Source organism: Homo sapiens, chromosome X (assembly GCF_000001405.40).
Source record: "Homo sapiens chromosome X, GRCh38.p14 Primary Assembly".
NCBI lineage: Eukaryota > Metazoa > Chordata > Mammalia > Primates > Hominidae > Homo > Homo sapiens.
In genome coordinates this window covers 42,966,078-43,038,166 of record NC_000023.11, presented here as the reverse complement: position 1 = coordinate 43,038,166, position 72,089 = coordinate 42,966,078, and the positions used below count along the sequence as shown (strand labels likewise).

The 72,089-nt window shown below is 37.2% G+C and overlaps 1 pseudogene, besides 4 other annotated features; it reads right to left on the bottom strand.

Annotated features, from left to right (window-relative positions):
• Window positions 30,353–31,202: an enhancer, noted in NCBI's record as "OCT4-NANOG hESC enhancer chrX:42866214-42867063 (GRCh37/hg19 assembly coordinates)". NCBI's record gives its function as "activates a minimal SCP1, AML or CMV promoter by ChIP-STARR-seq in naive and primed H9 embryonic stem cells {active_cell/tissue: H9 hESC(naive and primed)}" and the evidence as "EXISTENCE:reporter gene assay evidence [ECO:0000049][PMID:30033119]".
• Window positions 37,780–38,075, bottom strand: SMIM15P1 (SMIM15 pseudogene 1; annotated as a pseudogene).
• Window positions 60,863–62,062: an enhancer, noted in NCBI's record as "MED14-independent group 3 enhancer chrX:42835354-42836553 (GRCh37/hg19 assembly coordinates)". NCBI's record gives its function as "activates an origin of replication core promoter dependent on BRD2, BRD4, P300/CBP and CDK7 cofactors, and independent of MED14, by STARR-seq in HCT116 cells {active_cell/tissue: HCT116}" and the evidence as "EXISTENCE:reporter gene assay evidence [ECO:0000049][PMID:35650434]".
• Window positions 61,161–61,410: an enhancer, noted in NCBI's record as "active region_29563". NCBI's record gives its function as "activates an Ori minimal core promoter by ATAC-STARR-seq in GM12878 lymphoblastoid cells {active_cell/tissue: GM12878}" and the evidence as "EXISTENCE:reporter gene assay evidence [ECO:0000049][PMID:35858748]".
• Window positions 61,179–61,679: an enhancer, noted in NCBI's record as "H3K27ac hESC enhancer chrX:42835737-42836237 (GRCh37/hg19 assembly coordinates)". NCBI's record gives its function as "activates a minimal SCP1, AML or CMV promoter by ChIP-STARR-seq in naive H9 embryonic stem cells {active_cell/tissue: H9 hESC(naive)}" and the evidence as "EXISTENCE:reporter gene assay evidence [ECO:0000049][PMID:30033119]".

Sequence of the window (72,089 nt, the reverse complement as noted above, 5' to 3'; positions counted from 1 at the left end):
ACTGGCAAAAACAGTCAGAACCAACTTTTTCAGGACATTGGAAACTAAGCAAAAGCTGTAGTAACTCAGGTACTATTTATTCAAGTAAAACAGCTAAATCTCAGGAAGAACAGTGAGCTTTGTGGTATTTTAACTTACTCTATCCCATTCCCTCTTCCCCAGTGGTAGACTTGAAAATAATAGACTGCATTCCTAATATCTGTATAGGAGGAAGGACAATGGATCTCATTTACAAATTATCCTTAGTTGATCTGTCAAGTGGTTTACTGGGAGATCCACTCAAACATTTGTCTTTATTTTGCCTGAGTGGAACTCACACGTGCTAAAACCTGAACTCAGGAGACATTTGTTGAAAACATTTACAGATAAATGTTTTGGTCTTTGCTGCTGAGGCAATGGATAACAGTGGGGCAAACAATACACTAAGCAAAAAGCTTGTGAGGAAAGGCTGGAAAGTGAGATGTTTTGGGGGAATAAGGGCTTTGAAAAGTTCCAATATATTCCTGGGATTATGGAAAGCCCTCTGCATGCCAGGATTCTGCCCATGCTCAGGAAAGATCTGAGAAGGTCCTAAGCTCTTATCTCTGGTTGACTTTGAGTCCCTGTGCAAACAGGTAATGAAGGTTAAGGCAGAGTTGTAAACTTCCTGGCTAAGTGTTGAAGGCATGCTTTTTCCCCAGAACCAATATGCAAAGACTGGGATATTTTTTGGTTCCAGACTTTAGGGAAATCTCTGTCTGATCATTAGCTGACCACTAAGCTAATGGAACACAAACTTCAGTGAGCACACGTGATAAAAAATACACACTTTACAAAATTAATTCACATGAGAAAGAATACAAACTTTACAAAATTGGCTCACATGATAAACAATACAAACTTTACAATATTAGCTTAGAAAAGTCAGTTAACAAACAAACAGCTACAACAAGCACAATGATAATAAATCCCAGAAAGCGAGGAAATCTGATTTTCAGAGTTTCCACATTATAACATTCAAAATGTCCAATCTTCAGGAAAAAAAATGAAGCACACATAAAACTAAGAAAGTATGATGAGTTACCCAAATCAAGAAGAAAGAAAGTAAAGATTACAGTGACGGCAAATGTAGTACCGAATAGATAAATAATAGAGAAAATTAATTAAATGAAAAGTTGGTTCTTTGAAGAAATGAAAAATTGATCATCCTTGAGCTAGATGGACCAAAGGGGGAAAAAAGACTCAAATTACTAAAATTGAGAATGAAAGTGGGGATGTTATTATTCACTTTACAGAAATGAAAAGGATCATAAAAATACTTTGAATAATTATATGCCAGTGAATTAGATAACCTAGATGTATTGGACAAATTCCTAAAATGACACAAACTATTATAGGTGAAAAAAGATTTATTTTCTAATCCATTGCTAGGTTCATAACTGAGTGCCATACAAGAAAGGACAGATTAATAAGAGAAAAGCATAGCAAATTTATTTAATAAAAGTTTTAGGTGACATAGGAGGCTTCAGAAATGAAGATCCAAAGAAACAGGAAAACCTATGTCTTTTAATACTTAGGATTGATAAAGAGTGGATAGTCATGCAGAAGTACGGTTGGAGGGCAAACTAGTATGATCCCATGGTAATAAACTGAGGGAAACTTAGCAACACCTGTTAGCACAGATTCTTCTCTACATCCTGTGTCTTCAGAGATAAGTATATTCCTTTCCTTAAGGTATAGGATGGGTACCTCTGGAATGGCTTTATGACCTATTTCAAGAGACAGTCAGCTCGGTTTTATGGCCTGTTTCAGGAGAGAAGGGGCAAGGAGAAGGTGATAGCAACTCTGTTGCTTCAACTGTTTTGTCAAATGCCAAGGTGTCCTGTTTTGGGGTAGCATGTACTGAACTGTATCACTACCAAAACAGACTCAAGAATAAATAGAAAATCTGCTATAACAACTAAAAAGATTGAGTAAGTAATCAAATAATTTCCAATAAAGTAAAGCCCAAGGCCAGGTGACTTCATAGATAAATTCTATTAAATATTAAAAGAAGAATTAATATCAATCCTAAAATTATTCCAAAACATAAAAGAGGTGTGGGAACACTTTCTAACCCATTCTACATGGCCAGTATTACCCTGATACTAAAGTCAGAAAAATACACCAAAAGAATAGGAAGCTACAGACCAATATCCCTTACGAATATCAATGCAATCATCATCAACAACACTATCTAACCCAAGTCAGCAGCATACTAAAAGGAGTATACACCATGAGTGAGAATTATCTCAGAAATGTAAAATTGGTTTAAAAGTACATGATCATCTCAATAGATGCAGAGAAAGCATTTGACAAAATACAACACCTTTTCATGACAAAAACACTCAACAAACTAGGAATAGAAGGAAACTTCCTTAACCCGATGAAAAGCATTTATGCAAAACTCACAACATCAAACTTAATGGTGAAAAACTAAAAGTTTTCCCTGTAACAACAGAAACAAGACGAGGATGTCTACTCTCACCATTTCAATTCAATATGGTACTGGAAATATTATCTAGATACATTAGGCAAGAAAAGGAAATATAAGGCATCTGGACTGGAAAAGAAGAAGTAAAACTATATTAGTAGATGACATAATCTTATATATAGGAAACTTTAAATAATCCACCAAACCAACCAACCAACCAGTCATAACTCTGACAGAGCTAATAGTTTATTTCAGTCATGTTTCAGGATACAAGGTCAATATTTTGTATTAAATACAAAAATTAATTGTATTTCTATACACTAGCAATAAACAAATTGAAAGTGAAATTAAGAAAACAATTCAATTTACAATAGCATCAAAAATAATATACTACTTAAGAACAAATTAAGCCAAGAAAGGCAAGACTTGTATACTGAAAACTACAAATCATTGCAAAAGAAATGAAGAAGTCCTAAATAATGGAAAGATATCCCGTGGTTATTGACTGAAGGACTTAATATTGTTAAGATGGCAATAGTACACCAAATTACCAACAGATTCAATGCAATCCCTTTCAAAATTCTAACTGCCTTTTTTTTTTGCAGAAATGGACAAGCTAATTCTAAAATTCATATAAAAATGTAAGAGACCTGGATACCCAAAACAATATTGAGAAACAAGAACAAAATTGAAGGGATCACACTTAACCAATTTTAAACCTTTCTAGTAAGTTTTAAAATTGGGAAGCCATTACAGTAATTAAAGCAGTACGATACTGGCATAAGGATAGACATATGGCATAAAGGCAGACAATGGAATAGAATTGAGCTTCTAGAAATACACCTATACATCTTGGTCAATTAATTTTTGACAAAAATACTAAGATTATTAAGTGGGGGAAAGGATAGTTTTTTTCCACCAATGGTGCCAGGACAATTGGATATCCACATACAAAAGAGTGAATTTAGATTCCTATGTCACACAATATACAAAAATTAACTCAAAATGGATCAAATGCCCAAATATAATAGCGAAAACTACAAAACTTTTAAAAGGAAACATAACTGTAAATCTTCTGACCTTAGTTTAGGCAATGTATTAGGCTGCTCTTTCATAGCTATAAAGAAATACCTGCCATAACAAAGTATCCATAGACTGAGTGGCTAAAACAATGGAAATTTATTTTCTCACTGTTCTGGAGGATGGAAGTCTGATATCCAGGTGCCAGCAGGTTTGGTTTCTCCTGAGGCTTCTCTCCTTGGTTTGTAGGTGGCCACCTTCTTTCTGTATCCTCACATGACCTTTTCTCTGTGCACCAAACTCTAATGTCTCACTCGTCATATAAAAGCAGCAGTCAGATTGGAATAGGGCTCACCTGTATTACCACAATTGTCTTTTTAAACGTCTTATTTCCAAATATGGTCCCATTCTGAGGTACAGTGGGAGTTGGGACTTCAACATATAAATTTTGTGGGGACACAGTTTGGTCCATAACAGGTATATATATCCAAGAGAATTTAAAATATGTGTGCAGCCTGATCTTACCTCCACAATTAAAGTTGAAGGAATTCTGAAATTAAAAAATAAAACACATACTCATACAAAATCTTGTACAAGGAAGTTCATAGCAGCACTATATACAGAAGCCAGAAAGGAGAAACAACTCAAATATGTGTCAACTGATGAATAAGTAAACAAAATGTGGTATATGTCCACACAATGGAATATTATTTGGTCATAAAAAATGAAATACTGAAACATTCTCCAGCATAAATGAACCTTAGAAACATCATGCTAAGTTATAGAAACCAGACACAAAGGGCCACATATAGTATATCATTTATATTAAATATCCAGAAGAGACAAAATTGAGATAGAAGGCAAATCAGTAGTCATCAGGGGATAGGGGGAGTGAGGATTGGGAGGTACAGGGTTTCTCTTAGTGATGATGTAAATGTTTTGTAATTAGATACTGGTTATGTTTGTACAGCATTATGAATATGCCAAAAATCAGTGAATTGTACAATTTAAAATTGCTGAAATGGTGAATTTTATATTATGTGAATTTTAGCTCAAAAAACTAAAATAAACATAACTTACCACAATTGATGAAATACTACAACTATTCCAGTAAAAATGTAATAATCTCTTTATTCTATTTTCATGCTCCCCCATTAGCCTGGCAACCAATGTACACAGCCTGATGTGAGTCCATTCACACTTTTTTACTCTGCCCACTCAAATATAAGAATGTATGAGCATACATGTGCACACATGTATATTTTTATTATTTTATTTGCTTTAACACTAGTGGAATCATACCATATGCTTTATGTTACAGCTTATGGACATCCTTCAGGTCAATAAACATGACTCCATTTCATTCTTTTTTGAAAGCTGTATAAGATTCCAAATTGTGTACTAGTGAGGGTTCTCCAGAGATATAGAACCAATAGGATGCATATATAGAGAGATTAAGAGATTTATTTTAAGGAATTGTCTCATGTTATTGTGGAATCTGACAAGTCTCAAGATTTCCAGTCATCAAGCTGGAGACCCAGGAGAGCTAATAGTGTAGTTCCAGTTTGAGTGTGAAGGCCTGAGAATCAGGAGGGCTGATGGTGTAGTTCTAGTCTGAATGATGAGGGAAGGCTCAAGACCCAGGAAGAGTCAATGTTTAAGTCTAAAGGCATTTGCATTTAAAGCTTTAAGTCATGGTTGTTTTGGCATAGTGAAATTATGCTTAATTTTTATTTTAATTTGCATCTTCTAGGTTGCATTTACAGTGTCTTTTATCATGCTTTTTGCTTTTTGTTTTTGTGTCATAATGCTTTCAAATATTCCTGATTTTTTTCATTATGACTTCAAAATTCCTTTCTTCTTTAGGATGATAATTTTCACCCTCACTATAGAGATTATGCAAATATTCTTCCAGTTTTCATATTTGTATTTTTAAAATTTAAATTCTGAATTCATCTGGCATTAATTTTTATATATGGTATAAGATAAGGATCTAGCCTTTTTCCTCCAGATGGAAAGTCAGCTATGCAAACACTTCTACTAAAATAAGCCCTCCATTTTCCACTAAGTTAGAATAAAACCATTGATGAATATAAAGTCTTCACATTCACTTGGGTCCATTTCTGTACTTTTTATTCTATTTCACTAATCTGTTTATTTTTGGGTCAATACTATTTTGAGTATATAACTTTACAGATATTTGGCAAGGCAAGTTCCTCCTGCCACTATTTTTATTTTTGATGATGTGCTTGACCAATCTTTGGCTATTACTCATGCATATAACTAGTAAAACAATTTCTTTTTTTAAGATGGAGTTTTGCTCCTGTTGCCCAGACTGGAGTGCGGTGGCGTGATTTCAGCTCACTGCAACCTTCGCCTCCCGGGTTCAAGTGATTCTCCTGCCTCAGCCTCTCGAGTAGCTGAGACTGCAGGCGCCCACCATCACACTTGGCTAATTTTCTGTATTTTTAGTAGAGACGGGGTTTCACCATGTTGGCCAGGCTGGTCTTGAACTGCTGACCTCAGGTGATCCACCTGCCTCGGCTTCCCAAAGTACTGAGATTACAAGTGTGCGCCACCACGCCCGGCCTGTAAAACAATTTTTTTAAGCAACACACATAACAGAAATGTTAATTAGAACTTCAATAATGTTCTTCATTAATTAGAGGATTATTTACATTTCATATAAAATGAAAGCCAGGTGTGGTGGTATGTGCCTGTAGTCCCAGCTACTTGGAAGGCTGAGGTGAAAGGATCACTTGAGGCTGGGAGTCCGAGTTCAGCCTGGGAAATATAAAGAGACCCCATCTCTAAAAAATATACTTAAAAGAAAGATTACAAAAAAAGATACTCATATCACCCTTGTCACTCAGGAATTACAAAAGGTTCAGGGGCTCTGTGTCAGGAACTGGGGACAAAGGCCAAAAAATATATATTTTTTATTACATATCCTGGAAAATCAAGAGGTAAATTCAGATATATAATTGCAATGGTCAAGTAAGTATAATTCCTTTCACCTTGTTTTCATTCATTCATTCAACAAAAATCTATTAATTAGGACTGTCTGTAAGATTACATATAATAGAAAGCTTTCAGACACATAATAATTATTATTATTTTATTATACTTCAAGTTCTAGGGTACATGTGCACAACGTGCAGGTTAGTTACATATGTATACATGCGCCATGTTGGTGTGCTGCACCCATTAACTCGTCATTTACATTAGGTATATCTCCTAATGCTATCCCTCCCCCCACCCCAACCCCATGACAGGCCCCAGTGCGTGATGTTCCCCATCCTGTGTCCAAGTGTTCTCATTGTTCAATTCCCACCTATGAGTGAGAATATGCAGTGTTTGGTTTTCTGTCCTTGCGATAGTTTGCTCAGAATGATGGTTTCCAGCTTCTTCCATGTCCCTGCAAAGGACATGAACTCATCCCTTTTTATGCTGCATAGTATTCCATGGTGTATATGTGCCACATTTTCTTAATCCAGTCTATCATAGATGGACATTTGGGTTGGTTCCAAGTCTTTGCTATTGTGAATAGTGCCACAATAAACATACGTGTGCATGTGTCTTGATAGCAGCATGATTTATAATCCTTTTGGTGTATACCCAGTAATGAGATGGCTGGGTCAAATGGTATTTCTAGTTCTAGATCCTTGAGGAGTCGCCACACTGTCTTCCACAATGTTTGAACTAGTTTACAGTCCCACCAACAGTGTAAAAGTGTTCCTATTTCTCCACATCCTCTCCAGCACCTGTTGTTTCCTGACTTTTTAATGATGGCCATTCTAACTGGTGTGAGATGGTATCTCATTGTGGTTTTGATTTGCATTTCTCTGATGGCCAGTGGTGATGAGCATTTTTTCATGTGTCTGTTGGCTCCATAAATGTCTTCTTTTGAGAAGTGTCTGTTCATATCCTTCGCCCACTTTTTGATGGGGTTGTTTGATTTTTTTCTTGTAAATTTGTTTAAGTTCTTTGTAGATTCTGGATATTAGCCCTTTGTCAGATGGGTAGATTGTAAACATTTTCTCCCATTCTGTAGGTTGCCTGCTCACTCTGATGGTAGTTTCTTTTGCTGTGCAGAAGCTCTTAATCATTCAATACCATTTTCTCTGTGCCTCACAGAAAATTGAAGTTAGGAAAAAAATTAAAATATTAAATATATTGTGTAAACACAGTAATTTCTAAAACAAATCAGATTTACTGGTGTTCAAAACCTCCTCAGTTTCGTAAGTCTTCTCGTGAACTATTTTCTAAAATGTTTATAAGGAATTCTTAGGAGCCCTAAGTCTCCTTTATATTATTTACAAAGTATAAATGTTCAAATTTGTGTACAAAGATGTTCTCTTTAACATGGTTTGACTAGTGAGGAAGTTAAAACAATCTAAATGTCATTAAAAGTATGTTATTACATATACAGACTTTGTAATTTTTTCATAGACATTAAAAGAATAGCTATATATTATGATATGGAACAGTTCCAGTGTATACTAGTTAAGTAAAGAAAGCACATGGCAGAGAAAATATGCACAGTATATTCCTATGATGTAAAATTTTTGCAGACACATACGTATATAATACATACAATTTATATATGCATATGAAAAGGCCTGGAAATACATATAACAAATGTTAACAGTAGTTACCATTGGAAGTGGGAAATGGGGGAAATGGGATGTAAGGGAATTTCACTTTTATTTTTACATGTTTGCATTGCTTTAATTTTTTTCAATGCACTTGTTAAAGTAAAAAGCAACTTTAAAGTAAATAAAAAAGTGAATACAGTGTGTCTTCCCTTTAAAGGTTGTTTTACATTCTGTAAAATAATTTTTAAAGGTGTCTTCATACAGCTTCTATACCTTTCTTGTTAGATGTATTATTAGGCAATTTCCATATTAAATGGTTATTGCCAATGCAGATAAGAGGAATTGATTATTATATATTTATTTTATAAGTATATACAGAGTTTTACCAATTATTTAAAATTAATTTTAGCAGCCTTAAAGTCTCCTGGGATGTCTAGATATAGAGACTAGCCAACTCTATGTAGTTGTTGTTTTGGTAGTTTCTCTATTTTAATCAATGATTTTGTAACTTTTAAGTGTTTTACCATAGGTATTTTGGTAAAATATTTTTACCATACTACCATACAACTTTTAAAATCAGAAACAAAAACTATTTCATAGAAAAGCTAGTCTTAAAGTTGATTTTAACTAAAAATAATAATCATTTATTTTTTCAGAAAAAATTAATTGAACAAGAGTTGAACTTCAAAATCAACAGGAACCATTATGATTAATATGACTTACTGATTATGCTTATATCATTTAGAGGGAGTTTTTCAGATTTTCAGTAATTGTGTCTTTGGTCAAATAAAAAGAAAATAAAAGGGGAAAAAAGAGAAACAATGATCACACAAACTATTTGATGCAATCCAGATCGTATGAAGTAGATAGAACTGCCTCACCTATAGAAGAACATTCTAAGTTTCAGACTCTTCAGTCTGCTGCCTCATTATTAGCAGTGTCCATTTATTCATATGACAGTAGATATGGAGTTAGAAGTCCAAATTATTATTATCAAATAGAACAAATAGAAGTTCATTTGAGGAGTGCAAAAGAAATTTAGATGTATTCTATCTCTTAGTCTGGACAGTTGATATAAACAAGTCAATTTCCATACTCCCATCATTTAAAATCATAGGTTATGATTATCATCATCATCATCATCTATGTTTCTAGCAGTTAAGAGGAATTGCCACAACATAATTGTAGGGAGACCCCCTGAAACTACTGCTACGGAATAAAAGATGAAATGCTCCCGATTACTGTAAATACAAAATTGCATGCAGGATTGTGTAAAGACAATGCCAGGTTGGACTGCCAGAATGAGCCAACAGTGCGTGATGTGCTTTCCCCTGCGGAGAGCCTATGGATGGACGTGCAGTCAGGGACGTTTCACATCACCAAGATTTCTATCCCAGAAAAGCAGATGTTCATAGCTCTGGGAATGGAATGCGACCCTTGTGGAGAGCCTATAAACGGACGCATGGGAGGGTGCCTCTCCATATGGATAAGATAGGGCTATAAACGCCCTCATCTTGCCACGGCTTTTCTAGGCCTCTTTAGGGTTAAGGCATACTCCCTTCTGAGAATTTCTGGTCTAACCGGTTGTCTAGCTTCACGTCCTGTATCTATGGATTGTTTGTAACCAGCTTTTGCTGCAACTGTTACTGCTGATTAATATCTTGCTAATCATAGGTTATTGAAAGACTGGGTTTCTGTTTTAAGGCTCTGTTAGAAATTACTGATGCACACACTATATTGTAAATTCTTATCACTGTATACTGTACTTTTGCATACAGATGTTATGTTAAAGAATTACTTCATCCCCATGTGACCATCTCACCTCATAATCAAATGACTCTAAATCCCTCACTAACCTACCCCCACTCTCACTAAACTTAATAATAAATGCTGGTATATCCAGTGCATTGTTGGCACCATGGAACCAGAAGGTGGTGGCCCCCCTGGACCCAGCTTTCACTATCTTGTATGTGTCTATTATTTCTAAACCTGCCGATCTGCCTGGGAACAAATAGAGAGCCCCGTTGCATTGCGGGCTGCTGGCCAGATCCCGCAATACATAATTAAAGAAGGAAAGAAATATTCAGTTTTCTTAGATTGTTTGTTTTTTGAGACAGGGTCCCCCTCTGTCATCCAGGCTGAAGTGCAGTGGCTCAATCGTAGCTCACTGCAGCCTCCAACTCCCGGGCTTAAGTGACCTTCCCTCCACAGCTTCCAGAGTAGCTGGGACTAAAGGTTGGCACCACCATGCCTGGCTATTTTCTTTTAATTTATTTTATTTTATTTTTTCATAGAGATGAGGTCTTGCTATGTTGCTCAGGTTGGTCTTGAACTCCTACACTCAAGCTATCCTTCCACCTCAGCTCCCAAAGTTCTGGGATTACAGGTGTGAGCTATCACACCCAGCCAGTATTCAGTTTCCATTCAAGAATATTATGGAGAAAAACCCCTTTGTAGCTTTGTATTTAATGGATTTTCTTTTAATATGTAGAACTAAATAATTCTGGGTAAACCAATCATATAAGTCTGAAAAAGGCTATCCATTAAAGGAATAAGAACATCTCACTTACAAGCAAATGCTGACCACATTTTCATGAGTTGAAAAACATCCATAACAACAATTCTTAATATATATAATAACTCCTTCATGCTTTTCCTACCCTATATCAAGAAGATAGTCACAAACAATACTTTTTAAAATGCCTTCTACAACAATGAATTTGTACTTCAAAAGTTACATAACTCATTCTGGCCAACATGGTGAAACCCCGTCTCTACTAAAAATACAAAAATTAGCTGGGCATGGTGGCACGCACCTGTAGTACCAGCTACTCGGGAGGCTGAGGCAGGAGAATTGCTTGAACTTGGGAGGTGGAGGTTGTAGTGAGCCGAGATCATGCCACTGCACTCCATCCTGGCGACAGAGCAAGACTCCGTCTCAAAAACACAAAAAACAAAAACGAAAGTTACATAACTCAAAGAGTAGGTCTATTGCAGCCTTATTTTATTCTGTGTTATGCTTGATTGTGACAAGCCCCTCAAGAATGCATCCACATGCTAATAGCCAAAAATATTCATTATTGTATCTACCTGCAAGGAAAATAATATCATAACCATTGGCAACAATAGATAACAGGTACCACAGGCTAGCCAGGACCCAGATCCTGCTTGGGTCTTGGTCCTGCTTGTCCATGGAAATTGCTAGATACATGAGTCCTTATGAAATATACCATGATAGTTTCTAAGGATCATCAGGACAATAGTCTATACCTTAGGCAGACAAAGTATTAATGATGGGACAATTATCTTTCTCAGCTGTTACATAGTTTTTGCCAGCTGCACATTCTGGTCTCTGCTGCCGTAAGATACATGGCTTCTCTGAATTGAAACTGAAATTGTCTTTACTCCCCAAGCACCCTGAACTAATCTCAGTATACCGTTCCTAGTAATTCCAAACATCCTTGAGACCCTTCAAAAGAGCCACAATTAATTTTAAGAACACTAGATCTTAAAATTTTAATCTCTTATAACAATTAAAGATATGGTAATTGCCTAGTAAGTTAAGTGTAACTTAGCAGAAAAATCTCTAAGCAAGCCCACTATAACTTTACATACAAATAACTGAAAAATGAGTTAGAGATGTCCAAGAAGAGATCAAGGCAGGATTTTACAGGGTGGAACAATATTGGTGGAATCCTATAGATTGGACACTGTTACTCATATTTGCAGATATGGCAAATTAATTTTTCAGTCTGCTTTGTGCTAATTAAGGTGTCAGAGACAAACTACATCAACCAAACTTACAAGAGACAGATGTATAAATTGCATTCAAATAAATGTATTGCTAAAGAGTTTCTTATAAAGTGACTACACTATTTATTGTCCAAACTGACATAGTTAAGATTGAAAATGGGGAGCTATTAATAATTAAGCTGGAACAAGAGGTACAAACTATGACTGTCCAGGACAAACCAGGACATATGGTCGCTCTGCCCATGACTCAAATACTCATCTCCATGGTCCAGTGCATCTCCTACCTACTCTGTATCAAGGTCTCTGAGAATTCAAAATAGTAATTTAAAATTTGCATAGTCAGCATAAACTTAGAGACAAAGGAGATAGACAGTTCTGGCAATAGATACATCTATCTAGTAGGGTAGGCAGGCACAGTCCATCAGAATCTATTTGTTGATGTGCATCAGAATCTATTTGTTGACTGTAATATAAGGATGCCCCTCAGGCCCAGTGTGTCATCTTTTTTACTCCTCCTTTCCAGGTCCAGCTTTCCTCTATCTATTCAGATTGGATACAATTCAATTGATCAGATTTCAAAAACTTAGGTTACAAAAAACATTTCAGTCTTGTCTCCCTGAAGAGGTATCCTCATCACTTGAACTCAAGAATTTTCCAAATCTTCTCACCTACATCCACATCAACCATATCTTAGTTTATAGCTACAGATGTTTATTTTTGTCTATTAAGTGTTAAAAATAAAATAACCTTTTGAAAATGAAACAAGGGAGAAGAAAATCTGTAAGTTTTTATACTTCATCTTTATGTACTGATAACAAGCTTGCTCTGCACTGATTTATACAAGATACTATTAAAGCCATGTGTAATTTATAGCTAAAATAAAACATATTATTAAGGGAGATCAAAGAGTTTGTGTGATAATTCAGAATAGAGCAATTACCACTGAATTTATTTCAAGCTTGGTTAATGTTAAGTAAAGAAGATGTGTAACAACTGGTTAAACAACTAAACCTACAATTGGAGGAAGTAAAGCTTTGGCATCTGTGAGATGTAGATGAGAATGACAAGCTTAATCATAACTTAGTTTTCATACCAACAGCAAGCAACCTGCAAGCATGTGCTTATACAAGGTGTCTTCAATATGTTCATGAAAAATGCTTATTATAAAAAAAACTATGCACAGATTTCAAAAATTTTTTGCACCAAAATAGCTTATACCAATTTGTTATGACATGTCAGAACAGAATCTAGTTGGAGGCACTAAGAATAGACATCAGTTTGAAAAAATCTCCCATCAGAGCAGCATGAATTCTGATAAAATTGAAGCAAAAACAAACATCAAATGTATGGTGAAGCTTGGGTGGAAAAATAGTGAAATCACTGATGCTTTACAAAAAGTTTATGGGGATAATGCCCCAAAGAAATAAGTTTACAAATGGATAATTCATTTTAACAAAGGACGAGATAATGTGGGAGATGAAGCCTGCAGCAGCAAACCATCCACAACAATTTTCAAGGAAAAAATTAATCTTGTGCATGCTTGATATGGTTTGGCTGTGTCCTCACACAAGTCTCATCTTGAATTGTAATTCCCACAACTGAATCATGCAGGTGGGTCTTTTCTGTGCTGTTCTTGTGATGGTGAATAAGTTTCATGAGATGTAATGGTTTTCAAAATGGGAGTTTCCCTGCAAAAGCTCTCTCTTTTTGCCTGCTGCCATCCATGTAAGATGTGACTTACTCCTCCTTGCCTTCCGCCATGATTGTGAGGCCTCCCTAGCCACGTGGAACTGTAAGTCCAATAAACCTCTTTCTTTTGTAAATTGCCCAGTCTCAGGTATGTCTTTATCAGCAGCATGAAAACAGATTAATACAGTGAATTGGTACCAGTAGAGTGGGGTGCTGCTGGAAAGATATCCAAAAATGTGGAAGTGACTTTGGAACTGGGTAACAGGCAGAGGTTGAAACAGTTTGGAGGGCTCAGAAGAAGACAGGAAAATGTGGGAAAGTTTGGAACTCCCTAGAGACTTGTTGAATGGCTTTGACCAAAATGCTGATAATGATATGGGCAATGAAATCCAGGCTGAGGTGTTCTCAGGTGGAGATGAGGAACTTGTTGGGAACTGGAGCATAACTCTTGTTACGTTTTAGCAAAAAGACTGGTGGCATTTTGCCCCTGCCCTAGAGATTTGTGGAACTTTGGACTTGAGAGAAATGATTTAGGATATCTGGCAAAAGAAACTTCTAAGCAGCAAAGCATTCAAGAGGTGACTTGGGTGCTGTTAAAGGCATTCGGTTTTAAAAGGGAAACAAAGCATAAAAGTTTGGAAAATTTGCAGCTTGACAATGTGATAAAAAAGAAATCCCATTTTCCAAGGAGAAATTCAATCTGGCTGCAGAAATTTGCATGAGTAATGAGGAATCGAATGTTAATCATTAAGACAATGGGGAAAATGTCTCCAGGGCATGTCAGAGGCCTTTGTAGCAGCCCCTCCCATCAGAAGCCCAGAGGCCTAGGAGGAAAAATGGTTTCATGGGCCAGACCCAGGTTCCCCATGTTGTGTGCAGCTTAGGGACTTGGTGCCCTGAGTCCCAGCTGCTCCAGCCATGGCTGAAAGGGGCCAACATAGAGCTCAGGCTATGGCTTCAGAGGGTGCAAGCCCCAAGCCTTGGCAGCTTCCACATGCTGTTGAGCCTGTGAATGCACAGAAGTCAAGAACTGGGGTTTGGGAACCTCCACCTAGATTTCAGAGGAAGTATGGAAATGCCTGGATGTCAAGGCAGAAGTTTGCTGCAGGGGCAGGGCCCTCATGGAGAACCTCTGCTGGGGCAGTGCGGAAGGGAAATGTGGGATTGGAGCCCTCACAGAGTCCCTACTGGGACACTGCCTAGTGGAGCTATGAGAAGAGGGCCACCATCCTCCAGACCCCAGAATGGTAGATCCAACGACAGCTTGCACTGTGTGCCTGGAAAAGCCATAGACACTCAACACCAGCCATGAAAGCTGTCGGGAGGGAGGCTGTACCCTGCACATCCACAGGGGCGGAGCTGCCCAAGACCATAGGAACCCACCCCTTGCATGAGCGTGACCTGGAAGTGAGACATGGAGTCAAAGGAGATCATTTTGGAGCATTAAGATTTGACTGCCTTGCTGGATTTCAAACTTGCATGGGGCATGTAGCCCCCTTGTTTTGGCCAATTTCTCCCATTTGGAACAGCTGTATTTACCCAAATGCCTGTACCTCCACTGTATCTAGGAAGTAACCAACTTTCTTTTGATTTTACAGGCTCATAGGCAGAGGGACTTGCCTCATCTCAGATGAGACTTTGGAATGTGGACTTTTGAGTTAATGCTGAAATGAGTTAAGACTTTGGGGGACTGTTGGGAAGGCATGATTGGTTTTGAAATGTGAGGACATGAGTTTTGGGAGGGGCCGGGGCAGAATGATATGGTTTGGCTGTGTCCCCATCCAAATCTCATCTTGAATTCTAACTCCCACAATTTCCACATGTCATGAGAGAAACCCAGTGGGAGTTAATTGAATCACGTGGGTGAGTTTTTCTGTACTGTTCTCATGGTAGTGAATAAGTCTCATGAGATGTGATGGTTTTAAAAATGAGAGTTTCCCTGCTCAAGCTCTCGCTCTTTGCCTGCTGCCATCCATGAAAGACATGACTTGCTCCTCCTTGCCTTCCACCATGATTGTGAGGTCTCCCCAGCCACATGGAACTGTAAGTCCATTAAACCTCTTTCTTTTGTAAATTGCCCAGTTTTGGGTATGTCTTTATCAGCAGCGTGAAAATGGACTAATACAGTGCCTTAATTGAAGATGACTGATGATTAACTGCACAATAGCCAACATAATAAACATCTCAACTGGTTCAGCTTACACAATTCTAACTGGAAAATTAACATTAGTCAAACTTTCCACTCAATGGGTGCCAAAACTGTTGTGCCCAGATCAGCTGCAGACAAGAGCAGAGCTTTCAACAGAAAATTTAAATAAGTGGGATCAAGACCTTGGAACATTTCTTCAAAGAATTGTAACAGGAGATGAAACATGGCTTTACTAATATGATTCTGAAGACAAAGCACAATCAACGCAATGACTACCAAGAGGTACAAGTGGTCCAATCAAAGCAAAAGCAGAATGGTCAAGAGTAAAGGTCATGGAGACAGATTTTAGTGATGCTCAAAACATTTTGCTTGTTGACTTTTTGGAGGGCCAAAGAAATGGTAACATCTGCTCATTATGAGAGTGTTTTGAGAAGAGCTAGCCAAAGCTTTAGCAGAAAAACGCCCAGAAGGCTTCACTAGAGAGTTCTTCTCCACCATGACAATGCTCGTGCTCATTCCTCTCATCAAACAAAGGTAGTTTTGTGAGAGTTTCAATAAGAAATCATTAGGCACCTTACAGTCCTGATTTGACTCCTTCTGACTTCTTTTTGTTTCTTAATCTTAAAAAATCTTTAAAGGGACAGGTGCAGTGGCTCATGCCTATAATCCCAGCACTTTGAGAGGCCAAGGTGGGAGAATAGCTTAAGACCTGGAGTTCAAGATGAGCCTGGGCAACACAGTGAGACCCTATCTTTATGAAAACGAAATGTAAAAATAGCTGGTATGGTGGCATGCACCCATGGTCCCAGCTACTTGGATGGCTGAGGTGGGAGGATCGCTTGAGCCCATGAGGTCAAAGGTGCAGTGAGCCATGATCACACCACTGCACTCCAGCCTGGGTGACAGAGTGAGACCCTGTCTCTAAAAACAAACAAACAAACAAACAAAAACAACTTTAAAGGTCACCCTTTTTTTTTCAGTTAATCATTTAAAAAAAAACACAAAAACCAAAAAACTGCATTGACATGGTTAAATTCCCAGAATCCTCAGTTCTTTAGGAATGCACTAAATGGCTGGTATCATTGCTTGCAACTGTCTTGAACTTGATGGAGCTTATGTTGAAAAATAAGGTTTATATTTTTTATTTGTATCTTTTAATTCCATTTTTTCACAAACTTTTTGTTGTTCCCTCATAAGTACATCAACAAAGTAGCAAAGGCCAAATCAAATGCAATTTAGAAAATAGCACTTGTAAACCATTCTGGGAAAGCATCAAAACAGTGAAAGAACAAATTTTGCCTATGAAATATTGAGAATATGAAGAATGCAATGGAATTTGCTGATACAGTAGAACATTTTGAAAATGCATTCAGAGGAAAGAATATGGCGTGTTTCTTGGTCAGAGATACTAAAGTTTACATAGAAAGTAAAGTGACTCATTTCAGTAATCAGAGTTTGAACATACACTGACTATCTGTGCTTTATCCAAGTAAATCATCTTATGAAGCCAGTTTTGGAAAGCAATGCTTCTATTTCATTAGATTTTTACTCTAAAATGAATAAAAAATGAGTGTTGTGACCATAAAGACTAAAAGAGAAATAAAATTGGATTGTATAAGAGGAACAATAGAAATTCTAGGACAGGGCAGGAATAAATTTAAATTGTTAAATGATAGAATTAAACACAGACAATAAGAATTAAGAAATGAAATTGACAAAGAGGCTTTGGAAGAACCCAAAAACTTATACTTCCACTCTACCACCAACACTGAGAGACAGTAATACAAAAGCCTTCACCCATGCCTATTGTCTTAGTCCATTTGGGCTACTATAACAAAATGCCTTCGACTGGGTAATTTACAAGCAACAGGAATTTATTGCTCATAGTCTGCAGGCTAGGCACTAAGCTTAAGGCACCAGCAGATTCAGTGTCTGGTGAGGGCTCATTCTCTGCTTCAAAAATGGCACCTTTTTGCTGCATCTTCACATACAGGAAGGAGCAAACAGGTTCCCTCAAGACTCTTTTGTAAAGGCCCTAATCCTACTTATAAGGGCAGATAGAGCCTTCATGACCTAATCATCTCCCATAGGCCCCACATCTTAATACTATTACATTGAAGAGTAGGTTTCAACATATAAATTTGGTGGAAACACAAACATTCAGATCATAGCACCTGCCTTTCTTGATCTCCCTGTGACCCCTTTCTTTGTTCTATAACCTTTTCATTCAGGAGTAGATTTAGTGCCTTTCCTTCTTCCTTTCCACGAGTGAAACTCATGTCTCAGCCTTCACACAACAGGAGAGGCATTTTTTCAAATTCATGGAAGAAATACAATGGTCTGAGCCTGTTTTAGTCAAAATAGAATTGAGTTATGATGTGGTAATGAGCAACCCTCAAATTTTGAGGGATTAACACATGAAGTTTATTTCTTGAACACACTAAGTTTGTTGTAGATCAGGTGACCCAGCAGTGCAACTGTCTTCCATGAGATGACTCAGCAGTGCAGTCTGCTTCATTATTGCAGTTCTGCCATTTTAATGCACCACTCTAGTCTCACCACTGAAAGGAAATACTGAATTGAATTGAAGAATTTCACTGCCAGTCCAGAATAGAAGCCTGTTACTTCTTATGGTTCCTTAATCAGTAGTAGATTCATGGCCTCACTAGCTTCAAGGTGCTCAGTAGGGTTTTGGTGAGCACTGGAAATGTCTATGAAGACCTTTCCGTGCTTGGTCTTTCGTATGCTAAAGGAATTTATAAAAATTCTCTCTCTCCCAAAAACGTGATTATTTTAGGAATGTTATTATTTCCCTGTGGATGCAAATAAAAATTTGACCCTTGATGCTGAGAAACGGCAGAATTCGCCTAGTGGATGTACCTCCCCTTCCTCTGAAACACTGAAACCCAGTGCTCCAATAGGCAGGAAATCCCTAGAGCCTAGTTGTAGAATCTGCAAATACATAGAAATATTTCAAAAATATAATCCCATTTTACAATGATATTAAAATATAACATTAGACTTTGGTAATACCTGAGAAATAATGCTCATTTTATGTGCAGAAAAAAGGGCAAAATTGGCTGAATTTAGTTTAAAGAAAAAAACTCACGATCTTTGAAAGCATTTAACTTCCTCATTGCAGAGTAAAGGAAACCCTAATATACAGATAATATATAAGCAAACGAAATCCTCTTCCATCTCCTGTTGCAAAAATCCACTCAATGAGTAACTATGAATTAGAAATCTAAACAAACAGCTGGTATCTAAGTATAGCCTCCTGAATATGGAGCTTTTTGGTTGACTGTATCTAAATATGTGATAGATTTTAAGGAAGTCAATGTGGTTGTTTCCTTCTGTCAAATGCATTATTTAGATACAATCAGGCAGCAAAATTCTAAAAATAGGTTAGAAGGCTTAATACAAGGAGCAATGTTTAACCTATTTGATGAAGGCTCAGGGAAGCACGTTGAATGCTGTTGAAGTGAAAAAGCAGTTTGTACACAATGAACCTTAGTAAGAAACAACATTCATAGATTTACCTGTGAAACCACACACTTCACCCTCCCAAGTATTTATCTTACCAAATTTAATTGAACTGAAGCAGATAAAACTGTTCAAGCATGGGAACCAGTAATTGTTTGTAATTCATAAAAAGGATTATTCACAGGCAACACTTCCAGAGAAACTACCTGTCTATAAAGAAACTACCTACAGTTATAACAAAATGTTCTACAAATATGCACTTTTTAATAGTCTACTTACCTACAGGAATAATGCAAGCATCACTGCCCTTGGGGGAAGTGGTGATAAGAATTCTTGCCCATGCCCATCAGTACAGTACACAATTTTAGAAGTTACACTCCAGCTCTAAACTCATACTTAAAAGACGAGATTTCGCTTCTAAGGCTTCATTTACATGACAAGCAATTAAGTCAGCTAGGGTCATCTATGCTCTAATAAAGTTAGAAGAAGATCTATTTCTAGGTCTTCCACGCTGACAAATTTCCCAAAGGTATCCATTGGAAGAAGTGTTGAAACTATCCTTTTTGATATTGTGATTTATAATAAGAAATAGATTTTATTTTTGGTCCCTGGTACAGAGCTCCTAAACAATCAACAGTAAACTTCTAAAAAACTAGGGGTGCCGGGTTTATCTTTTTTTTCTAATATTTGCTATTTTACCCCAGTTGCTGACACAGAGCTCCTAATCCCTTGGAATTTCCTGAGTGATAACAATATCTTTTGCCGTAATGAGGTGACTCTTGTTGAGTTCATGCATGGTTCCTGGGCCCCAGAAATACCAAGCCTTGATTAGAAACTTGGAACTTTCAGGCCCATCCCTTATCCTCTGGAAAGAAGTGAAGGGCTGGAAGTTGAGTTAATAGTCGATCATGCCTACATGATGAAGCCTCCATCAAAATCTCTGATCTATGACTTTCGGAGAACTTGTGGGTTGGAGAACACATCCGTGTGCCAGGAAGGTGACGTACCCCAATTCCGTGGGGAAAGAAGCTCCTGTGCTTGGGGCCCTTCTGAGCCTCACCCTATTACCTCTTTATCTAGCTGTTCATTTATAGTCTTTGTAATACCATTTATAACAAATGGGTAAATGTAAGTAAAGTGTTTCCTTGAGTTTTGTGAGTCACTCTAGTAAATTATCAAGCCTAAGAAGAGGGTCATGGGAAGCTCTCATTTGCAGTCAAGTCAGACAGAAATTTTGGGTAACCTGGGAACCTACTACTTGCAATTGGTATCTGAGAAGTATTGTGAGAATATACGATAGGAAAAAACAAATAGTTTTTATTTCCTTAAACATCCTTCCACGATGCATATCAACACAAGGCTAACATCCAAAATAATAAGTTAAACTGTGTATACATATTAATCCATTCATTAATTCATGTAGTAAATTTTAACTGGACATACACTAAGTACCAGGTATTATTTATGGACACATGCTGGACTCAAGACTAATGGCCCAGAAGACATTTATGCAGCCAACAAAGATAAGGAAAAAAAAACCTCAACATCACTGATCATCAGAGAAATGCAAATCGAAACCACAATGAGATACCATCTCACGCCAGTCAGAATGGTAATTATTAAAAAGTCAGGAAACCATAGATGCTGCCGATGCTGTGGAGAAATAGGAATGCTTTTACACTGTTGGTGGGAATGCAAATTAGTTCAACCATTGTGGAAGACAGTATGGCGATTCCTCAAGGATCTAGAACCAGAAATACCATTTGACCCAGCAATCCCATTACTGGGTATATACCCAAAGGAATATAAATCATTTACTATAAAGACACATGCACATGTATGTTTATTGCAGCTCTATTTACAATAGCAAAGACATGGAACCAACCCAAATGCCCATCAATGATAGACTGGATAAAGAAAATGTGGTACATATACACCATGGAATACTATGCAGCCATAAAAAATGATGAGTTCATGTCCTTTGCAGGGACATGGATGAAGCTGGAAGCCATCATCCTTAGCAAACTAACACAGGAACAGAAAACCAAACACAGCGTGTTCTCACTCATAAGTGGGAATTGAACATTGAGAACACATGGACACAGAGAGGGGAACTACACACACCAGGGCCTGTTGGGAGGTGGGGGGTGAGGGGAGGGAACTTAGAGGATGGGTCAATAGGTGCAGCAAACCACCATGGCACATGTATACCTATGTAACAAACCTGCACGTTCTGCACGTGCATCCTGGTTTTTTTTAAGAAGAAATAAAGAAAAAAAAAAAAAAGACTAATGACACGACCAGTACTGGCCACAATACAATAATGTGTGCCTTATAAAGTAAGCAAATGAGAGTAAATGAGTTATTGCTCAACACCAGTTAATTATTTAGTTGGAAGACTTCTCTGGAACAATTAGAATAGAAATGCTATAAAAATAAACAAAATTAATTTTGCCATTCAGAGAAAGGGACAGTGGGATATTTTGTATGTGGTTGACATGAAGCCATCTGGGAGCATTTATTCATACAGAGAAACTAATGATATTACTGAAACACTATGCCAAGAAATTTCTTCAAAATGTACAATGAGGCTTTAAGTAAATAAGCCATGAATACACCACATTTAAGAATAATAGAAAATGCCACAAATGTGAAATGCTTTGGGAGACACTGAATTCAGAAAGAGGCTTTAGGAGAATTCACAATGGCAGTGAACACTGATGCATTCACTACACATCTGCAGGGACTTCATTCTTCAAGACAGAAAAATATGCTTCCCATCAGTTGTGACTGTATTATTTCACCATTAACTCCAGAATGTATATGAGTGCAGGATCATTGCCCAGAACCAACACACAGTTGGCATCTTTCCAAACCTGCAAACAATTCTCAGGCCACTGAGGGGACCTTAACTCTGAGAGCCTGGAAATTACTTTTAATTAGTTTCCTTTTGTCATCAGTGGACAAGAGATGATAAAAGGTAACATTCATACATGTCAGGAACAACCCAACAGGGAGCAGACTTTCTTGGAGTCAGCACTCAGAAAGGCAATCCTTCTGAGGAGTTAAAAACTATAATTTGGTTGGAAGAAGGAGATGCATTTGTCTCAAGGTCAGCCTGAATGCTTTACAGATTCGTGTATTAATTTGGTTCACAAATACACAGCTTCATTTCACCCCATCATCATCCAGAAGTGACCTTCACCAAACTCTGGGTGTGGATTGAGTTTTTCAACACTACTTTTCTACAAGATTCATCTCTCAGTGGATGCTTATTTTCTGACTGGGGGATTTAAGTTTTCCACTCAGCAATATTACACAGAAATGGGTCTTGTGGCTGTACTGCAGCCTGATCTTTTAGTTTGGCTATAAACAAATATTCCCTAAAAATCAGGACAAAAAGACGGAAGTAATAAGTCAAAGATCTAGTTGTCCCAGGACTACTGAAAAAGAATCATCTCAAATATGTTCACCATATAGAACCTGTGAAATGACTACTGTTTTCCAATCTAATTCTTGTTCATATTCTGGCTATTTTCAATACCCCTATCCAATTAACCTTGCTTACTAGATTAAAAATTTATCTTATGAGCTGTTCAAACTTTTTCTTTTTTCTTCTCTCCAAATTTGGGAAACTTAAAGGGTAAACTGGGCTGGCAGGACCTTCATTAATCTGATGGCCACTGGAGTTTTAACAAATAATCATGCTTTGATGACCATCAGTGTGGGGGGCGGGTAGGGTCGGGGGGAAGGGCTTTAACTGGCTTCCCATTGCCATCACAAAGATCTGTCATTTACAAGCAGTTCTAAGCATGCTTAGAAAGTGAGGAGACATAACTGGTCTGTAGTTAATCAAAGGTTTTGTTTCAAAATCACATAATTCAGTTAATGTTGTGGGGTAAGGTGAGAAAAGGAAAAATACCACTCTCTCCTATTTCATCATTCTAAGACATAGCAAAATATGAACATGTCTGCTTCTCTGTTTGCCTCATCTTAAATAATTTCTACAAACTCTTTTCCTCACTGTTTTTCTTGACCACTTCTGAAATGTGGTGTTCAGCACATCTGGAAAAAGATATCTATTTTCCAATTTTATATTCCATTGTATAAACATATTTGTTTCATATTCTGTTCATTTTTATAAGATTTTGATGATATTCAGACTAACTTCCTAACATGTCTTTATGATTTCCAGTGACTGAGATGAATACTAGTATAGCCAATAAATTTCTGGGTAAGAGCTGCAACTTTAGCTAAAGTCAAAGGCTAAATTTTACACATCTTGGTTAATGTTAAGCTGACAGAGGTAGTACAGACCCTGCTCTTTCTAGTGAATAGAAAATTTCAAGCCTCTTCTGTGAATTTTTAAGTAATGTAATCTGCTTGAGGTTTATTTTTTCTTTATAATCATGTTGCCAGCTCAGTCTGGGATTTGGGACCTAAATAATGATCTTTGAGAAAATTATAAGGTGAACCTCCTGGGTAAAGACAGAAAAATGCCAAGGATTTGATTACTAATTGTACCAATAACACAAAGGTCAGATATGCCCAGAGATCTAATGAATGTCCAGACACGTTCTCATTTTTTTCCCCAAATCTAATAATATGGCTAGAGCACTGATTTCCTAATATGGGTGGTATGGTTGTTGCTGTGCATGCTCTGATTGCAACTGGACTCTGAGGAAGAAAGTGTGGGACAGGGGGTTGGAAACTAAATGTCAGACCCTTCATTTTCTGTGACTGGAGCCACTAACTTTGTGCCATCATTAGAATCTCACTTAGCCTAGTGTATTAGTCCGTTTTCACGCTGCTAATAAAGACATACCTGAGACTGGGTAATTTATAAAGACAAAGAGGTTTAATGGACTCGCAGTTCCACGTGGCTGGGGAGGCCTCAGAATCATGGCAGAAGGTGAAAGGCATCTCTTAAATGGCAGCAGGCAGAGAGAATGCGAACCAAGCGAAAGGGATTTCCTCTTATAAACATCAGATCTCGTGAGACTTACTCACTACCACGAGAACTGTATGGGGGAACCGCCCCCATGATTCAATTATCTCCCACCAGGTCCCTCCTACAACACATGATAATTATGGAAGCTACAATTCAAGATGAGATTTGGGTGGGGACACAGCCAAACCATATTACCTGGGCTTCTTTTCCCTCCTTTCCTCTGTCACTGTGTCTCAGAGCAACTTATTTTCCTCCTGGAGCATTTTTCACTGATACAATGGATATAATTTGGGAGACTTTGACGAAAGAGTCATTAAGTTCATTTGCTTCATTTGTTTTCCAAGTCAAAGAATCCCAAAACGAACTGCTGTGAAAAATAAGAGTATCTTAATTGGCTGCCTTGAAGCTATGCATTTCAGACATCACAGTCAAAAAGGCTGGGCTATTTCTTGAGGACGGACTGATTCAAAAATTTAACTATTATCTGAAGTTGGAGTTCTTCCACTTTATGTGAAGGTTTACCCTTTTATGTCCTCCAATTCCCTCCCTTTGAGTATTGTTCTTCCCTTTGCTTCTTAGTATCCTACTCTGTCCAGGAAAGGGAAGACTTCAAACCTTTTTTTGGTGAGTATTTTAAAGTAATATTATCTGCTTGTGATTTACTATTTCTTAGAAATTTTTAGCTTACTAAATAGTGATTCAAGAGGCGTCCACCTGAATAAGTAGTATTTTACCATTTGCCTAATTGACTCACAACATCTTTTTCATTGGGTTCAAACACAGGCTACACCATTTACTAGCTGTGTGACCTCCAGCAAGTTACTTAACTTAGTTTGCTTAGTTGTATAATAAGGATAAAAACAATAATACCTACCTCATAGTATTGTTGTAAGGATTAAAATTAGCTTAACTTAAAAGTACTTAAAATGGTGACTGGCATATAGTAAAAATTTCAATATGTGTAACTGTTATTACTATTACTAATAGGATTATTATACTTCGTAAATTTTCAAGTTAAAAATAGGCTTTCAGTGTACTAGCTTTTTTGCATTAACATAAACTATGAATATAGGCTACCTACTCACGAAAAATAAAATATGCGCTAACATTTTAATTTGTATTTCACATTTTTATAAAATTAAGAAAATGCAAGAGCAATTTTCCAAAGCCAGATCTTAAGAAATGGGGCTTGAGACACTGGTATTTACAAGAAAAGCATGATGACAGATTAGTCAGAAAAATTACATATAAAAAGGTTTAGTGTAATTATCAAACACTAAGGATTGCATAAGATAAAACAGAAAACTGTACAGGTTATTAATGTAGAGTTAGAGTGTGTGTGTGTGTGTGTGTTGGATAAGTGTTGGTTAAGCATAGATAGGACAATAACTATTGTCAAATATTTTTATACTTGAACTTTTTCCACAACAATAGTGTGAGATCTTTGGTTATTGATAAAGAATCTAAGGACTAAATAGGCTAAGTATGTAAACACATGTCTTCAGAATGGAGTATTCCTTATGTCAGACTGAAGTGTAGTGCTCTTTTGACTCTACAATAATTGTACCTGTATTAGACAAATGGAATAAACCAGAACAAGATGTACATAGTCCCTGGCTTCTCAATACTTCTAGTTTAACCAACACAAAATTTGAAACAGTAATTAGAAATGTTTAAAAAAATTAAAAGGAGAACTTCTAGGTAGCTGAAGACAATGGTGGTCACCAAGCTACCACTCTCCCACCGTATCTTCCTAAAACAATATCAAATAACAAGATGGCAAATGTAAATTTACACAAAAGAAGCCCTCTGCATAACTTGAAGACATTGAATGCGAAGACTTCCAAGTTACAATAGGTTAAAAAAATAAAAATTACCAAATTCCAGTACAATCTTCCATGCTACCACCTTAATCCCCACTCTCCAGCCACGAGGCAAAGAGAAAAACTGTAGGGAAGACAGAAAAGGAAGTTAAGGAAGGAGCCAACTGATCCAAAATTATCCTCAGAAAGATTAATTCTACCTTAAATCTGAATATTCTAAAAAAGCATCTGACTAGATCAGAACATGGATCACAGGGAAGGGATTTCAAAGTACCTATGGTTTAAAGGGGCAACCTTTGAAACACATAGCTTCTGAAAGAGAAAAAAAGTCAATAAAGAAGGTAAGAAACTCCACTTGGTAATTAGGTGGTGAAAGGAAAAAGAAACTAAAGGGAAAAATGTAGGATCCTACAGAACAAAAGAGAATCATAAAACCAGAGGACACACAGCCCTGCCACCCCACCTAAACAAACAAACAAATCTGTTTACAATGTATGAAATTGTTATGTAAAGAGAAAGGGCATCACTAAACTAGGAATCTTGTGAAACATCCCAATGCAGTAAAAATGAACAAAATGAAAATCAGCAAATTCATATAGAACTATTCTTAAGAATCAGAAGACAAACTTTCACACAAATGAGAAAATTTCACACATACAAAGAGAACTCTCTGAAAAAAAAGCAGAAGAAAACTGTAAGAATTAAATATATAATCAAATATGTGTTTGAGGATATGAAAAACCTCCTTGTAAGAAATTCAAACACTAAGAAAGAAAATGGAAAACAACAACAACAACAACAAACCAAGGATATATGAAAAGAGAATTGTCTTAAGAAAGAACTAAAGTGAAGACAAAATACCTTAGAAATAAAGAATTAGTAATAAGGTACCCAAGGTAGAATAGACTCAAGTGAAACTTAATAAGGAGCATAGAAAAAAGTCAAGAAAACAAGTAAGATAATGAAGACAAAGAAAGAAGCAAAATGGATGAGAGACAAACTAGTAAAAATGAATGACAGTAAAAGAATAATACTCATATCATTAGAGGCACCTACCACAGTCAGTTAAACCCATCTACAAAATGATTATAGCCCTATGGAATAATCTGAACTAGAGGAACCCTACTAGTTCATCCTTGGATTCCTGTCCCTAAGAAACTATGGGATAAAAGTCTACAGTTTTAAGCCCCCACATTTCAGGGTAATTTGCTACATAGCACTAGATAATGAGTACAGATTTTGTTACCTGGAAGTCTTGTACTGCCATACAAATAACTAAAACTGTGGGCATTACACTGGAACTGGGCAGTGAATTTTGAGGAAAGTGTCAGTAAATGTTTAAAGTGCCTTGAACACGCTGTAAAATTTGGGACTTTCAGGAAGATACTAGCAAGCGCTTAAGGGAAAGTGAGGAAAATGTTATTGGAATCTCAGAGGAAGGAAATTCTTAAAAAAATTCTTTTTTTTTTTTAAGAGACACGGTCTCACTCTGTCATCTAGGTCAGAATGCAGTGGCATGATTATATGACTATAGTTTACTGTAACCTCAAACTCTTGGGCTCAAGCCTCTCACTTCAGCCTCCTAAGTAGCTAGGACTATAGGCACATGCCACCACACCTGGCTTTTTATTTTATTTTATTTTATTTTTATTTTCTACTTAATTATTATTATTTTTTTTTTTTGTAGAGCTGGGGTCTAACTATGTTGCCCAAGCTGGGATTCTTATAATGTAGTGGCAGAATGTAACTGTTGTCTGTGGTTATGTGAGAAGTAGAAAATGTGCTTAATGAACTGGGTAGTCTAACTGTGGTTATTTCTAAGTAAAGTGTTGAATGTACCACCTAGTTGCTTCTTGATACTTATAGTAAAATGTGACAGGGGAGAGACAAATTGAGGGAAGGGTGTGGTGTTCTTTTAAAAAGAGCCAGGACTTACGGCTTTGAAAATCTTAGCCTCTCCAAATGGCAAATAATGCTAAAATTAAGAAATGACTTCTGGGTAAAGATCAAATCTATGGCACTTCCAGGAATCGTTGTCCAAAAATGAAAAGTGTGACTGTAAAATCTCTTGTTAAAATTTAAGAAATATCAAAGATTCTATTTAGATCTTCAAAGTTATATTCAGTCACACAAAAGGCACTTTAAAGAGATTAAGAGTATGCCTTACAGATCCTTTAAATCAAAAGCTTAAAGGTGCTGTTTCATAGCCCTATGGGCAGGAACACAAGGTAGAGAAGAACTTATCTCAAGGGGATTTGTAGGTGTAGTTTTTCTCTAATGAAGTAAACCTCAATGAAATTTACAGGAGACCCAAACAGTTATTGATAAAACCGTATCAGCAAAAATATTGCCAGCTGGGACTGAAAGGGACAAAGAGAAAGCAAAATGAAAAGAGGTTCTTGGATCCCCCAAAATTCTACTAGTAGGTAGCAAACTGAGGAAACCACTCAGCTGCAAATTCTGATTCAGAAGGCTAAACCAAAAAGCTAGGCATGTAAAGCCAAGTACCCAGACCCAGTCAAGGAATATCTAACATTTGCCTGGCTGGATTGAAGATTTCTGCAGACTGGTGATTCCTTTTTGCTTCCCATTTTCTCCCTTTTTAAATAGGAACATCTACAGTGTTAATCGCATGTCTGTCCCACAATTATATGTTGGGTGTGTTGGGAGGAAGATAACTTGGCTATTTAGTTTTACAGGTCCACAAGACAAGAGGAACTTCACCCAGGTAGCAGCACCCGGACCTGATTTAGATAATGAGATTCTAAACCTTGAGCTGGTACTTTAATGATTTATGAATTTTGAGGACCTTCAGAGGGGGTGAGTGTATTTTGCATGTGGAAAGGAAGTGAATCATTGAGAGCCAGAAGGAAAACTGTGGTAGGTAGCTTTTAATCCCCAAAGAGTGCTACCTCCTAGTATTCAAGCCTTTGTGTAATTCCCTTCCCTTGAGTGCAGACTGAAATTACCCACTACCTTCTAATGAATAGTATATTGCAAAAGTGATGAGATGTCACTTCAAAGATTAGGTTACAAAAAGATTGTGGCTTTTGTCTTACTCTCTCTCACTGCCTTGCTCACTTGTTCTGAGAGAAGCCAGATGCCATATTGTGAGCTGTCCTGTACAGAGGATCACATGGTAAGAAACTGACATCTCCAGCCAACAACTAACAAGAATATGAGGCTTGACAACGACTAGAAGAGCTTGGAGGTGAATCTTTAAAGTGCTGAACCTTGAGATAACTGTAGCCTGGCCAACAACTTGATTGGAGCTTTATGGAAGATCGTGAGCCAGAGATCCCAGTTAAGAGGCTCCCTGATTCTTGACCCAGAGAAACCATACCATAATAAATGTTTGTTGTTTCAAGCTGCTAAGTTGTGGAGTTGTTTGTTTGTCTGGCAGTAGATAATGATGTGGTAGGAAACACTATCCCAAAATATAGCATCTTGACATACTGAATATTTTAAGCTGAAGTAAACTGAAAAACAAAGAAACAAACAAACAAAAAAGCAGGAAGTTCTCTCTGACCTTCTCCTATCTCTTCTCTCATAAAGTGGGCCATAGAAACTGAAATTTCCCTTGTTCCTTCTTCCCTGAAGCAGGCCAGAAAACCTAGGAAGGTTACTACTCTCTGATCTTCTCCCTCCCTCCTACCTTGAAGACCCTCATGTGACAAGTAGACTACCCCATACCGAGAGGGAAGGAATGTCACACAGAGAGGCCAAGAAGAATCTGAAAAAAACAGGCCTTGCTAAGTTTCCTGCAGCTTCTTACCATTTACCCTTTTGTCTTCTAATTGTACCTCTGCATGACTGTCCACAAAAATACAGTTTTTGCTGAATTTTTGGGTCTTCATTTCTGAAGGCTCCTGTGTCATGTGCAACTTACACTAAGTGAATTTGTTACGCTTCTCTCTTTTTAATCTATATTTTGTTACAGGAGTCTCAGCCATAAACCTAGTGATGTGTAAGAAAAATATATTACTTTTCTCCCTAATAACTAATACATTCATGTATTTTTTAAAATATTTTTAATTTTCTCACAAAACACACCACAACAATATGCCATGGACACAATACATACCTATAATTAAGAAATTTAGAAGGGCCAAAATAAACAAATGAGAAAGGTATACTAAACGGAAACAAAGGAAGCATAGGCATAGAGATACGGATATCATCAAAGTTTAATTTAAGCCCCAAAGCATTAAATACGACAAAAAGGACATTTTTGTGTGTGTGGCTAAACATTGTACTGCAAAGTGGAGCGAGCCATAATGTGTGTGAATATTTATGCACTAAATGTAGACAGTATCCATATTTTTGAAAAAAAACTACAGAATATTCAAGGAAACATAAAAACACAGTAATCATAACAGATGTTACTATAACACTGTCAGTGCAAGACAGATCAAAAGGACAAAAAGAAAATAAGGAGAAAAAATACCTAAACAACTTGATTAATAAAGTAGATTTTATGAACATATATGAGCTGTACATCCTCACATGCCTTCTGCTCAAGCACCTATTAATCCATTCTCAAAATCCAATCCTACATTAGATCACAAAGAAAACATCAGTAATGTACATTATGTTGAAATAGTTCAAATAACATATCTGATCACAATATAATAAAACTGGAAATTATTGACAAAAACAAACGAGCAAACATATAAAACAAATTAGCTCTTTCACCTGGAAATGAAAAATCCTTCTATGAAACAACTCCTGGGTGAAGGGGAAACATAGAGTAAAATTGTCAGGCCTCTGAGCCCAAGCTAAGCCATCATATCCCCTGTGACCTGCACGTACACATCCAGATGGCCGGTTCCTGCCTTAACTGATGATATTCCACAACAAAAGAAGTGAAAATGGCCTGTTCCTGCCTTAATTGATGACATTGTCTTGTGAAATTCCTTCTCCTGGCTCATCCTGGCTCAAAAGCTCCCCTACTGAGCACCTTGTGACCCCCACTCCTGCCTGCCAGAGAACAACCCCCCTTTGACTGTAATTTTCCTTTACCTACCCAAATCTTATAAAACGGCCCCACCCCTATCTCCCTTCGCTGACTCTCTTTTCGGACTCAGCCCGCCTGCACCCAGGTGAAATAAACAGCCTTGTTGCTCACACAAAGCCTGTTTGGTGGTCTTTTCACACGGACGCGAGTGAAAAAAATTACAGAATTTATATGAATAAAGACAATGAAAACAGTATGTATCAGAATCTAAGAGATATATGTAAAGCAGTGATTGCAGGAAAACTCATAAGTTTTTAAAAAAGAGCTAGGAAAGAACAAAGTAAACCAAAAGAGAGCACGAGAAAGGAAACTATAAAGGTTAAAGCAGAGATTGAGAATAGAATAAAATAGACCTCATTAATAAATCAAAATCACTTTATTAAAAAAAAAAAGCAGAAACACCACTAGCTAACTTGTCCAAGAAATGAAGGGATAAAGTACAAGTATACCAATTAAGAAATGACAAGAACTGTTGAAGCAGAAGAGATTTTTCTCTATAGAAATGAATTTGAAAATTAAGATAAAATGGGTAATGTCGTATGGAAATACATATTACCAAATTTACCCTACTAGAATTATAAAGCTTAAACAGATCGATTTTCATATAAAAATATTGAGAATATCATTAAGAAATAGCCCTACAGAAAAACAGTGTCCAGATGTTTTCCCAAGAAGACTCTAACAAACACTTAAAGATAAGATAGTTCTAATGTTCTACATATTGTTTCAGAGCATTGAGAGTAAAGGAAAAACTTCCTTATTAATTTTGTGATGCAAAACCTGATAAAGACAGTACATGAATGCAAACTACAGACCAATATCACTTGAGTGTAAATTTTAAGAAATAACAAAATATTAGCAAACAAAATTCAACATTACAGTAAGAAAATAATATACCATATTCCAAGAATATGGGTCAATATTAAGGAATTCATTAGTAACATACACCAGATTGATATATTGCCAAAAAATAACTGTACATCTGGTTATTTCTACAGATGCTGGAAAAGCCATTGACAAAATTTTAAAGCTATAATACAAAATGAGGCTATAATATGTGTAAATATTTATGCACTAATTTACATATACACTGTAAACATATAAATAAATTACTAAATTACATATATAAATTAAATACACACACACACTCCTTAGTTCTAAAACCAATATTTTATGTAAAAAGAAAACACTAGAGGCATTTCCACTCATATCAGAACAAAGCAAACAAACACACAAAAAAATAGAGATCCTGAGAGACAGAACAATCTCCCACTGTACTTTGACCACTTTTGTCATTCAAAATTGCAAATTGGAGTGAAAGTTATCTCACCAGCACCCCTCCTACTTGGGGCCCAGGTAAATAGCAGTTTAGACAAATTCCACAGGACGTTCTGTGGTGGATGCCAACAGTGTGGCTCTTAATGTCATTGCTTGTTTCAGTGGGAGAGGAGCCATTTTAAGTCATTGTGAGATGAAGAAAAAAGAAGGAAGGTGAGAAAGGGTGAAAGGGAACTCATGGCGAGAACATCTGGCTATCAGGGGCAGAACAATCTGACCAAGATATGAGACAGTGATAAGCAATGGCATCAGGTCACTTTATTCGAGTGAAGGAACCTACTGTAGGTTCAGCTAACTTGGATTTCACACAAGGTCCACTCTCCTTTTGAAAGTCTCTTCTAGCAGTAAACAAGCCATCTGCAAGAATGAGCTGTTCTGATCCCTCGGCCACACAACGTTGTCTAAAACTAATTTCTGTGAAATTAAAAAGTTGCTGGGGTTTCTACAACTTACCCTCCTTGTCTACCTCCTTCTACCCCAAGGGTGAAATTGGAGCATTTGAAGGAGTAAAATAATTAAATTATGCATCCCAATATTCTATCATGGAAGAGAAAAGTACATTGTTTTACAAGCACAAGCCAGGTTATGGAGTGAAGGAGGTAAAAATGGGAATGAGCTCATCACTGTGCAAGATAAATCCTGAGCATTTGTCTCTCAGTAAGAGCTTAGATGCATCGCCCAACATCTTCCAGCTACTTGAACATGCAACTCCCAGGACTCACTCACTATCTCATCCTTCACCTACCCCCTCCTTTGTACACATGCCAATCCTATAATGTGTAATTCCTCATGTCTACTTATTCATGCTTTGGTGCCTTCTTTAGGATTCCTAAAGCCCATGTGCTGGTGTTAACTAGCAGTTTTCTGAATCTGCTTCTAAGGAGCCCATTTCTAATTCTGCATCATGGACTAAATGAGAGGCAAGAGGACACCCAGGCAGGGCCCTTCAACAAGAGTTCTGTGGATTTATCGGTTGTACATTTTGGATTTTGGGCTAACTTTCCCCTGAAAAAAACAATCCCACTCTCCCCTATGCTCCCTTATCTACCAAGTGAGAATTTAAAATATATATCTTGGAGAAAAATTTCTGGACTATAGAGAAAGTATTGATGGGGTTCAGGATATGCCGTCCCAAAATATGACTGAGGAAGATCAGGATATGCTACTCCGAATTATACCACTTTGGCATATTGATTACTTTGAGCTAAAAGAAGTTGAGAACCGGCCAAAGAGGGAAAAGCTTCCCACGTCCCCCTCAATTGCAAACTGTAAAACTCCCTGTTTGTAAAGGAAATTTTCGTTAATAAACGCATCTGTACCAAGAGGAGAACTACTCTGAAAGAACTTTTTTTAATCACCTGAAGACATATCTGCATACCAAGGCAACTTTTATTCATTATGTATTTCCTCCCTTCACCTTCTCATAATCTGCCCCCACCACTCCTCAGATACTCCAAGTCTCTTGTTCTGAGCTCCTGTACGTTTGGGAGCAGGTACAACTAGTCAGCATCACGTGCAACTAGAATCTCAAATACCAACTTACTCTGGGATATCTGCGATTCAGGTGTTGTTTCTGCATATCTTGAAAAAATTTTCAGTGTTATATTGTCTTTCTGAGCAATAATATTTATATGCTGTAATAAAAAATCCAGTAAAACTCCAAATATGACTTTCTGTTCACTACTAGATATATATATTTAGAGCATTTTAAGAGGTTTCTCTTCTAAAAATGAAAGTGACACTGTGATAACTGTAGGCCTTAGACCTTAGGAGACATTGCAACTTCTATGATTGCTCTCCCTGAATGCTGCAATGAGACTGTCACATAAGGAAGTTTATCTATCCTATTTAAGGATGAGAACCACAGAGCCCCAGCTGATGATTAGAATCAACTGCCAGACATGTGAGTGGGGATCTTGGGCCTTGCAGCCCAACTGATGCTCCAGCTGACAACGGTTGTATGAGTGAGCTCAGGTGAAACTAACAAAGGGATTTCCCTGTAAACTTACACACAACGGTGAGACATAATATTTTGTTGTTATTTAAAATTACTAATTTTAAATAATTTTTCAGGTGTCTCATTATGCAGCAATAGATAAGTGATAGAAGCAGAAATATTACTTGAGGCCGAGCATGGTGGTTTATGCCTGTAATCCCAGCACTTTTGGAGGCTGAGGCAGGAGGATTGCTTGAGCCCAGGAATTCAAGACCAGCTTGGGCAACATAGTGAGACGCAGTCTCTACAAATAATACAAAAAGTAGCTGGGACTGATGGTGTGCACCTGTGGTCCCAGCTACTTGGGAGGCAGAGGCAGGAAGATTGCTTGAGCCCAGGAGGCGGAGGCTGTAGTGAGCCATGATCATGCCACTGTACTCCAGCCGGGGCAACAGAGAGAGATCTTGTCTCTAAAAAAAAAAAAAAAAAAAAAGAAAGAAAAAAGAAAGAAAGAAATACTATTTGCCCAAGTCAGAGTATTATTATTTTCAGCATTTTCGTGACAAGCAGGTACAAGTTGTCCCTGTTCAGCTAAGTCACATGGCTTGGTAGGCAAAATCAGCTGCAATTCTGCAAACATAGTAACTGTGGTATAGTTTTTGTTCAGTGAAGACAAATTACCTATTTTATTATCTAAATTTTAAACCCTTTAATATGCTTTCCCAAAAGTTGTCTGAAAATTTTTTTAAAAATCACGAAAGAAAACTAGTGGAAAGCATGACCTAAAAAATGCAATGATTTTCTCAACCTGAAACCAGAAAAATAGAACATTCAAGTATTGAATGAGACATTTTAGTTCAAACTTTGAGGAAGTGACATTTCAGCATAGAACTGAAAGCAGTGAGGGAGTTTGCTGTGCAGTCATCTGGAAGAAGTGGACCAGGCAGAGGGAATAGGAAGCTCGTGCAAAGGCCCCAGTTCAGGAATGCAGTTGTCACGTTCTTAGTATGATTAACTTTTGATAACTATTTATAGTGAGAACAGTGTAGAATAACACAATTGAAAATAAGCTAAACTTTATGAAATTCTTTATTTTCAACATAAAGCGGGATACAAAGTTGACTAATAGAAAAGCAACTTCTGTCTCACTTTCAATAAAAAAAAACTAAAGGACATTGGCTTTAAGTATTTGCTAGCTCAAAATCTGGTTGTAATCTATGTCTCTACATCATTGCCTGGCTCTAATCTCCACCCTTATGACCAACCCAGGTGTCTGGGAGTCTAGTCCAAGTTTCTTGTTCTGAGCCCCTGTAAGTTTAGAAGCAGGCACAACTAGTAAACATCACATGCCACTGGAATCTGAAATGCCAACTTATTTTGGGTGTTCTGGGATTCAGGGGTTGTTTCTGCATTCCCTGAGAAAAATGCTCAGAGTGTTACATTGTCTTTCTAAAAAATAATATTTGTGTGCTAATAAAAAATCCTCCTGAAGTCTAAATATGACTTCTTGTTCACTACTAGATGTACATTTATGGCATTTTAAGAGGTTTCTCTTCTAATTTTTTTCTCTTCATAAAAAAGTATCAAATTTATTTTAATATGTAGTTTCATTTTAAAATTAGAGCTGTTGGACAATTGTTTGTAACTTAAAATTAATTATCAGAGGTGCATAAAACATTAACCAGTTATTAAATACTGACAGTGGATAAAATTACTGGACCAAGTATTTATAAATGCCAGGTTTAATAGTAAGAAGCTCCAGTTACACTACTTAGCTAAAAGAAACATGCTTTAGGCCAGGCGCGGTGGCTCACACCTATAATCCCAGCACTTTGGGAGGCTGAGGCAGGTGGATCACGAGGTCAAGAGATCGAGACCATCCTGGCCAACATGGTGAAACCCCGCCTCTACAAAAAATACAAAAATTAGCTGGGCATGTTGGCGCATGCCTGTAGTCCCAGCTACTCGGGAGGCTTAGACAGGGGAATCACTTGAACCTGGGAGGCGGAGGTTGCAGTGAGCTGAGATTGTGCCACTGCACTCCAGCCTGGTGACAGATCGATATTCTGTCTCAAAAAAAAAAAAAAAAAGAAAGCATGCTTTAGCTCTTCTAGTAATTGCACATTTTTATTTTTAAATAATTTATTCTTACCCAATTACTACCATGCCCAATGAAATTTTCCAAATTTTAAGACGTTCTTTACTACTTATGAAGTATGACTTAACTGTTAACTCTTTGAGAGTTCTTTGAGAGTTCTTGAAACATCATTTGAAGTCTTAAGTCTCACCTTGAACCTATTCGATCAAAAAATATTGAACATTACTACCACATAAATTAAAACAGAGAATGGGATAAAAAACCGAAAGTGGAATCTATATAAACAGCAAATTATGGGATAGTACATTCTATTTCACAGTGGTACTTAGCATACGAATAAACTGGTTCTTGGCTGAATGCGGTGGCTCACGCCTGTAATCCCAGCACTTTGGGAGGCCAAGGTGGGTGGATCACGAGTTCAGGAGATCGAGACCATCCTGGCTAACACGGTGAAACCCCGTCTCTACTAAAAATACAAAAAAAAAAAAATAGCCGGGCGTGGTGGCAGGCACCTGTGGTCCCAGCTACTCGGGAGGCTGAGGCAGGAAAATGGCGTGACCCTGGGACATGGAGCTTGCAGTAAGCCGAGATCACGCCACTGCACTCCAGCCTGGGTGACAGAGTGAGACTCTTGTCTCAAAAAAGAAAAAAAAAAAAAAAAGAATAAACTGGTTCCAAGTTACTACAGCGTTTGGCATATTTATTGCAAGCTTTAAATAATAATGTCACTTTTCTCAACAAGTTATCTCTAAAAAAATGGCAGTGCTTTTAGGTACAAAAACTGTTATATCTAGTAGGCAAAATTCTACACAGTCAAAATAAAAGAATTTTTTATAAAATTATGTTTTAAAAATGCAGAATGTCTTGATAATTACTAGTTGTCTGAAAGACTAAAATCAGAAAAATGCATCAATTAGATGTACTTATTGATTAATATTACTTTGCTTTGATAAAGCCAGAAATGATTCTATTCCAAGAAATAAGCAATAATAATAAGATATGTGATTAATGTACTGTATCTCTTTTAAGCCAAAGCACACTTTTCATCTCAGAGAAGACAATCCTGACTTTTAACATTCTTAATTTTCTTTACGCAGAACAGGGCCCCATTTTAAACCATTATTTGAATAGAGTTCATAATCAAAAGTCATTTTTCTCCAAAAGATATTTTCATTTCAGTACAAAGCTGCAAAATGGCAAATGACTAAGTCAGTTATAAATAATTTGTACCATAATAAGTGCTAATTTACAAGAATTGTCAATAGATACCAACAAACTTCTATACCCAAGCCTAGAAGTTGCTATAGTAATAGGTTAGAACTAACACAGTTCTTCCATATGGTCAGATTTTGTTTGCTAAATAAGACTGTTATGAACTCGAAAGAAGAAATCTTAATAGGTCTTTCCAAGGCTGCATAATTTTCCAAATTATTTTCCTTTGATTGTAGAGCCTGCACATTTTTTCAGTCCTTTTATGGTTGTTTAGCTTTTGCAATATTTTCTTGATGTTTTTGTTTCTTCTTTTGCTCCTTTCACTGGCCTCAATCATCTTGGCCAATTTCCAAAACAGTACAGCACCTGCCAGTAACAGTGGAGGAAAGGCCAAAATGTCTTTTGTAAGAAAACCATATGGGTCCTTTGCAGCCCCATTATACAACGTATTCAGCCCAAGCTTTTATATCAAACATCTTTATAGCAGTTTCACTTATTCTTGATTAATGACCTCTCATTTTGTCCTGGGATTATTAGTGAGCCAATCACAATTTTAGATTACCCTTGGTGGTTTGTATTCTTTAGTTCTACTGTACACTTCTGAGAGAAGGTTTAAATTTCTAAGGGGACCATGTTCACTCCTGCCCTTCAGCCCTGGCAAGTGTGGGTTCCTCACCCCACCATGAGCCAGGTAGGACTTACAGATCCCCAGAAATGTGGGGGTGACACACTACAACTTGTTCTGCCAGCACCAAAGCCGCCATCTCTGCTGTGCACTGGGACAAGAACCACTGCAGCAGTGGCCACTAGCCCTTCCTACAAACTGCCAGGGTCTCAGACTTCCATTTCCATTTTCAATTAACTAATGTTTTAAAATGCCTAGAAACCGAAATAATGGCTTTTAAAAAGAAGTTAATTACTTTAGATAATTTCATTTTATGAAAATATATGCTAGGTTAAAAATTTCAAAGATACAGAGAAGCAAAAATAAGCCAAATGCAATTCTGCTACTCAAATATGCAGTTTCTATTTTATATTATTCTATTCTTGAGCATATACCTGTAAATAAATATATGATAAAATGGGCTGAAATGCTATGCACTATTTGTAACCCATTGTCTTACCTTATTGATATATAATGAAATTCTATCCTTCTTAATAAAAATATGCCTGTATTATCATTTTTGATGGCTACACTTGTCTCCTATTTAACTAATACTATGTTGAATAAGTTTGATTTTGTAAATACAGAATGGTTATCATGAGGTTGTTTCCATGTTTATATCCATGACTATTTTCAGTTTCTGGAAGTGGTTTAAGTGGACAGTTATTATTCATATGCACTAGCAGCTCATTCCCTTGCAGAGTCATTTTGCTATACCACCAAAACTCTTTTTAATCCTTTAGAATTAAAAATCTTTTTCAAGTTTTAGAATGCTAAATTCTTTATAATTTAGAACTCTTACACTTTTTTTTTTAAGAGATGGGATCTTGCTCTGTTGCCCAAGCTGGAGTGCAGTGGCACGATCCTAACTCACTGCAACCTTGAACTTCTGGTCTCAACGGATCCTTCTGCCTCAGCCTCCCAAGCAGCTGGGACTATATTTATGCCACCACTCCTAGCTAATTGTTTTTTAAAAACATTTTGTAGAGATGAGGTCTCGCTATGTTGCCCAGGCTGGTCTCAAACTCCTAGCCTCAAGCAATTCTCCTGCTTTGGCCTCACAAAGTGCTGGGATTAGAGGCGTGAGCCACTGCACGTGGCCTAGAATTCTTTTTAATCATTGCCAATAAATAGGGAATAAATAGTGTCTAATTTAAAAATTTGGAATTTTGGTTACTAGTATTGATAAACAATTTCCCACAAATATTAACAATAATTTAATAATGTTGTCAGATATTCAGTACATATTAACATTGCCCCAAGTATCTCAATAATGTCTTCTATGGTTTTCTTTTTTCAAATGAGGGTCCAATCCAATTTATGCATTGCATTTAGCTATTATGCCTCTCCCCATCCTCATTTTTATGACATCGATTGTTGAAGATTTTAGGCCAGTTATTCTATAGAATATCATCCATGCTTGATTTGTCTGATTGTTTCTTCACGGAGTAATTTAAGTTATCCTTCTATTTTCTATGTATTATAACTTTTTTTCTATGTATTATTTTCTATGTATGTATAACATTAAAATCTCAATTTTCGTTTTTTCTTCTCTTTTTTGAGACGGAGTTTTGCTTTTGTCACCCCCAGGCTGGAGTGCAATGACATGATCTTGGCTCACTGCAACCTCCGCCTCCCGGGTTCAAACGATTCTCCTGCCTTAGCTTCCTGAGTAGCTGGGATTACAGGTGCACGCCACTACCTTCGGCTAATTTTTGTATTTTTAGTAGAGCCAGGGTTTCATCACATTGGCCAGGCTGGTCTCGAACTTCTGACTTCAGGTAATCCGCCCTTCTTGGCCTTCCAAAGTGTTGGGATTACAGGCATGAGCCACCATACCCAGCCTTTTTTCTTCTTTCTTAGACAAGGTTTTTTGTTTCACCTTTTGTCAACAACATTACACAACGTCAGTGATTAAATATTCCTCTCTTCCCTCAAAATATTTTATTGGTCTAAGTTCTAAGCAATTACTATGCTTATTGTTAGGCTCCAATCATTTATATATACACTTCAAATTAGCACATTTTTGTAACATTTCTTTAATAAATTTTGTATTCAAATTAATGAAAATTAATTTAGAGAACTCCCATTTATATGGTGGGTCCTCAACACATGCCGAATCAGCTCCACATTCCTCTCAAGAATAAGTCCATAATGGTTCAGAATCATTCAAGCTCACTTCAGCACAGTTTCCGTCTCTAATCCCTGTGTTATTACACATTATTGTGTGTATATAATAGATTTGAAATAAACAATGATAGCATGATGATTATAAAAATAAAGAGAGCTTGAGTTACTTTAATTCTGCTATTTCTGTCGATCTCTGCAAACACTTAGAATTTTCATTTGTGTTTAAACTTTAAAATGATGAAACAGGATGTGAATTGTAAGGAGAGATATTTTTGTTTGGTAAATCTGAAATTTAGTTTATAGATGAAATCATCTTATTGAATTTAAATAATATCATTAAAATTAAAATATATTCATCTTCTTAATTTTTAATTCTTTGTATTAAAACTAAAGACCAAATGAAGAAAATGGTCATTATTATTTATTATTGCATAGTTATTACTGCAATAATGTTATCACATAAAGGAAAGGGTTGTTAAAAAATGATCTACTCCTGGTGTGAAATGAGCTGTGTTGATTCAATAGATTATTTTAGAAAATACATCTGCCAAATTTGTGTTACCAAAACACCAGGGGGTTGGTCTAGGTCCCATGGCTCACTGCACAGTAAGTCAATCACTGAGACAATGAGTATTGCCAGGGAAGAAGGCTTTCTATTTGGGTGATGTAAAGCAGAGAGATGGGAGCCAAGCCTCAAATCTATTTCTTCAAACCAACTAAAATTGGGGGTTTACATAGCCGGTAAGGCATGTAACTACATGTGGGAAAACAGGAAATAGGGAGAGGTAAGGAAACAATCATGATGAATGAGGGGTCTGGCATCTCATTGTCTGGATGCAGTGATCCGGTGGGTTTCAGTTTCTTGTCTGAGGGTCAGTTTCCTGAGGAAGAAACTAAGATAAGACAATCGGGCCAGTTTTGTTTGTATCACAGTCTAACCACTCACATTAACACTTACTCTATCATTCAGCTATTCATTCATTCAATACTTATTTATTGGGTCCTACTTTCTGCCCAGTATTATTCTACATGCTGAAGATATAAGTTGGAATGGGAAAAATTCCATGGTCTCATAGAAATTACATTCTAGTACAGGAAACAGAAATCTAAATAATTAAGATTTATAATATAATGCTATATAGTAATAAATACTGTGAAGAAACAAAATAAAGCAGGGAAAAGGAGCAGTGGGTGATTTGTGTGTGAGGGAGTGCAATAGTTTAGATAGAGTGGTCAAGCAAGACCTCTGTGCAGGTGACATTTGGGCAGAATCCAGAAAAAAAGCGTAAGCAAAATGGCCATCTGTGGAAGAGAATAATAGGTAGGAGGAACATCAAGTGCAAAGACTCTGAGGTAGAATTTTGCTAATCACTTTACAGGAGTAGAAAAGAAACCAGTGATGTTAAAATAGCGTTAGTGAGAGCAGAAGGGTAAGATATGAGGTCAGATATTTGTATGGTCTTGTAAGTTAGAGTAAAGGTTTCAAATCTGACTTTTAGTGAATGAGAAGCCGTTGGAATGTTTTGAGTAGAATAGTAACTTTATCTGACTTACCTTTAATGGTTATCCCTCTGGTTTTGAGTAGAATAGTAACTTTATCTAACTTACCTTTACTGGAATCCCTCTGGCTTCTTTGTGTAGGCTAGACCAGAGGGGAGTGGGAAAGCAGAGAGACTTTTAGGAGTATATGTTATCTCTTTAGGGGAGAGATAAAGTGTCTTTGACCAGGCAAACTGGGGTGGAGAGGGTGAGACCTTGTTGTATTCTTAATACATTTTGAGAGTAGACCAAAGATGTTTCAAGATGCAGGAGAAAGTTAGCTTATGCAAATTAGCAGGATCACTAAAAGTAAAATTACAGAAGGAGGTTAAATAAAAGAGCAAATCTTTAATGTGACTAAAACTGAATTATTTGGAAGAAGGATCATGTAGCACATTATCACTCAAAACACAATTCCAGGAGCTAATGCAGTGAGAGCTTGCAAATTCAAATTGTTCCTTTTTTCAGCCTAAGCATTCTCTTGCTCTGTCTCTGCACCTCAAATTTGGTTCAGATCAGTATTACCTTTTTGTATCTGACATATATAACAAAATAGTAGTTTCCAATTCAATTGCTTAACATTTTTAAAGAAATATAAAATACATGAAATAAATGGCACAAATCACAGGTTTTCAGCTCACAAAATAATAATGAGTTACCATCCAAATAAGAATCAAAACATTACCAGCATTCCGCAAGTGATCCCTGTGTTCCCTCCCAAGTGCAAACCCCACTCTCCTCCCAGATGTAACCAATATCTTGTTTCTTAACCCCATGTTAATTTCCTGTGTGAATTTTATATAAATGGAAGCATGCAGTATGTGCTCTTTTATGTCTGGATATTTTGCCCAACATTATATTTATGGGGACAATTCATCATTATCATTGCACATAGCAATAGTTCATTAATTTTTATTGCTATATTTTACGTGAATATACTCAATTCATTTATCCACTTGACTAATGAATATCTGAGTGATTTTTTGTGTTTGGCTATTATGAATGATGTGTCTATGAACAGTCTTGCACATGACTTTTGATGCACATAGATATGTATTTCTTTGGGCATATATCTAAAAATTATTTTTCATAGGATATGCAGTAAATAGTAAAACTCCCAATTTTCAGAAGTGGTTGTACCAATTTACAGTAGTGCCCATGATATATGAGGGTTGTAGCTGTTCCAAATCCTTTAAATGCTTGATATTTTCATTCTTCTTAATTTTAGCCATTCTAGTATGTTGTGATATCTCATTGTGACTTTTTAATTTGCATTTTTATTTTTTATTTATTTTTGAGACAGGGTCTCACTCTGTTGCACAGGTTGGAGTGCATGATCATGGCTCCCTGCAGCCTCAATCTCCTGGGCCCAAGCCATCCTCCTGCCTCAGCCTCCAGAGAAGCTGGGACTACAGGCATGCACCACCACACCCAGCTAATTTTTTATTTTTTATTTTTCTGTGGAGACCCTCACTATGTTGTACAAGCTGGTCTCAAACTCCTGGGCTCAAGCAATCCTACCACCTCGGCCTCCCAAAGTGCTAGGATTACAGTCATAAGCCACCAGGCCTGGCCTAATTTGCATATTTAATAATGAATAAGGTTAATTACTTTTTCACATATCCCAAGGAATAAGAAAAATATTTGCATTTAAGGTTACAAATTCCCTTACATATACAGCTTTAAATGCATTCCATAAGCTATGACAGCTTGTGTTTTAATTGTTATTCAATTTGGAATATTTTATAATTAATATTATTATTTCTTCTCTGACCTATTGTCTATTTAAAGGTGTGTTTTTAAATTTTGAAACATGGGAATTTTCTGGTTATCTTTTTAAAAATAATGTCTAGCTTGCTTCCATTGTCATAAGAAATGTACTCTGAATAATTTTATTCCTTTGAAATATGTTAAATGGTAAATTTTCGTAAATGACTCATGTGTCCTTGTAAGAAAATAATCTACAATTTGAAGAGTCAATCTTTTATGCATGTCAAATTAGAACAAGCAGGAAACAAGCAGAAGATTTGAACAATATGATACACAATTTTCATTTGCTTTGACATTTATAGAAGAAGCAGAAAATATTTTCTGACCACAATAAAACAGAAGTGGAAGTTGACAACAAAAGTAAAATGAAAAAAATTCACCTCTAAATTAAAGTGAAATACAACTTTTTTTCCCAACAACCGATATAAGAGGGAAAACTATCAGCCCAAAAATAAATGCATACCATTATATAACTGCTATATATCAGATAAAAATTAAAGCATTGCTCAGAATAAAAATCTTAGCCCCAAATACTTATTATAATAATCAAGAAAAATAAATATAAATTAAACTCAGTAAGTTAGGAAAAGAACATATTAAATCTAAGGTAAGGAGAAAGGAAATTAAGTAAAAACAAATCTGCTAGATTGAAAAAATAAATCAAAGAGCCAATTATTTAGAAATGTCAATAAAAGGAATAACATCACTGTATTAGTCAGAATAAACTGAGCTTCAACTTTAATTGTAAACAATCCCTAAATGTTAGTGGCTTATCACATAAATTTTATTTCTCATGCACTCAAAGTCTACTGTGGGTTAAAAGACTCTCCAAGGCAGCTTTTTTTTTTTTTCCATATAGTAACTCAACGACTCAGTTTTCTTTGACTTGGGGTTCTGCTCTATCAACACATGCCCTCCATGCTCACTGCAAGTAAGGAAGAAACTCTGGAAGATTTCAGGACTTTTCACCCTCAGCCTGGATGTGACACATGCCCCTCTCCCTACTGCTACCTGATTGTTGCCTAGAACTAATCATATGAAAGGTATGGTCTTCCATATGCCCTGGAAAGAGAGCAGAACTAAATACCTGTGGGTTACAGTGAAATGGCTATAACAATCATTAATTAACTTAATCAAGGAAGAAAGGGAGAAAGTACAAATACTCTAAATAAAAAATACATATAATCAAGAAATAACCACAGATACCAAGGAAATTAAAAGAATTGTATGACATTAATTTGCTCATCTCCATACAAATACATTTGTGATTCTGCATAAAATGGTTGATTTTCTCAAAGAATATAAATTTTCAAATTTATTCCAGGTAAGTGTAGAGGAGGAAAAATATATTTTCCTTCTACCTTTCTGAGTTCTTGGCTGGGGCTCCTATAATAAAGACAGATTAACAAGAGAAAAGTATACCCATTTATTTAATATAGGTTTTACATGACATAAGAGCCTTCATAAGTAAATGAAGATCAAAAGAAGTGGTCAAACTTGAGTGTTTTTAATGCTAGGTTTGATAGAGTAGAAAGTCATAGAGAATTATAATAGGATGAAAGGATATGAGCTGGGGAAAACTTAGCAAGGCCTGTGTGTTTAGATTCTTCTCGTTCTCCCTGTGTCTTTGGAGATAAGGACACTTTTCCTGGTCATATCTTCATAACTCCTCCTCACCTTCCAATATCCTTCTTTCTTTGTTTCAACAGAAGGTGGTATTTAAGCCTGAACTCTAAGCCACTGTTTTGAAAAGTACTAATTCTTTGCATATTTCCTATGTATATGTTAATGGAAAAGCTAGACTCTTAAAGGGTTTATTCTGAGCCAATAGGAGTGAACACAGCTTGAGGAAACAGTCTCAAGGAATCCTGATAAAGTATACCCAACGTGGTCAGATTATAGTTTGGTTTTATACATTTCAGGGAGGCAGCAGGTATAGGCAAAGGCACAAAGCAATATATGGAAGATATACATTGATTTGGCCCAAAAAGGTGGGATAACTTGAAGCAGGACCTTACAGGTTATAGGTGGACTCAGAGATTCTTTAATTTGCATTTGGTTAAAAGAGTAAGGCTCTGTCTAACACTTTGAGTCAACAGAAAGGAATGTTTTAAGTTAAGGATGTTATGTGGCAAGATTGATGGCCTTCAGATGTGACTTAACCCTTGCCTTATATGGCCTTAGGTCTTGTTTATAATTTAGTATCTTATTGCCACAGAGTCTCTTTTGTCATTCTTATGATCTCTGTTTTAACATCAGTGCTGGTCAGTTGTGCCTAAACTCCAAAAGGGAGGGTGTATAATGAGGCGTGTCTGACCTCCCTTCCCATCACAGCTGGGAACTCAGTTTTTAAGGTTTCTTTGGGGTCCTTTTGGCCAAGAGAGGGTCTGTGCAGTTGGTGGAGGGCTTAGGACTTTTAGTTTACATATATATGAGGTATACATGTCAGTAAACTTCTGTTTGTTTTTCTCTTGTTAATCTGTCTTTTGTTACAGGGTTCCAGCTAAGAACCCAGAACAGATAAAGAGAAATTTATTTTTCCTCCTGTACAATGCCATGGAATAAGTGAACTACAATTGGTTTAATTATCAGTAGCTGATAGACATTTGACCTTTTTTTAATTTGAAATAAATTTTATCATATTGTATATATTGTTTCACAATTTTCTTTTTTAATAAGTATTACATTTTTATGGTTTACTAATATTTATACTTAGAACTTAAATCTATTGATTTTCTTGCTGTATGTATTTATTATCTGAATTTAAGAAAATCTATCAAGTCTCCTCTGAATGGGCATTTTATATTTATACAATTTTTCTTATAAACAATGTTAGAAAAAATTTCCATGCATTCTCCTTGTGCACATGTGCAAACCAATACATTTTTAATATTTATATGTATTCATATTTTCCTAAAAGTAAACTCAAGATTTCTGGAACAAGGTAGATTATGATTACTTACAGCAATAACCTCATTGGTTTCCCTTTGGCACAAATCTTCCTTATTCTAAGGTGATGCGATGAGAGCCAGGTGTCATCCTACTGATACCATGTCCTGTACTGTAGGTGAGGAACGCAAAAATATGAATCTGGGAACTTATATAGACATTATACCCCATCCCCAGAGGGGGACTGCAATCTCCCTAATATAAACAATTTCTCCTTGGACAAAAGAAGGGGAAGGTCTCCAGACTTTGAAATGTAAATAAATGTCTTCAAGAGGAAGATAAGACAAAAATCTCTGTCCTCAGGTTTATAACCCCTGAGATATTTTCATGGCACAAGGGAGATGTTTTGTCTTTTGAAAAGGAGCAGATGGCTTCAATCTAATACCCTAGGAATTTGAGGAGCCAATGGGTCTGAGGTTAGGGAGGCTTTCTCTAGCAAGTCAATTTTCTCTCCTCAGGAAGTCAAACAGTGCAAAAACATGAAAATATTCAATTCCTGACATAAGTGTTTACTAGAAAACAATTAGAAGTGAAATTACTGGGTTGTAGGATACGCGTCTTCAACTTTTCTAACCATTGCTAAATTACTTCCCAAATTAGTATTATCAATTTAAGCTCCCACTGATGGTGTACTAAAATTATCGTTTCCTTACATCTTCATCCACAAATATTGTGAAATATTATTTTTTGCTAACCAGATAACTCTGACATGATGTAGCACTGTTTTCTAAATTCTCATTTTCCTGACTTCCAGCAAGGTAGAGGATTTTTAAAAATGTATCGGCAATTTTAGTTTCCTCTTAACTGCTTGTTCACATTCTTTGCTCATTTAGATATTGAGTTATTTGTGTTATTTATTGATTTGTAGGCATAATTATACATTCTGGAAGCTAATACTTTGCTATTTGCATGCATTGCAAATATATTCTCCCAAGCTGTGCCTTATCTCTAATCTTTCCACTTATCTAATGGTATTCTGATTTATAAAAAAAAAAAAATGTTAATTTAGTAAAAATGTATCAGTGTTTTGCCTTATGAAGATGTTTTGTTTCTAGCTTAATAAATCTCAAACCCAAAGTCACATGCATATTTTCCCATAAGTAATTTTGAAATTTTAGTTTGTTTTTTCAAATTTTGGGTTTTATTCCGCTTGGAATTTATTTTTAATTATATTGTAAAGTTTTCAGCACACTTAGTTGTTATTTTTTATAAATAACTGTGAGGAAAGAATTTGAAATTATGGCCTTTAGATTATATGTAGTGTCCAAGTCCATTGAAGTAAAAGGATATTAAACTAGGGTTAGGAGGAGGTCTATGGAGAGACAGGTTTATAGCAAGATAGAGATAAAGGTGTTGATCTGGACTATAATTATTCCTCCTCACACTAGACAAGGGATTGGATTAGATCTTGCTGATTATAATTTTATGAAAGCAGACCAATCGTGTGTGTGTGTGTGTGTGTGTGTGTGTGTGTGTGAGAGAGAGAGAGAGAGAGAGAGAGAGAGAGAGAGACTATTTCCTAAACAGAAGCACTAGATTGCTAATGAAAGTCCTCTGGACTACTGATATAAGCACGCATATAACAGGACAGGAACCCAGTAAGAATTCAGCCATTTTCTGCTCTGAGGTGTCTGGCAGGTGTTCACACTTTGTAAATTTAGGGGAAGTGGAAAATAAAAAGGCCCTTCTGATTCATGCAGCATCTGTTCTGGTTCTGTCTGGCTATCTTACTTCCATTAGGTTCTATAATTATGTCTAAATTAACTGACATTTTAAAGAAGTTTGGGGGAGGGTAAATCTCAATTTTATTCACTAGAATTTTTAAATTTCCGGTTGTCCTAGCAAAACGTATAGATCAGTCTGTGTTTTCCCATTGATTTGTAATGACAACTCTGTCATATACCAAGCTTCCACATAGGCATGCGTTTGTTCATGGCCTCCTTATTCTGTTTGTTGAGTTTATTTGCCAATCTCTGTGACAATAATTCACCATTATTAGTTATTGTATCTTTAGAATAAATCTTAACATTTGCTAGTGTGAGTCTCTGCACTTGTTTTATTTCTTTTATTAACTTGATTATTTTTGGACACTAAAATCACCTTTAAAAATCCATGTGGATTTTAGGATTATCATGGTAAGTTTCAAGAAAAGTTTTGTTGAATGTTGTGATTGTAATGTTATTAAATTCAGAGGTCAGAATTGACATGCTATTGTATTGATTTGTTTTCTTCATGAACATAGTCTATTTGATCAGTATTTCTTTAATGTCCTTTCATTATGTTTTATAACTTTGCTTGCACATATTTTGTTAGACTTTTTTCTAGAGGTTTCTTGTTATTTTGAACATTATTGTTTTTAAGTTACATTTTCAAATCGTGTGGCAGCCATAGAAGTGATTCCCTCAGATTTCCATTCAGTGAAAACCTGTTGCAGCACCTTTGAGATTTACTGCAGTGTATAAGTCAAGGGCACATTCTCTCCAGGCAGCTCCAGTGGCAGACTAAGCACAACAGGAGTGCCAGGACCTAGCCGTTACCACCTAAGGTAGAATTCCTCTAGAAACAGCCTTTACACTGAGGTGCCTTGTTGCACTGGCCATGATTTTCTCAGAGATGCTCCTCAGACTGAACTTTTTTTCTACATAATATCCTTGCTCCACTCCTTTATCAGGTGTCAGACATGCATTGCAGCATGAAGGCTTTCCCTGTTGACTTGTTTCATTTCCTCTTATCTTTCAAAGGTGTTAGTTGCAATAAAATTCTTGCACTTCTAATTCTATCTTAGCATCTACTTATCAAAGGACCTCAACTGACACAACTTATTATCAGAAGTGGTACAAGAAAGCATGCATTAAGATAAAATTTAGAGATTGACTAACTTATTACTTGGCTAGAAAAGAGAACCCCATCTCAAGTGGTATGTGGAGTACTACAGATAATCCTGGGCATAAAATAGTGGCAAAATTGCTAAAACGTTAATTGGCAATGACTGCAAATAGCATTCTGATGAAATGAAACACTCTGATCAATGGGATGTCACAAATATTGGAAAGGTATGAGGTGAGCAAAATATACTAGGATAATGAGCTTGAATAATTATCATTAAGTTGCATGGGAAACCTACAGAAGAATAATGAGAAAATAAAGGCATTTTAAAAAATAGATTAACACTAAATATGAGGACCTTTTTGGTAGCTTACAGATACACCAGCTGAGAAAAAAATCTCAAGATCTGATAGTTAGGATTAAGGAGCTTCAAAGACAAGTCAATGCTCAAAGTAAGTCTATTACACGAAGGTCACAGAAAAAGTTAGAAAAGTCTAGAACCCTAACATGTGAGATGAAGACTTCTGGGTGTATATTCCCAAGGATTATGGCTAGACAGACTTCTCTGAAACATAAGGAGGCTGTATAGGTGGCCCAGGCACCTTATTAACCCATTTATGCCTGAGTTGGTAATTTTTGGAATTTTTGCAATCAGACCTTGGCAATGACCTTGAGCAGTAGGATATAAATAACTCCCACATGCTTAGCATCCAATAATGGAACACTAGGCATAAATAGGTTAAAAGACAACAATTCCCCTGTGTGAAAAGCACTACAGGGGCCTCTCTCATGTGGGGCAAAAGGTGCTCCCCTCAGAAGCTTCTCCCATCTCCTCCTTTGTGTACCAGATTGATAACTAAGGCTAAATTCTAATATACACTGGCTGGGGTCATGCTGCGTGTAACAAGGAAAGAAAATGACTGCACCCAATAGGAACTGCAAGAATTGGCTAGTATTTACTGGCAGGAACCAAGGGGGTGTACATGGAATTAGATTTTGAGGGTGCTTGATCAAGTGGGCCAGAATATAATATAGGATAAGCAAGAGTTCACTGACTTGGGCCCATTCTTTTAGGACAAAGAAAATAATACCCAGGCAAGAACTCTCAGGGGATGAAACAAAGTTTCTACTAGTATGACTCTTAAGAGTCCAAGTTATAGCCTATGTGGAACAAAGTAGAGATGCCTGAGATTTCCTAGCAAAGAATGGAAGAATAAAGTTAAAAAGTCAGAGAAATGGCCATGCTGGAATATGTATGTTATGTGAAGCCAGAAGACTTACCAGAGGTTTATATTCCCTGAAAAGGCCCAGAGGACACAATATTGACCAAAGCCATCAGGTGTGCACTGTTGGGAAGAGCACCAACACTACTAAGGAGTTCCGTGGTGGCTATCCTCTGTGGGCCAGGGCTGATGTTAGGAGGAGTACTCACATAGTTTGGCTCATTAACAGCAATGGGGATGATGGCCACAGCTCACCCAAGCAATGTAGGCCTAGTGAAGCTCTTCACTTGTTTCTTTCCCTCTTGCTGTCTCTCTCCTCTTATTGCTGCACTCAAGTTGCCTAGTTTCCCCATCTAGGTCAAATTTGGCAATTGGCAGTACTTGTATCATGGTGCTATTCTGAGTGTGGCTAATTCAGTTACAGGGATATCTGGCAACTCTATGTCCTATAATGTCCTGGGTCTTCTGTGTTTTATGAGCTGATGCCCTAGTTAGAAACTGGCAGAGGCAATTTTCAACCTCTTTTCAGAAGGGATAATCTCAGGGATGGGCCTTGATTCTGGCTGCCTACTTATATGAAGATTTTAAACCTGGTCATCTCTGTTTTCAGCCTTAATGTCCAGCCAGCTTGTGACTTCAGCCCTGTTCCCAATTCTGGTTTCTATTTCACATCTTATTATTATTTTTTGCAATGCTTATCTTGCCTATAAGCCCAGTTGTAGCTTCTTATGTTCTCTTTTTAATATATTTCCATCACTCTTATGTGCTTAAAGCAGAAGAGACATTAAAAGCATAGATTTAAAATATCATCCAGGCAAAAGTACATTCCATTTATACAGAAAAATTGTCCTGCCTTTACTCTCTTAAGGTTATCATCTTTATCCTTGATTTCTGTCATTTCACTAACATGTTTCCAGAAAAATTATTTTTATTAATCTTGTTTGGTACTTTGAATGCTTTTTGATAAGACCCATGTCTTTCTTCAGTCCTAGTAACTTCTAAGTATTTTTATTTCAAATAGTGCTTTGCCACCATTTCATCTATGCTTGTTCTAGGACTCTTATGAAAAATGTTTGTCCCTCACTTTCTTCCTTTCATCCTTCTTATTTTTTTCTTCCATGAAATAAATTCAGATTCACTGGACTTTTACTATGTTCAATGCACACTGAAAGGCTTAAAATACTACCCCAAAGTTATGGAGGTCTTGAAATTACTAAACCAAATGCTTTGGGACATTGGAATGGAAATAAAATGGGTGATGCTCAAGAAAATATCCCCTTTAGCTTCTACTTATAAGTTTTTTTTTTTTCTCAACACCAGTCCAGGTCAATAATGGAAGAAAATTTCAATACAGTTCCTTAGTCCCTCTTTCTAAATTATTCATGCCAATTGGCCCAACTTAAACACTCATGCAAGTAATTCCTGGAGGGCTCTTTCCATGAAGAATACATACTCATGTTGGGGCTCAGAAGACAATAATCCAAAATATGGTGCTTTGACATGCTGAACTAAAGAAGAGAAACCTCAAGTTTTCTCTCTGATCTCCCCCTGCCTCCATGTCTCTCTGACCTTCTTATTTTTCCAAGGCACCACTAGGTACTCTTGCTGGAATCTCCTTATCTGACTAGGAAAATTTCTTTCCAAAAGAAATGCAATTGTCTTTCCCCCTTCCTAGGAGTCTCATTAAATAATCATGAAAGATTAACCATTAAAGAGGAGAAGAGAATGGAAGTTGTCACCATGCCTAGACAGACTTTCAATCTATTCTTCTGAGGGAAATACTGAGAGATTACCTGGGAGGCTTTATCTACATAAGACAACCTTCATTCAAAGTAAAGTTCCACACCCCTCCCTGCACCTTCCCATTACCTCCTGCAGAGCTCAGAACTTTGTCCCAGGCCACTGTTCCTTGGGCTCATTCATTTTCCCAGAAAATAATTCACTTCTACTGCTCTATCTCCCATTCTTCTATGAAGAAGGGTATGTAAGCATCTGGACCTCATTGGGTTATTGGTTAAACATTCTTCTGTGATTCCCCCATGCTATACATGTTAAAATAAATTTTGTATGACTTTTTATGCTATTAATAGGTCTATTGTCAGTCCATATTCAGCAAAAATTCAGAGGACAGACAGGAAGCTTTCCCTTGGCCCATCCACCCACTATGGGCACGTAGAATGCCCAGAAGTGGGTGAAGATTTCATAAACCTGGAAGTCCTACTACTCTGGTGAAGGCAGTTTTGCATGTTCTATATTTATTACTGGTATTTCTAGGCAGTGTTTAAGTTTACATTTTATTGGTACTATAGGGAACCAGAATATGCCACCCCAAAACATGACAGTAGGAGACCAGAATGTGCTACTCCAAATTATGCTGCTTTGGCATAAACATTATTTTGAGTTTATTATTTTGAGAAATAACTGACACATAAGAAGCTCTGAAAATAGACAAGAAATTATTCTTTTGTAAGAGAAATGTATGTTTATAAAGGAAACTTCCATTTATAAGGATGTCTCCCCCTCTGTACCAGGAAAAGTAGGATAAATAAATCACAAGAGACTCTTATCAATGGAGAAGACACCGACTTAAATCTGCATGACAAACCTTACCCTTGTTTACTATGTGTTTCTGGTCACCTCCCCATATATGATCCCCCTAAGACACACATACACTCTTCTTTCTTTGTTTCAGCAGAAAATGGCATTTAAGCCTGAATTAAAAGCCATCTCTTTGGAGGCTTACACATATTTTCTGGATATCTCCCACATATACATAAGGTATACATGTTAATAAACTTTTGTTTGTCTTTCTCTTGTTAATCTGTCTTTTGTTACAGGGGTCTCAGCCAATAGTCCTACAATGTGTAGTAGGAAAAGATATTTTTCTTCCCCTACAATACCAATAAACAAAAATGGCTCCAGCTTATTGGCTTTAATGGAAGAACAAATGGCCAAAAATTAAATAGATAATCAGTTGCACCTTTAGATATGACAATCTACTTTGCTTACTTTTTGTCTTAACGGTCATAATCAGACAGAAAAAGAAACAGGATATTACCAATACCATAAGAATGATCCTGTATCATTACATCACAGCCTGCAGCTCTAAAAACTCTGTTTTCTCTCCAAAGATAATCACTAACTTGATCTATAATATATTAGAATTCCTCTTTTATGAGCTTTCTATATATGAAATCGTGCAGTTGTATAGGAACAAAAAGGTACAGTAACTTTTCTTCACCCATTTCAAGGTCCACAGCTGACTTCTCTGAAAAAAAGACAGCTTAGCAAGAGAAAAGCATAACAAATTTATTGAACAAAGTTTTACAAGATACAAGAGCCTTCACAAATGAAGATCTGAAGACCCAGGGAAAACTAAATGTTTTTATGCTTAGGTTTGATGAAGAATTGATAGCCATGTAGAAATGTGAGTAGACAAAAAAGAAATGATCTAATGGTAATAAACTGGGGGGAACTTATCAAGGCCTGTTTGTTCAGATTCTTCTTGATCTCTCTGTGTAGTATTCTTTCCCCCAACTCTGAAGCAGGACGTTTCTGGAATGAGGGTCTTATAGTCTACTTTCAGAAGAGGTAGTTCAGAGAGTGACCTCTCTAGGTTTTATAGCTTGCTTTAGGGAAGCTAGTTTCTATGAACCACCTTGGAGAAGAAAAATTCTAGTTTCTATGATCTTCTTTGGGGGATAAATGGTGGATGAAGAAAGAAGAGCAGGAGAAAGTAAGAGAACTTCTTGCTTCTGAGGCTCTTCTGATCTTTAGTTCAAATAATTCAGCATGAAAAAGTGGAATAATTTGGGGTATTATATCCTGAGCCACAATAGTAGGAGCATATGTTTGTGTCTCAGTCATTTTGTGCTGTTATAATAGAATACTTCAGACTGGGCAATTTATAATAAACAAAAATTTATTTTCTCACAGTCCTGGAGGCTGGGAAGTCCAAAGTCAAGTTGCTGGCATCTGGCAAGGGCCTTCTTGCTACATTATCACATGGCAGAAAGCAGAAGGGCAAAGAGGTAAAAGGGGATTGAACTTGCCCTTTTATGATGGCATTAATCCCACCTATGAAGGCAGAGCCCTCATGTCCTAATCACCTCTCAAAAGCCCCACCTCTTAATATGATTACAATGGCAATTACATTTCAACATGAATTTTGAAGGGAAAATCATGCAAAGCATTAGCAGTGTGTGTCTGCTTTTTTGCTTAATATTATGTTTCTGAGATTCATTTATGCTGTCAGATATAGCAGTCATTTATTAATTCTCTTTGTTATATACAGTATTTACTATGGTCTGAATGTTTGTGTCCCTCACAATTCAAATGTAAAAATCCTAACCCTCAAGGTGATGGGATTAGAATGTGTGGCCTTTGGGAGGTGATTATGTCTTAAGAGTGTAGTGCACATAAATAGAACTGTGTCCTTATAAAAGAGAAGGCAGAGAGCTAGTTAGCCCCTTCCACCATGTGAGTATGCAGTGAGAAGGCACTGTTTGTGAGAAATGACCCTCACGAGACACAGAATCTTCCAGTTCCTTGATTTTGGACTTTCTAGACTCCAGAACTGTGCTGGGTAATAAGACATACATATGTTCAAATATAATAAATGATGCTAAATAGTTTTACAATAATTTTACAAATATGTGCCCCACCAGAAATATATGAGAAATGAGATTACTACACATCCTTGCCAATAAAAGTGCTGGGTAATAGGACATGCATATGTTCAAATCTAGTAAATGATACTAAATAGTTTTACAATAATTTTACAAATATGTACCCCACCAGAAATATATGAGAAATGCAATTACTACATATCCTTGCCAATATTTGATATTGTCAATTTTTTGCATTTTAACCATCTTGATGGGTGTATAGTAGTATTTTGTTGTTGTGTATGTGTGTATACAATTCTATGAGTTTTAACACATGTGTAGATTCATATAAAACTACCACCAGAATAATGATACAGAACTGCTTCATCATCCCCAAAATACTCCCTCATACTGACCCTTTGTAGTCACAAACTCCCTTCACCCTTAATCACTGGAAATCACTGATCTATTCTCTGTTCCTACAATTTTGACTTTTTCAAATGCCATATAATTGAAATTATACTGTATACAATCTTTTGAGGCTTTTTTTCACATAGATGGTGACTTTGAGATTTATACATGTAATGGCATGTATCAATAGTTTGTTACATTTTATAGCTGAGTAGTATTCCATTATATGAATATACCAGTTTGTTTATCTACTAAGCTGTGGATGCATATTTGAGTTATTTCTCGTTTAGGGCAATTATGATTCAAACTGCTATAGAGATTCATGAACAGGATTTTACGTAACTATAAATGTTTATTTCTCTAAGGTAAAAACCTATAGTGAGACTACTGGGTCATATGAAAAATACATGTTTACTACTAGGCCGGGCATGGTGGCTCATGCCCATAATCCCAGCACAAGGTCAGGAGTTCAAGACCAGCCTAACCAATATGGTGAAACCCCCATCTCTACTACTAAAAATACAAAAATTAGGCAGGCATGGTGGTGCACGCCTGTAGTCCCAGCTACTCGGGAGGCTGAGGCAGGAGAATCCTTGAACCTGGGAGGCAGAGGTTGCAGTGAGCCGAGATCATGCCACTGCACTACAGCCTGAGCAACAGAGTGCAACTTTGTCTCAAAAAAAAAAAAAGAAACTATGAAACCATTTTCCAGGTGTCTGTATCATATTCCACTTCTACCAGCAATGTATAATATGAGAGCTCTAGTTGTTCTGCATCTTCATCAGCACCTGCTGTTGTCAGATACTAGTTTTATTTTAGCCATTTGAATAGTTGTATGATGGTATCTCATTGTGATTTTAAGTTGCAGTTCTCTAGTAGCAAGTGATATTCAGCATCACTTTATACGCTTATTTGCCATCTATATGTATCATTTTTGGTGAGGTATCTGTTCAGATCTTTTGGCCATTTTTAACTGGATTGTATGATTATTATTATTGAGTTATTTATATATTCTGGATACAAGTCCTTCATCAGATATGTGATTTGCAAATATTTTTTTTTCCAGTCTGTAGCTTGGTTTTGTTCCCCATAGTCTTAACAGGGTCTTTTGCAGAGTAAATGTTTTTAATTTTGATAAAGTACAACTTACCAATTTTTTTCTTTCATAGATTGTATTAGGGTTCTCTAGAGGGACAGAACTAATAGGATATATATATATAAAGGGGAGTTTATTAAGTATTAACTCACATGATCACAAGGTCCCACAATAGGCCGTCTGCAAACTGAGGAGCAAGGAGAGCCAGTCTGAGTTCCAGAACTGAAGGGCAGGAAGCATCCAGCATGGGAGAGAGATGTAGGCTGGGAGGCTAGGCCAGTCTAGTCTTTTCACATTTTTTTTTTTTTTTTCTGCCTGCTTTATATTCTAGCCATGCTGGCAGCTGATTAGATGGTGCCCACCCAGATTAAGGGTGTGTCTGCATTTTCCAGCCCACTGACTCAAGTGTTAATCTCCATTGGCAACACCCTCACAGACTCACCCAGGATCAATACTTTGCATCCTTCAATCCAATCAAGTTGACACTCAGCATTAACCATCACATAGATCATGCTTTTGGTCTTGTATCTTAAAACTCATTACCAAGCTCAAGGTCTCACCAATTTTTGCCTATATTTTCTTCTAAAAGTTTTAGAGGTTAAGTTTTACATTTAGGTCTATAATAAATTGTGAGTTGCAGAGTTGGAAATTTTTTATTGAATGCATACATTGTGAATTTTACCTTGTTGAGTCCTGGATATTTTTCTATTTCTGTAAATATTTTTAAGCTTTCTATACTGGAATATAATTACAGTACTTGAAAATACTTGATGCCTTATGCCTTGCTTTTATAATTTGTTAGGTCTGGAGCTGTGCCCTGTGCAGGGCTAATTATTCTCCTGTACTTTCTAACTTGTACTTTCTAACTTTTAACTTTCTAACTGGTCCATCCAATATCCCATGAATTACAATTATTTTTCATCTGGCTTGTGCAAAACAGCACTATTCCCAGCCTTTTGTGAGTACTGTGTAATACTTTAATCCTTCTAAATGTTTCTTCTTTTGGCTTTGGGTACTTTCCTATCACAAACTATTGGATCTCTGATCAACATGCTGCTGAGTACTTAAGGGCTCTCTATAGATCTCTGGATCTCTGGGGTTCCCTCTCTGTGAATCTCTCTCCTCTGGTATTCTGTCCTGTAAACTCTAGACATCTTGGTCTTTTTGGATTCTCAGCTCTCTCCCCGACTCAGGGAGTTTCTCATGACCCCCCTGGATTGCCCCTATATGTGCTTCAGCCAGGAAACTGTTCAGGCAGCAACCTGGTGCAATCACAGGGTTCACCTCATTTGTTTCCCTTTTCATAGGAATCTGCATCCTTCATTGTCTGATATCTAGTGTCTTAAAAACCATCATTTTATATATTTATTTCCCTTTTATTTAGTTGTTTCAGGTATGAAGGTAAATTCAGTCCCTGTTACTACATCTTGGCCAGAAGCAAAAGTCTTAATTTGCATTCTTTATTACTAGTGAGTTTGAATATCTTATATACCTACTGACCACAGTATTTATTATTATGTAAAATGGCAGTTTATGTGTTTTACTTCTTTTTCTACTGTAGTAATTTGTTACTTCTCATTATTTTAGATAAGTTTCATATATATCAAATCCATGTCTGTCATATACATTGTAAATATTTTATTCATTATTTGCTTTTAATTTTGATTTATTTCATTTTGTAATGCAAACGCTTTTTGTTTCTACTTAATCAGGTCTATTATTCTCTTGATAATTTTTAATTGATTCTTCCATTGAATAATGCACCAATATTACACACACATAGTGTCTTCTAAATACTTTATTATTTGTCTTAAAATAATAAGGAACTATAATAAAAGTAAGGAATCAGAATCCAGTTTTCTAAAAAGGCTACAGCCCAAAGCACTTTCATGACATTCTAAATTCAAGGGTTGGGATTTAGAACAGGCTGAAACAACCTAGATCCCCACACAGCTATTGTTTCCAAGAAGAGTAGCCCTGTCTTTCATACGCTAGACTACAGCAAGGGAACATGCTTAAAGATCTTCCTCTAAGAATTGGCTTGGCAGACTTAGACTGAAGACTCAACTAAGGGTCTCAATCTGGGATCACACTAACACCTGTGGAATATAGTAATGGTTGAGTGCATCACTTCGAGTAGGAATCAGTGCATAGTTAAAAAGCAAAGTGAAAAATCAGGTTCTACTACAGATTCTTTAACTGTTATTTTCTCAAGACAACTTTTCATGCTCAGTCCCACTGACTACATTCTTCTTTCTTGTCCTAGATTCCACACATTCCTTTAACCACAAGTTTCCTCTTCTCTTTAGAGGTGTTTCCACTCATACCTAATTCTCTCTACCTCCACCCCTCAGAGCCCCTACCAATTTTAGGCATTTTATTATTAAAACCTGCTAAGATACAGATAATAAAGTGTGTTCAGAAAAATAACTTGAGAGAATTTTCAAATGTACACAATTCTTATTGGTATGGTTCCTTGTCTATACCATGATTTTCTTGTGCGTCAGTTATCTTTTGCTAAAAATGCTGTGAATGCAGTATTCTACAGTTCAATGGCTTGAAACAATAAGAATTTCTCAACTCATGAAACCTCGGGTTGGTGGGGCAATTTTTCTGGTCTCAGTTGGGCTTACTCATGCATCTATAGTCAATTTCATATTGGTTAGGCAGCTCTGATCTTTTGGCTAGGCTCTGGAGTTTGGCTGATGATGAGCTTATTTAGAGTAGCCCCAGTTGGGTCAATTTAATTATGTAGAAGAGAAAAGACTTTCCCTCTACCCTCTGAGGGTTTGGTAAATGAGCCTAGGAAATAAACTGACAACAGGTAGATTAACAGGAGAAAAAAGTATACAAATTTGTTATGTGCATGGGGCATCACAGGAAAGAAAAGTAAATACCCATTAAACCAGTGATATTTAAGACCTTATATATCTACTTCATAGAGGAGAAGGTAAAGGGGATATAGATGAGAAAAGAAAAATCACTCAGAGCAGTCTGAGCTATACGAGGTTTACAGGCCCAGAGATATATGAACATGGGACTTCAGCTATGCCCCAGCCCGTGCTTGCATTCCTGAGGGCACTTTTTTATACTAATTTTTTCCTGATTAGCTGCCTTATCTATTATCTTTATGTTCCTGGAGTTTGTGATACAAAGAAGCAATATATAGCCAATCAATAGCTTATATTATTTTAATGTAAATTCTTGTTAAACAACTCAAGAACTGCCTCTTCTTTTGCTTAAAAATACACTTCTAGGCCGAGGTGGGTGGATCACCTGAGGTCAGGGATTCAAGACCAGCCTGAATAACATAGTGAAACCCCATCTCTACTAAAATACAAAAACTAGCTGGACATGGTGGTGGGCACCTGTAATCTCAGCTACTTTGGAGGCTGAGGCAGGAGAATCACTTGAACCTAGGAGGTGGAGGTTACAATGAGCTGAGATCATGCCATTGCACTCCAGCCTGGGCAACAAGAGCGAAACTCCATCTCAAAAACAAACAAACAAACAACAAAAAAAAACCCCAAATGCACTTGTAACTGCTGCTAATCAAGTGTATATTCAGGGCAAGTTGAACCTATGCTCCTGGGTTGCAATCCTGAAGCTTGGCCCAAGTAAACTCTCTACTTATATTAATTTTGCCTCAGTTTCTTCCTTTTAGGTCAACATGTCTAGTGTAGTCAGTATGATTCAGAGTGACTCCCTGCAACCACCTGGTGTTTCTCTCTGAAAGCGGTGCTTGTTACCAGCACAAATTCTCTGTCTTCAGAAGTCCTATGGAGTGTACTGAGGGAGTTCTCCTGAAATTGGACCACCTCCCACTCTGATTGAAGGTCTAAACTTCATTTGGGCTGTTTTTTAAACCCTTGTTTCTCATTAAGAGTGGAAGATTCAATCTCCGTCTTTGGACAGGAGATTCAGGTAAAGAGCTCTGCAGAGAACTGCATTTTTTTCTGCCTCTGTCTCAGGACCAGAGGTTTGGGTCAAGGTTTTTCTACCTCTGTCTCACAGCAGAGATTAAGGTAAAAAACTGGCACTTAGGCACTGGTGGTTTCATTTTACATATCATGCTTTTAAGATTGCAGCTGTTTTCTATCACTTAAAACTTTAGACAGCCTTTCATTTGTGACCAATTCCTGTTAGTTCTTAACTAAAGAGTGTGCCCCCTTTTGCTATTCCAGATGGGGATAATATGAGGATCTGGTCCCCCACACCTTGAGCACTCTGCTGCCACCTGTCAGTTAGAGACCGTCTGAGACACATCACACTTAGACCCTAAACGCATTCCCAGCCTTAATCACTTTGGAAAAGTTTCTAAATTACAGGAAATCAATCTTCTAAATCTGAGTGTTCTTTTTAGAAATACCAGCTGGATTTATGTAATAATGAGAGAGGAGAAAGGAAAAAACCTGGTCAGGCAGGCAGTTAGGGTGGGTCCTAGATTGAATCCTTTCAAACAAAAGAACAGCCTGCAGGCACAGATAAGGGAAGTTGCACAGGGGAGCTTGCTTAAGACATGCCCACAGCCACACAGATAAGAAAGGCTACACAGGTGACTTGCCCAGACATGCCTGCAATGGAAAATTCCATCCCCTGACACATGCACAGTAAGGGGAACAAAGCAATATGGAGTAACTTAGAATAAGGGTCCACATGTACATTAGGAAGACAGGGTAGAGCTACCACAAATTCGTGCCTGATGCAAATGAGATGCCAAGCCCTCATCACTTTCCTATAAAAGCCTTCGCATTCAATCACAAAAATGGCAACCCTTTTTACAGGACCCCTCTCTGTAGCAGAGAGCTGTTCTCTGTCTTTCTCCTATTAAATTTCTGCTCTAAACCTCTATGTCCTTGATCTCCTTGGCCATGAGACTAAGAACTGTGGGTGTCATCCCAGTCAATGAGATCACTTCATTGTGGGGGCTCTACCAGGATAGGATCATTGAAAGAGTGAGTAATAGAAAGGAACTTCAACTCTTTACCTTCACTTTTGAGACCTCCTGCCCTCAATGTTAAAATCAAGCAAAAACACAGAAAATCCGTTGGCCATCTAGATGTGGTTAGCATGGACTGCTTGTCTAAAGACTCAGATGACAGGATTGCCAGAGAGGACTTAGCTAATCCCCCAGATCCCTCAGGGTGTTGGGATTGTTGGCTCTGTTCTGGTTTTCTTTTGCAGAGAGCCTAGCTGTCATGTAGGGCTGGAAGAGATCCTAAAGCAACTGAAGGTTTCTGGCCGGGGCCTCACCCTGGTGTTACCCAAAGGCTTATGGACTAACCTCAGTGCCTGACCACCTGGTGGGTGTTGTCATCAGGATCTCTAAGCTTTACCTATAGTAGTTTCCTTCTTCTTACTATGGCCACTATATCTCCTATCACCTGTCTGTTTGCAATGCTGCAGGAATTTTTATAGCCCAGGGAGATGATTCTGTTAGGATCAGCAAGTGCCATAGTAACTGGGAATATAGCTCAAGCGATTGCTGTTTTTGTAATTTTCTAGAAATAGGAGGTTATTTAGCCCCCAGTGAATGTCCCTCTCTCCATTTTCCCATGCGAGAAGCCTGTAGTGCCCAGTTGAACTAGATAGCCCCTCTATGAGACAAACTAACTTTCTCCCACTAGGAGGCATATTGTGGGGACAGCCTGCCATGCCTCAGATCTCTCACTACCCTTTGTCTGGAGAGCACAAGGAAACACAGCTACTGCCTGCTATTTCAAGGTTCACAGCGTGACCTAGTGGAATGGGAATCCTCTCCATGGGTGATCTTGTCGGTCCTTTGCCAAAAACCTCTAGTTTTCCAATTCTTCTCCCTTTTGTGCCCCTGTACTAGATACCAGGCTTTATGCCCCTTCTGTGAATGGGAAAACTCTGTCTTCAACAGTGAGGAGAAAAATGTCTTTTGAACCAAATTTTAACCTCAATACTGTCTCCATCAGCAAGAAGACAGCCATTCAGTCCCTACGTTCTTTTTAAGACACCTAATGTGCATTCAATTAGAATAGTATTTAAATAGAAAGGGGATTTTATGTCTGGAAGTCAACTGGAACCACTGCTTAAGAATAAATATTTTAGCCCAGGCCATAATAGCAGAATATAGGGCTCAGCCCAGAATACTTCCTCCATTAAGGGTCCTGGACTAAATGCTACTGTTACATAGTCTCTTCTGAGATCCATCTATCAGGGAGCCACAAAGGTTACACAAGTCAAGGAAATTAAAGGGAAATCACCAGTGGAGAACTGGGGTCTCATAGGTGAGCGTGACTATTTCTGCTACCTAGCTCCTCCAGATGCATAGGTGAGCATTATCCCTGCATCCATGGGTGGCATCTATGATGTTGCTGGGACCCAGAGGAGTTGGGAGGGAAGAGGAGAAGAGGAACACCCTTTCTGTCTTTCTCTCTGGGTCACTCCAAAAGAAGAAAGGAAACTAAAGGACACCTTCTTCTCCCCTCTTTTTCCAAATGGTTAACAACCTGTCTTCAGCCTACACTCTCCTCGAGTGCAGCCTGGATCATTGGGACTCCTTTGACCCCCAGACTCTAAAAGAAAAAGCACCTCATATTCCTTTGCACTAGGGCATGGCCATCTTACCAACTGCAGAACAAAGGGGTGTGGGGGCGAGTCTTCTCAGGGAAGTGCTAATTTCAATACTATCTGACAATTAGGTCTTTTCTGCAGGTGAGAGGACAAATGATCTGAGGTCTCCTATGTGCAAAGCTTCTTAACCTTGTGAGACAATCCAGATCTTTGTCAGCATTGTAAAATTAACCCTGCTCTCTTAGCGATCCTATCAGGCAAGCCCATAGGACATAATTTCCCAAAGTCAAAGAAACAAAGCCCTGGGGAACCCTCAAATGCAATTTCCAGATGCCCTGGCTCTTCTTGCCCCCCTATCCACATCATAGCTCCTCCAGTTCTACCACCCAAACCCTCAGAGACTTTTCTATGGTATTTTTTCCATCCTTCTTTCATGGTTTGAAATGGATCCTATCTCTTCTTTTATAATGTCCCTCCAAATTGGGAAAAGTTAATTTCCCAAACCTTAAAATGCTTGGCTCAGTGTTGAGCTCAGGGAAAGGAAACCCAGAAGCCTGACATGCCAGCCAGAGGGTAAAAGGCTTTTTTTTTTTTTTTTACTAGTTGGGCTTTTGGCTTCTCTCTCACTGTGCAAACTGGTAAAAGGAATGGTAAGGGTCACTTTTTATATTCTCTGTAAAGTTTCAATTAATGAAAAAGGATTTGTGAGGTTGGTCTTAAGCTGTAGTCAATCTGGTGTGCTTTGCATGTCTTTCTGTATGATTCTGTCAGAAATCTGGTGTGCTTTGCATGTCTTTCTGTATGATTCTGTTTAGAACAGAATGTGAGTCTAAAACTCCATAAGCCTGCTGTTCAAGCCAGCCCAGTAAAATGGTCAGTAACAAACTTTACTGCAGGCCTCCATCTTGTTTTACATCATTGGAAGAGTGACCTGTAACCATGTGGCAATACTTTGTTTCAGTCTCTGCCATTTTACAGTGGTGGCCTGAGTTCATTCCTGGCTTAAGGAATAAGTACTTTCAGGTTAATATCTGTATAACCTTTGCCATTTGCTTATTCTCTTCCCCTCCATAAACAACTTCTAGCTCCCTTTCTTAAATCTTTCTTTCTCTGAGTTGCCTTTAAAGATTCTAGATTTTGTAAAAGTGTGGGTCTCCAGTGGGTTCACTTTGTCCATTGCCTAAACAGAGCTGATTTATTGGGACTAGGAAATTGCAATGAAGAGGGGGTGATTCACACGGGGGCTGGCTGTGCAGAAGACTGGAGTTTTGTTGTTGCTCAGGTCAATCTCCCCAAGCATTTGAGTATCAGCTTTTCTGAGGATGGCTTCATGGTTAGGGGGAGGCCAGTGAGCCAGAATGCTGATTGGTCAGGTCAGAGACAAAATTGTAGAGAGTCAAGGCTGTCTTCCTGTGCTGAGTCAATTCCTGGGTTGGGGCCACAAAATCAGATGAGCCAGTTTATCGGTCTGGGTGGTGCCAGCTAATCCATCAAGTGCAAAGTCTGCAGAATAGCTCAAGTGCTGATCTTAGGAGCAGTTTAGAGAGGGTCAGAATCTTGTAGCCTCCAGTTGCATGACTCCTAAACCATAGTTTCTAATCTTGTGACTGTTTTCTTGATCCTACAAAGGCTGTCTGTTTCCCAGGCAAGAAGGAGGTTTGTTCTGGGAAAGGTTTGTTATTGTCTTCGTTTTGGACTATTAACTATAAACTAAGTTCCTCCCAGAGTTGGTTCAGCCTATGGCCAGTAATGAACAAACACAGCTTGGAGGCTAGAAGCAAGATGGAGTTGGTTGGGTCAGATCTCTTTCACTGTCTCAGTTATAATTTTGTAATGGCAGTTTCAAAAGCTTCTTACAACCCCTTTGAAAATACCCCATACACAAGCCGTTAAGTCATAATCTTATTGACGTTTGTTGGTTTAGCCTGTGAGGTTACTTTTGGTAAAGTTCAAAAGCCAGAAATATTAAATGATTGGTGTAGCTAAAGTTGGGTAACAAGGGACTTAAAAGGATTATCTTAAAGAGCACTCAGCTTAATTCAAAGTAGATATCCAAGTTATAGGTATATTTAAAAGGCCTTTAGGTTTTTCTCTTCTCGGATCTTGTTTTTCTAGAAACGTTTTTTTTCTCGGTCAACTTAATTCTTTTTCTCCAGTTTTCCACACACAAGAGGCCCCAAAGTGACTTCTGATGGCCTGGGACTTCTTGTAAAAAACAGAAAGGGCACCACGGATTCCATTTTTGGAGAAACCTCGGTTTTCCTCATGGAACCCCAAGAATTAAAGGTGGATAGATCCCTCTCAAAACCTGTTTGTGTCCTAGAAACTACATGCTTTCCTAGCCCTGCTCTTAAAGGGCCCCACCCAGAGGACAATAATCCAATTAGGAGCTTGGCAAATGAAAAATCTTATGACAACCAAGTTTTCTTCTGTTTGTATGTGTAGTTATATATGTGTTGTGTGTGATGTCTATAAAAAGAGCTCTAACTGATTGGCTTACGGAAAATTAAGCACTTAAATCAAATTTTTTTAAAGAAAAGATAAAACTTTTAATGTCTTTTAATTCACATGACTTTAATCTTTAAGAAATAAAAATGTTTCAAAGATAATTGGTCAAATGCAAATGTCATCAAAATGTAAATAGGTGGTCTAAATCATGTAAGTCACATACTAGGTTTGCTAAATGTTTTAAGGTCATAAACTGCCTGCTTTACAACTTGATAAGGCCTGGAGACATAAAAAAATTAACCATACCCGTAACTATGCTGAAAAATGTCAGACTTTATCTGGACCTAGTACATAATTAAAACAACTTACCATGTTTTACATTAAAGTTAAAAATTACTAAGAGTTACCATTATAACATGTAAATGAGACTACTGAAAATAGATATACATGTAAGGTGTGTAGGAACAGTAAAATGTTTTTGTGGTAAAAGATTATAAAAAGGCATGGAAATGTAAATCTTGCCTAGGAATAAAGAATTGTTTTGAAACCAATGTAAGGGCAAAACTTGGCTTTTTCTTCCTTGTACAAAATCTTCATATAATAGTGAAGGATAATGAACAATTTTCATTTGCCTTGTGGATAAACTGCCAAGGAGAAGAATGAGAAAACAGGAAACAAACTGGAAAGCTAAGTCTTCCCTCTTAATGAACAAAGGTTTTTGCCACGTTTTCAAATTTTTAGTCATAATTTTGGCAAAATAAATAACTTATGATAATCTGGTATTGTATTTCATAATATCAAGTGTTTTAAGCCTTTAACACTTAGCAGGCTTCCAAAAATCAAACTTTAGCTTCACAATTGTCTTTCCTAACCCCTAGCTTGTGGATGCCACAGAGGGCCCCTGAAGCATCCAGAAGAGAGGTAAACAGGATTATTTAACATGTTTAGGTACATGAGATTGCCAGAATGATGTTTAATCTTCTTCAGTTTATATTTTAGCGAATAATATTAATAAATGTTCCAAAATTGTATGGGATGTATACAATTCTAATGTTTGAGTATATGCTATCAATCATAATTAAAGTTATTATGTTAAGCTATTGTAAACCACAGAAATAACCAAATTTCTTTTTCAATTGTGTTTTTAACTGTAACTACCCTGGACATTTCATCATTCACAGATAATTGTTGTCTTAATTATAAATCATCCTTTTCAAAGAATGATTTACAATTATTATAGGACTTGTACAGGTGCTCTAAAACGCAGGTTTCTGATAACTTTGGAAATTGTGACAGGTGAATAAAGGAAAACATACAGGAATTATGAAGCCTGAAATGTTCATGAATATCAAACCGGAGTTAACTGCATGGACTAAACTAATAGAAGTCTGAAGTAGTTCTTTTTCACTCTTTGTTTAAAACATTGCTAATCTTTGTTTTGTTCTTCAGAATCAAGAAAACTTTTCTTTTAAGCTATCTACAGCTTTTAACAATTGAGTAAGGTATACTCTTGTGAACAAAATTTGGAGCATATTTGTTTCTCTCTGCCTGGCTCCTCTGTAATTTGGAAGCTAGTTGTAAGTATTCTTAATTTATGGCAATATAGTTGTTTTCATCAGTGCAATAAAAATCAATTTTCTTTTGCAAAAGGACACAATTGGAGAAACTGGTTATTTTAGCAAGACTTTGACTGGAAGGGCGTGTTTTCCTTTAAAGAATCAAGCTTAACTTGCAGAGCCAATAAAAGCCCCTTGGGAAAACTGGCCTCATAACTTGCCTACACAGTCCCAGTGCAGGGTTCCTGATCTGTGATGTGTCAAGAATATCAATTTCTAACAGGCCCAGGAACCCCATGTTCTTGGGGCTTCACGAAGAGAGGAATTCACCCAACTCAGGTATTTGAGGTTCCAAACCCATGGCTGGGCTTCACTTTAAAAAGTCCTGTCTGAGAGTCCTTGTGGAACAGAGTTCTATCAAAGCCAGTTTTAAAAACCTATGTAAAAATAATTATTCTTTCTGTACTTTATGAAAATAATCAGGCCAAGTATAAGACTATAGTTTATTTTGCAAACAACTCAGTCCAATCATGATTTGTTTTTAACAAAAATGAGGACTGGAGAGAGAAAAAATACTTTTCAAAATTTATTACATGCTGGGTATTAAATTCTAATCTCAATAGTCGTTTTCAAGTTCTTGCCTATGTTTTAAACTAACCTGCTTATTTCTGTAAACCAATCAGCAATCTCTGGCTGCAGCTCAGAAAAAACAAAAAAGGATTGGTCATGTAGAAATCTGGATCAATACTCTAGTTTTGGGCAATAAGCCTGCAAATCCTGCCCTGCTCCAAATGGTGATGCAAATGAAACCATACATGGGCGTGCCTTCCTTCCAAGGACCCTTAGATTGCCCCTAGGAGGAATCCTAATGCTGTTCTCCTACACAGCATCCCTGTCCAACAGGAAGTAGCTAAAAGAATCATTGTCCCATTCCCCCTAAAAGCAGGGTCTCCACTCCTGAGGGGGGAAATGAGAGAGGAGAGAGGAAAAAATCTGGTCAGTCCTCGGTTGAATCCTTTCAAACAAAAGAACAGCCTGCAGGGATAGATAGAGGAACTTGCACAGGGGGGCTTACCTAAGACATGCCCACAGCCACACAGATAAGTAAGGCTACCTAGGTGTCTTGCCCAGACATGCTCACAATGGAAAATTCTGTCCCCTGACACACGCGCAGTAAGGGGAACAGAGCAATATGGAGTAATGCAAGCTAAGGGCCCACATGCGCATTAGGAAGATGGAGTAGAGCTACCAGAAATTCATACCTGATTAAAATGACACACCCAGCCTTCATCAGTTTCCTATAAAAGCCTTTGCATGCATTGGCCAGGTGAGGTGGCTCATGCCTATAATCCCAGCACTTTGGGAGGCTGAGGCGGGTGGATCACTTGAGGTCAGGAGTACAGGACCAGTCTGGCCAACATGGTGAAACCCCATCTCTACTAATAATACAAAAAAAAAAAATTAGCTGGGCATGGTGGTGCACACCTGTAATCCCAGTTACTTGGGAGGCTGAGGCAGGAGAATAGCTTGAACCCAGAGACAGAGGTTTCAATGACCAAAGATCATGCCACTACACTCCAGCCTGGGCAACAGAGTGAGACTCCATCTCAAATATATATATATATATATATATATATCTCATGTATATACATGTATATTCATGTACCTAAACATGTATATGTATATATGTGTATATATACATGTATATTCATGTACCTAAACATGTATATTCATGTACCTAAACATGTTTATTTAATATATAATATATATAACATATAATATTATATGACATTGTTTCTGTAATCCAATCAGCAATCTCTGGCTGCAGCTCAGAAAAAACAAAAAACTCATATATGAGTTCTGATGGGTGCAGTTCAAACAACTTTGTAGGACTGAGATTGGTTTCAAATAACCTCCCCCACAGACACTTAAATTAAATATTTAATCAGAAAAATAGAAACTAACTCAAATGCCTTTTAATTCACATGATGTGGGTACATCTATCTATCTATCTATATATAAAAGGCTTTGCATTCAACTGTAAAAATGGCAACCCTTTTTCTGGAATTCCTCCCTGAAGCAGAGAGCTGTTCTCTCTCTTTCTTCTATTAAATTTCTGCTCTAAACCTAACCCTTGGTGTCTCTGCATTCTTGATTTCCTTGGCCATGAGACCAAGAACCCTGGGTGTCATCCCAGACCATGAGGGTGCTTCAATAATATTTATTGGGCATCCTCTTGTAAATGTCTAGGAAAGTGGACCCACCCAACCCAGTACAGTCATGAGCAGCAGTAGCCAAAATAGGAATCCTTTGAAATATCTAAAATAATTCATTTGCATGCAAAAAAGGATAACCAGACAAACTTAATGGGAGACCTACCTTATGTTTTTCCTGGCTGAAATCTCCTAAGAAGAGATATTAAAAGATTCTTTTGTAGGGACAGAAGTCAGCTTAATTAAAAGCTCATATTTAAGCCATAATTTTTTTGGGGGAAAGGTCTTTCTGCTCTTTTTTTCTTCTTCTTTTGGATCCTGTTATTAAAAATTTTTTTCCAGTCAACTTAAACCCCTCTCTTTGCTTTCTATCTGGTTGGAATGATATTTCCTTAGAAAAATGTAAAACTCATTTAGCCTTTTAGAAAGCTTAAAATCTCCCCAAATTGACTCCTTTAAGACTTGCTGTTCTATTTCCTTCCTCTTCTGTTCCTCTTTCCTTTTCCCATTTTTGATACCACATTAAGAAATCTAGAGAAGATGTCTAATGACTCAGACCCCTTAAGGAACATAGAAAAAGGCACCATTCACCCATTTTGGGGAACTTCTGCCTTTCTGTGGAGTCTGAAGAGTCACAGACAGGCTCTTCTCAGGTCTAAAACTCTTCAATCCTTTGTATTGCATTACTTGATCTCTTTGGCTTTTGAGGGTACCAGAGATAACTTTGTATTGAGACAGAACTTGATTTTTACGTGTGTTACGGCTGATGAGTCACTGATGAGAGCCACAGTTTTGGAGGTCACTAATAGAAGTTGTTTATAATTAATGGTTATTACCACAGAGGGCTGCTTGGTTTGTTGTGCATTTAGATAAGAAAAGCACAGTTTAAACACTTAGGGAAATGTCTTTGTAGTGAGATCCAATGCAGAAGCTTGTATGGCCCAGTCTCATAGTGTTTCTCTGTTTTGGGAACACAGATTTAATGTAAAAGTGAGACTCTTGACTTTAAAATATCCAGATGCTCTGCCTTCCAGCTGTGTCTCTTCTCATATTTCAATATCAGGTCCTGAAAACTGCAAATCCTTTCTTTGCCCTATTCATTGAAGGGCTTCACCCTTAAATCATTAATGGAATTAAGAAAAAAGCTAAGTTTAAAAGATCATCTAAGTACTTTGGTCTCCAAAATATGATTTGCTGGCATTTCACTGGCTATTTTGAACATCTATAAAAGAAATGAAAATCTATAAAGGAACTCTCCACTTGTAAGGGTATCTTCTTGTACTCAAGCCACTAGAAACTTTTATAATGGGAAAGACATTGGCTTAAAGTTTACATAACAATTTGTACCTTTGTTTAGATACATTTTCTGGTAATCTTGTCTTCACTTGCCCTTTTTGTATCAGCAAATAATGGTGTTAGAGCTAAGTTCAGTGCCTTTGGGATATAAATTTTCATCTAAGAGTCATGTCTTTAGAAATGCAAATTTAGGGTTCCCTACCTAACAGTTGTTTAGGGTAATGGGACAGGTAATCAAAAGGTTGTTAGTCTAGGCTGGGCACGATGGCTCATGCCTGTAATTCTAGCACTTTGGTAGGCCAAAGTGGGCAGATCACTTGAGGCCAGGAGTTTGAGCCTGGCCAATATGGCGAAACCCCGTTTCTACTAAAGAGAAAATATAAAAATTAGCCAGGTGCGGTGGTGCACACCCATGGTCCCAGCTACTCTGAAGGCTGAGGCATGAGAATTGCTTGAGCTGGGAGGTGGAGGTTGCAGTGAAGCAAGATCACACCAGTGCACTCCAGCCTGGGCAACAGAGCAAGACTCTGGATCTAAAAAAAAAATAAAAATAATTGATAGTCTAAAGGGGGTAGAAAAGAAATTATTTGAAAACTGGCAAATGAAGAACATTATAAAGCTATAAGATCTGGCTGGGGACAGTGGCTCACGCCTGTAATCCCAGCACTTTGGGAGGCCAAGGCAGATGGATCATGAAGTCAGGAGATAGAGACCATCTTGGCCAACATGGTGAAACCCCGTCTCTACTAAAATACAAAAAGTAGCCAGGCATGGTGGTGCGTGCCTGTAATCCCAGCTACTTGGGAAGCTGAGGCAGGGGAATTGCTTGAACCTGGGAGGTGGAGGCTGCAGTGAGCTGAGATCACACCACTGAACTCCAGCCTGGTGACACAGCAAGACTCCGTCTCAAAAAAAAAAAAAAAAAAAGCTATAAGAGCTGTTTCTGTGTGTCTTTATAGCTATATGTTTAAATGCGTCATTCATATGTGATATTTCACTACCAAAATGTATGAAAGAGCTCTAATTAATTGGCTTAAAGAACCAACAAGCACTTAAATTGAATATTAAATCAGAAAAATAGAAACTAACTCAAATGCCTTTTAGTTCACATGATGTGGGTACATCTTTGGTAAATAATACTAGTTTATTGGTTTAATAAAAGTAGCTGTGTCTTCTTATCAACAAAATACTTACCTGTTTAACTTTAGGGTTTCACAAGCTATAGAAATGATTAGCAAAGAAAAAACTTAAGATGATGGCTAGCTTTGTTTAATGAACTATTCAAGCATAATTTCTAAG